General features: G+C 46.0%; 1 protein-coding gene across 1 annotated transcript; it reads left to right on the top strand.

The window, feature by feature from the left end:
- Positions 1-49,274: 49,274 nt before the first annotated feature.
- Positions 49,275-68,830, top strand: LOC142766021 (uncharacterized). Its single transcript, XM_075867833.1, has 5 exons — positions 49,275-49,616; positions 66,260-66,697; positions 67,055-67,105; positions 67,298-67,513; positions 68,777-68,830. Exons 1-5 carry the CDS (start codon positions 49,275-49,277, stop codon positions 68,828-68,830), a joined length of 1,101 nt encoding a protein of 366 aa, XP_075723948.1.
- The last annotated feature ends 3,259 nt before the right edge of the window (positions 68,831-72,089 follow it).

Genomic DNA, 72,089 nt, shown 5'->3' with positions numbered 1-72,089 from the left:
CCGAACGCAGATATACACTGATGGGTCCGTCTCATCCAGCAGCTCATCAAGTGCCGCTGTAATTCCGGCTGCAGAAATGACAATCAAATTTAAGTTGTCACATATGACTACATCTACGGCATCAGAGCTTGCTGCTATAAGGGCTGCTTTACAATATCTCGTTCAAGAACGTCCAGGAAAATGGGTCATATTCTGTGATTCGAAGGCAGCGCTTCAGAGTTTGCAGTCTGACATGCGTAGGAGGAGCCATGACCAACTGGTACAAGAAATAAGACATTGCCATCATGAAGCTCTAGCACGAGGGCATGATATTATATATCAATGGCTGCCTGGACATATCGGTATTACCGGAAATGAACTAGCCGATGATGCAGCCCGCTCAGCCCATGAAGAAACCCGTGTAGTCCCGATTCCTCTATCAAGGAATGATGCAGCAAGACAACTTTACCTGCTGGCTCGAGATCTCACACGCACGTTCTGGTCGTCTACCAGCTTCCAAAGGTGTCACTTTTATGAACTGGATCCTTCGCTAAAGCTAAAGCTACCATCACAACTTTCCCGCTCCGATGCGACACTGTTATGCCGCCTTTGGTTGGGTGTTGCATTCACAAAGGTGTACTCCTTTCGCATTGGTATGGCAGACACTCCTACATGCGACTACTGCGGAGATGAAGAAACCATCGAACACGTCCTCTGCAGCTGCGCTTGCTACGACACACAGCGATGCCAGCTACGGATGGTTTTGAATCGACTTGACCCCGGACCATTTTGTGTGCGGAAGATACTAGGACCTTGGGCATCTGCCTCAGTTGCGCAGAAAGCAACTAAAGCACTGCTTCAATACCTTAAGTCAACAAACCTGAGCTACCGCCTGTGAACTGTGTGTGCTCACCGAGTGTGCTCGTGATTGTGTGCGCCTTCTCATCTTTGTGCAACCTCTTTTCTCCCCTTTATCCCTTCCCCAGTGCAGGGTAGCAAACCGGATGTGCGTCTGGTTAACCTCCCTGCCTTTCCTTGTATCTTTATCTCTCTCTCTCTCTCTGCATTGACAGTTTTCTGTATGAAATGGCTCGAGATCAACAGTTTTATATTTACGACGATAATGTGTGACGAATGGATGAGTTATGAATACTTCTTGTATTATTACAGCCTTATCCTTGCTGAAAAAAAAATGTACCGGTGTAAACGGTTACTGATTTTCTTAGGTCGTTCAACACAACTCAAGTAACAAAGCAAAAAAGTGCAAATAACAATCCAAACAAAGAGATATCTTCACACTCGGCCTCTGTCGTTGTGGTTTCCACTGTTTGCTGTTGTTTCATGAATAACGCTACAAAAACTTGAAACAAGTGAAATTTATCCCGTCTTCTTGTATTGTTTACTTAGTCTGAGACTTTTCACCATAAGTAAAGCTTGTACACTAGTAAAATTACGAAAGATAGCATGTTTACCCTTGTGGTAGGTACTGTCTTTCGTTATCGAACAAAGACAGTGCCAGCTTCTCGAATAGTGCACGACGAATTCACAGTATCCCCAAAATTTCAAAACATGCACCCCCCACCCGTAATGAGGGGTCCAGGAAGGCCTAGGCGCTAGCCCTACTAAAGATCGCAGCCGCTATGGACGGTAAAATGGCATTCATTAATGCAGCGCATAGTACGGTTACTCGGGTCCCTTTGTGTCAGTAGTCACCGCACTTGAAAACGACTATTTGTCGTCGCTGATTTTGTTACGCACAAACACAGATCACGCTGAACAGATTATGGTGGCACTAGCTCTTGCTACCACCAAGCGCACCGCAATTTACACAGACTCATGAGCAACCGCCTGAGCCTCCATGACAGATTCAGCCTGCCTTAAGACCACTGGAGTTCTCTCTGCTTCCAGTTTCACAGACTGAAACCACACCATCTGGTTCCCGGCACACGTTGGCCCACACGTATATGGAACCACCCTCGATGCTAACGAGTTGGCAAACTCCCAGGCGCGAGGTCTAACATTCAACTGCAACTGGGACACTTTAAGCGCCAGAAGTGTAACTCTAGCGTGTACAACGAGATTGCCGTTTCGCTGCGAGTAGACAGCTACGAGCAGGTGCCATAAGAATCAAAAGTGAAGGTTAAGATTCTCGCACAGAACCAGAGGTAAGTGCAAAAACAAACTGTGCCGAATGATGAATTTACGAAATTACGTTTGTTGGGGCACGTAATGGTTTTGACGTTCGAGCGGTACTTGCAAAAATAACATATTGCTGATAAATGGCTCTATTGAAATATCGTGCGCTGAGTTTTGTCAATGGCATGTTTCACAGCACGCAACTGCCACTAGGTTCGTTTCAACTGACCCAAGCTCTAACCGGATTAACTTGGGGCGTGTAGCAGCGGCCATAGAGTTCATCACGATCAAGAAAATCAATACGGATCACGCTGATCTTATATAAAAGTGCCTGTTTGACGTCTATATCAGCATCCGGTGTGCTACCCTGCAGTAAAGAGAGAGGGAATGGGGATTAGAGACGAAAAAGAAACTGTACGAATAGGATACGTCAGCAGTTGCGTGGTTAGGGTGTCCTGTGAGTACGTTGCAGCAGTGGTGACTGGCATTGACTAGACTTTCTTTTCCATGTCAAAAGGCGTGTCAATACTATACGTTTGGTTCCAACCATAATATTTTCTTTAATGTTCATAAGTATCGCAAACACAGTCGAAAAGAACAGGAAGGAAGCAAGCTGGCTACTCGAAAATATGGGGTACTAGAACAAATATCAGCTATCAGACAAAAAAAATTGTTCTGTAAAAAAAACAAATTATTATGAAAAATTGAAATTATAGCAGAATCCTTTTTCTAGGCCGACGTAAGTACTAACTTGCACTGTAAATGAAACAAACAAAGCAAAAACAATAAAATGATCCGAAGGCAACATTTAAGGCAAAGTACTCACAAAGAATATAGAAAAAGAGAAGAAGCAACTTTAAGTGGGATGTCATTGTACTTTTTAGTTGAAAGCCTGAACAAAATTTTGCGATATGCGTAAGCCGATTGATTGATTGAAATGTGGGATTTAACGTCCCAAAACCACCATATGATTATGAGAGACGCCGTAGCGGAGGGCTCCGGAAATTTCGACCACCTGGGGTTCTTTAACGTGCACCCAAATCTGAACACACGGACCTAGAACATTTTCGCCTCCATCAGAAATGCAGCCGCCACAGCCGGGGTTGGAACCCGCGACTTACGGGTCAGCAGCCGAGTACCTTAGCCACTAGACAACCGTGGCTGGGCACACGTGTAAGCCGGGAATCCATGTAATATAAAGCAGCCAGCAAGGAGCGAATCATTATGTATATTGCGTGAATCTCCTGAGGTACATGTTAGAATCTGCCATTCATGTTCGTCATACTGTGGTGCCACGCAATATCAACTTTCATTCTTATCAAGCCAGCAAGACGGCCGTGTGTGCTCCACGAGCGTGACATTAAAATCACTTTGTAAGTTATATTCTTGGCATTATTTTCATGTGCCGCCTGGCACTCGGGTTCGCCATCAATTCACGTCACAAAATACAAGCTTTGATGTATAAGGAGCTATAGGAAACTTGCTGAGAGCATGCCATTGGCGTGGCACGCAAATCGTGTCGCATATGACATGTCATAATTTCCATATTTCCAATTCCACTTATTTTCTTCATACAGTCATATCACGCCCTACTAAATTTGGTATGTGTTAAGCAGGCGAAACGGCTGTCAGTAGATTATGTTGAACATAGAATTCGCGTCAAGATTTTCATTGCCATTTGCCATTTACAATGGTCATGCACAAATGTCTCTTCATACAAATTTTCATTGCCCCGCCGCGGTGGTCTAGTGGCTAAGGTACTCGGCTGCTGACCCACAGGGCGCGGGTTCAAATCCCGGCTGCGGCGGCTGCATTTCTGATGGAGGCGGAAATGTTGTAGGCCCGTGTGGTCAGATTTGGGTGCATGTTAAAGAACCACAGGTGGTCTAAATTTCCGGAGCCCTCCACTACGGCGTCTCTCATAATTATATAGTGGTTTTGGGACGTTAAACCCCACAAATGGATCAATCAACCTGTGCAATTCATACCTGCCGGACACTCCGCGAGCAGTTCGTGTATGAATCCACGGAAGAAGGAACTTTATAAATGGCCAGTAGGTCACGCTAGTTGACTTTCCGTTTTTGTGCACAATACTTCTCACGCAATAGACGACGCAGGAAAGAAACTTATGCTATTTTTGCTTTGTGATAATGATTCTCTTGAAATTATTGGCATCCCCAGCATACAGGCATTGGCCGAAGGTCAGGTGGAAGATAGGGTCTTCAATATTGTTTTCGAATCCCATGCTAGAGGTTGTGGCGTGAAATATAAAGTCGAAGTGTTGCGTATGAATCTTAGTTTTATGTTGCTAACTAAATATTTTCGGCTTGTCTTCGACACAAACAATAAGACATCATTACAACAAAAGGCCATCGGCTTAAATTTTATACCGATCAATGTAGCACTCTCTTACAAGTGTCAGATAGATGATAATGAATTGATATTGCTCGCTTATCAATTTCTCTACTGCAATACATGCATTCCTGCTCAAGTGACGCAGCACAGAAGTAGCAAATAATCTCAGTGCAGTTGATGTAACTGGCAGACAAAGTTGCCGCATTGTAAATAAAAAGGTTTTTCTCCTTACTAGGGAAAAGCGTTGCGGGTCCAGCAAAGAGTGTTCAATCAATTCTATTTAGTTGCGCAGATAGGTTCAGTGTGTCGCCTTGTCAATCCCATTTTTTAAAGAGACATTAACAAATGACTTTGTTAAGATGAATGAAATGTACTCTGAGAACTCTAGTACAATATGTTTCACTATCGAATGTTCATTATTGGTTGAATCAAGGTCGAACTTTCATTTTTACATCTCGCGCCTAATTCTGCGTGCGGGACGTACAAAACTTTGAAATGTAATTTTAATGTTTTCACAACACTAGCTGGCTGATATATTTGGAAACTTTGTATACCAGGTCTCTGGCACCCACAAATCAGAACGTACTTCATTTTTATTGAGTAGAAGCTTTGTATAAACATAACACTCGGCAGACACCAACAAAATTTAGTACGTCACGGCGTTTGCGATTCTGACCGCGGCGCCTTCCACCGCATTTTCTTTTAAAGCGTTTTTTTTTGCTCACCAACTATCGTGTCCTAGTAAGAGTGGCATATGCACGATTGTGAATTCGTACTCCACTAAAACACGAAAAAACCAATTTGCTCTTAGGCGCTCTTTAAGATACACGACGCAAGAAACTTGATCGGTGTGTTACTAACTGACTTCAAACCTGTAGGGGGGGGGGGGGAGTGTTTATGTTTAGAAGAAGGAAAAGAAAAGAAAAGTGAGCCCCGCAACTGTCTGCATCAGGGTGCGACACCTCAGCAGTAGCTTCCAAGGGATGGGGATGAGGAGGGATTAAAAGGATGGGAATAAAGGTGTAGAGGGAGAGAAAAAGAGATGAGGTAAGCCAGAAATAGCGACGACAAATCGAGGGGATCGGAGAGATAGGAAAGATGGAAACACGGTCACAGGAGTCCGAGGACGGGGCACCACTTGCGAGAGCTCTTGTCGACGTCAGGAGATGGCGTAGAGCAAGTCCAGTCGGCCAGAGCTACGCTGACGTCGGACATCGCGAGGGCACAACCGGTCGGCACGGAATCCAGCGAGCGAGTCTCGACATCAAACCTCAATCGCACTTTTATTGAACGTATAAACATTTTATGAGCGTTAGTTACAAGGTCATTGAAAATACGTGACTGCACATGGAATCTGCTTTGTTTTTCTAGGTCTACTTTTTCTTCTATTCACGAAGCGCGCAGGCTATATGTTCCTTTACTGTTGCTTTTTCTTTTAGGGGCGAAGCTTCTTAATCCGTGGGTCGTGCGTCCCCAATGTATGTAGCAGTTGTAGTCATCGTAATAGTAGTAGGTAGCCACCTTTCACGTCCGGACTGCAAAAAATGTGGGCGCGCACTTTTTTGATTGATGAAGAAACCCGCGCTGGTTAATTATAAATAAAATTATAGTTGTTTCTGATAAAATAACCTAAAAAAGTAGTATCGGTGACTTAATCTCCAATCAAATTTACCTTGAATTTGATGTTTACGAAAAAAACTAGTAACACAAGGACGCACTTTCAGCATTATCTCACCAGAAAAGCTTGCCACGTTATATTCGTTGGGCGTAACCTCCTAGGACATTCTTTTGCGGAAAAGCCACGGCGTCTTGATGTTCGCGTCCGGCAGGACGCGCACTCAAGATCGGATTTGTCACGTGCAATACCTGCGTGTCGAGTGGCGTCCGGTCCTGAAGATTGGGATGCGCTTAAAACGCAATGGCGACTGCGTTGCTCAGTAAAGCGGTGTTCGCTTCGTCGACGCGTTTCTGAAGAGCTTGTTAACACTGCAATGAAGTTACGCATTGCTTTGCGCGCTGAACGTCTCTGGCGGCAGCAGTGTGGTGATGTAGACACAACCCATAAGCGAGGCATTCGTTTTTTAGGCAATCACAGCCATTCGTCTCTATAGCAGCACCGTCACCTGCGCAGCCTCTTCCTACGCGTGATCGATCTGTTTTCTTGGCGCATTTTGAAGATATGTCTTGTTCGGCCATGCGGACAAACTGTGATGGAACACCGCCAATGCTTCGAAGTTTGCCCCATATTCCTCAAAAAGCTACGGATTGCCTGCACATCCTTCCGTCGACTGAAGAGGCAGAGGCGGGACTAAAATCTATCAAACATGGAACGGCGCCTGGGCCAGACGGTTTTCCTGTTGAGTTTTACTTGACATTTTGGAATGTGTGTTGTGCTACCTTTACTGCGGTTACCCAATGATGTTACAGGACGGTGTCTTTCCCTCCAGTTTTCGAGATGGACACATTGTGCTTATCCCAAAGGGTGATGCTTCCTCTGTTAATCCTGAAGATTGGAGATCTACCACGCTCTTCAACGTTGACTATAAGATATTCGCGACGACAGTCGTTCAACGTTTGAGGGGTCTGTTGAACTCCCTGGTAGATCATCACGAGACTTAATTCATGCTTGGACGATAAATACAAAGGTTGTCATTTACCACACGTGATATCATAGCCAATACTCTGTCGTGGTCTGCGCGTGGTATCCTTGTTTTTTTGGATGAGGAAAAAGCTTTTGACCGACTAGAGCACACGTATATCTTTAATGAGCTTACAGCCTTTGGCTTTCCTTATTAATTTGTGGAAATAATCAGAAATACCTACACTTGTTTAAAAAGCACACTAGTTTTGGATGGCTGGGAAAGTGCCACCTTTCCATTACACGTGGGGTCCGTCAAGGATGTCCAGTGTTTCCTGTGCTGTTTTTCCTCAGCCTTGAGCCATATTTGCGTGCTCTTGACGCGGACTCACGTGTCCGGGGTCTTGCGCTTCCTGGTAGCAGTGTCGTGAAAGTCAAGGTTATGTCGCTGACGACATAACCTTGTACCTTTCAGTGGAGGATAGCCTTTCATTCAGCCGGCGTGTATTTTCCCATTATAGCGACATTTCAGGTGCAATGTTTAACATCTCCAAATCCTGCTATTTCTTCATCGGCTCTCCAACCTCCAGGCATAGCGCCAGTTTTCCCATTCAGCCAGCCGCGTCCCTTTGTATTTCAGGTATTTTATACAACCACTACGGCATTTGCGAATACTTTTGGTCAAACTCTCTCGAAGAAGTGAAACTGAAAACTCAGGATGCATGGGACTTTCCGCTTCTTGAGTGGAGGTACCTTGCGCAGACTGTATTTTGCGGTCACATTTGGTAGCTTTCTCGCGTCGTGCAACCGTTTTTACGTATCGTGCGATCACTGCAGTCTGCTTTGTGTTCCTTTTCCTGGGCAGGCGGTACTGAGTCGGTCTCTCGTGTGTCACTGTGAGAGCAGCAATCTCAGGCAGGCTTTGCTTTCCCTTCAGTGTCCGTACACTGTCGGCTGCTGGCACAGCGCTTCCATTTGCGCAGTGCCAGCAGGAATCTCCCGCACGAACGCTTGCGTATTACTTTCGTGGTACTCACCTTCGGCATTTGATGCCCAATGTGCACCTTCACAGGGGCCACAGTCAATGACACTTCCTTCGTTTTGTGCAACAACTGTTGCATTTTTTCGCCATGTTCTGTCGACCTGTCCTGGCATAGATGTGTTGAACAATGACAAAGTAGCGACAACTGCTGCTTTGTTGCTTCCGTTGGTCCCCTTAGCCCGCCATGCTCGCTCTAGACGGGTGTTTTGGAGCTCGTTAACGGCTTCTTTTCTGCCTGGACACCTCCGGGACTTCATGTGGCGCCTGTGATGGGGTGGGCTTCCCACTCTCAGCCACCACGAAAGGTGGAGAGTGGTTCAGTCAACAACCTGCCCGAACTGCTCCCTTCGAGAAAAATTCTGCAGTTTCTGGGGTATTGAGTCATTGCTCGCGTTCTTTTGAAGAGCCGTACATGCTGAATTTCACTGCTTCAGAGTAAATCGCTTCGTTTCTTCTGGGCGTTGTTCGCGAGGCCGCTTCGCATGTCTTCTCATTGTTGCCGGCTCTTTCTGCTTCTGGCGCAACCCCTGCGAGGCGGTTGCAGCAGACCGCCGCCGCCGCCGCGCGCTCTTTCCGATCATAGAGTGATTGCACTCGGAGCTGCTCTCTGTTTTGTCGGAAGAGGTTTTCTTCTTTGGTGAAGCGGAATTTCTTCAGCACTGGTCTTGTCCTTTTGTGTCGGTCTGTGACGGACGAGTGAAACTTGCCTTTCAGCCGCCCTGGTAGCGGTAGGCTGATGGGTCGATGCGCCGTCAGAAATGGCATGCCAACTTGTGAATATGCAAAATGTACATATTCATGTTTTATTTGTGTCTCTTCTTTACCTTGAAATATTTTTGTGGCTGTGTTTGTATGAACCATCGAATGAACATGTTTCTTCAACGTCATCTCATATCCGTGTTCATGTTAATGACGTCTGTTTTGTCATCATCGTTATTGTATACCTAAGTAGAAAATGTTCTGTTGAGTGCTATTGACGTTTGTGACAATATTTGTTTTTTCTAAACACTGGTTTAGCCCGCAGTGCCATGGACTAGCGGTGGTGAAAGGTGGTAAGTAGACACGAAGCGCAAACCCTCAAAGAGTGCGCGCGGGCCGCTCCTCTAGTCTGGCCGTGCCACCTCTCGTTTATTCCTTGTAATGTCCGCTGAATGGTGGTACTTCTAATGGTGAATATATGATGAAAAGATGCGAGATGGTGGTACTTGAAGTGTTCACTAAATGAACGGACTGATGGAGAGAAGCGCGGACGGATGGATGGATGGACAGACAGATGCACGGACGCATGGACGGGCGGACGGACGCATGGATGGGTGAATGGATGCATGGACGGACGCCCAAAAGGACGCGTGGACAGGCGCACGGACGGATGGATGAGTGGGCGGACGGACGCACGTATGAACGCAAAAATGAATACATGGACAGTCGCACAGACAGAAGCACAGATGAAAGCACGGATGGACGCAAGGGTGGACGGAAGCGCAGACCGACTGACAGATACTTCACCCCACTCATCATCATGCACTCCGTGGATATGCTGCGAGGTTTTTTGTTTTTTGCGGTTTCCTTATACTGCTGCACAATTTAATAATTCAAAATATATGTGATTTCAGAAAGCAAAACTGTCGGTATATGAGGCCCCCCTGCCTCTCCCACGCATAGAACGCCTGTGCATGAAGTAGATTACCCGGCCGATCTACCCTTAGCTCCTGCCAATGCATCAATTATTATAGTTCAAGTCAGTTTACCCAAGTGCCACTGCAATGCATCTGACGTCTGCTTTAAACATGTAGAAGAATTTAAATAGCGTGGACAAACCTAGCCAGACAAAAGTCAGACACAGGCTAGCGTTGCGTCGCCTCCCTTTTGTCTTTCCAAGTTTTGTCACGCTGTTGAAATTTTTCTAGATAATGAATTACCAGCTCACCGAAACACTTATGTTATTTGAATATGTGCCTTAATTTAACGCTCATGGATGATGTTATTAACGCCGGTTGTAATGGTACTAGCCACTATCAAGTAACAAAGACGTTGACGAAGATGGTTTTTGTAGAGTGCTTTGTGCCGGTGCCTTGGGGATATGTGCCCAAGTAAATTCATTTTCTATAACCTCTCAGCTGCATCTCTTCGCGCAATAGTATCTTCGAGGCTTCATAGTGCGTAGTGGTATGAGTGCGACAGTAAAAGTGTCATTGGGTAACAAAAGAGCTAGCGCAAAGTTATAGTGGTGTCAAAGTCTGCCATCTTCGGTACCTGTGTTCATGGACGCCACAGTGAATGACGTCACGGAGCATAGATATGTTAGTGGAAATAAACACCGGAAGCTCTAATGGGGTGTGTCCCCCCATAACTGATTATCACTGACGTGATCTGTCATGGTCAAGGGGTTGGTCACCGGGTTGCGGCTGTACTCGCGTAAATATGACAGTGCGAAATTGCTATTCAAGTACAATAAAAAGTACCTGTGATGACGTCATTCATGTTCGCGGGCACTCGACCATGAATGAGATGGGACCGCCAAGCTCGTCTTGGTGGTCCATATACCTAGGGCTAGCCGGGTGGCGCGGGGTCTCCCTTGCACTTTCTCGAGACCGAAGTAAAATTTTTTAATCATCATCATCGTCATCCCCCTCAGGTCATTGCAGTGATAGACAGCATGTATCTTAATATCCTATATAGCAAATAGATTTATACTTGCCTACCAGGTAACACAACATTATCAGCTTTCATCAAACTGCTCCAATCAGCCACGAAGGCAGGGACGAAATCCGAGGCCAATTGCTGCTGCACCACAGCGCGAGGGCAAGGGCTGGCCTCCACTGCGGTTGCGGTCACTGCTGCCGGCAAACTGAAGCTGCCGCCCGGGTGCAAGGACTTCGAGCGGTCACCTGAGGCACCGCCATCATAATCAACAGAGAGGGGCAAGGGACGGGGATTAATCCCTTCAACCCCCCACCTTGCCCGGTAAAACTGCTGGACTTTAAATAAATTCTATTCATTCATTCATTCATTCCACTCAGCCCCTTCGATCGCAATCAAATGAAACGCCCCTCCATCCCCTGCAAACGCACTCTGCTGGTGTTCACTTCGTTAGTGCGTGCTAGAGTGCCTCACTGGAAACAAAAGCCTACCACGCCACGCAATACCCGAAATTCTCGAAGACTCGAAGGAAGCCAAAGTTATTACGACGACCTTGCGTCGCTCTGTTAACTAATCCATTTTCTGGAACCTTCGGGTCACTAGTCGTGAAGAATTTGTCATAAATAACAAGAAAACGACAAAAGTAGGCAACTTCTGTGAGTGAAACAGCTGTGCCAACGTTAATGAAGTTTTCAGGCTGCACTGCTTTATTAGTATACACCCGGTTCTTTATGCAGCAAAGTGTTGTGCTGACAACTCATTACGAAGGCATAACTTATTTAATTATTCTACTGTTTGAAAAGATAAATCCGCGTGGAAGCACGCCTTTCAGTAAGCTGTTCTGAATATGGTAACGACATTTACATAATTGAGAACCAAGCGACAATAGCGTGACAGCGTTGACAGTAAGCCTAGCTATTAGCTTTATTAGAAGAACTTCAGGTGTCTAATGCTTGCGTACACAGAAGACGTGAAAAAATATACGACATAGCGAAGCGACAAAATATATCAATCGATTGGAAGAGCGAAAAAAAGGGCATTTAACTTGGCTGACGCTGCTAAGCTACTGAAATGATGTTCGCGCAGGCGAACGTCCTGCTGCGATTGTTTTCTTTTTTTTTTGCCTTTTCATCATGTAGTTTAGGCGTTGTTTTAAGTGAAGCACTCACCAGCACACGAGAGAAAAATGAAGACGAACGGGTGCTAAGCCGCACTCACTCGAGTGACAAATCGAGTTTGACGTAGACCAAAGAACAATTGAAAATAGAAAAAAAAATTCACCCTTTTCGCGAAGAATATAGCAACGCAGGCGCCTTGTTTGCCAGAGTTATGCAGTAACTAGGAACTTGCAAAAACGCTAACGGTGGTCGGCTGCAGTTCAGCAGTGGTTACAGTGCTTTGCTACAGACCCAAAGGTTGTGGGTTCGAACCCTGCCATGGTGGTTGTACTCAGACGTATACGAAATGCCAGAGGACCCATGTTCTGTGACATGTGAGTGAACGTGAAAGAAAACCGGAAGAAGAAGATATTTTTTATTTGTCCCAAAAAATATACACGCATTGAGGTAGAATATACAAAAGGAGGTCCCATAGCACATGGCTGAAAGGGGACCTCCTGTTAGAAAATGACATGTTGATAAGTACAACAAAATGGCAACAAAAAAGCGATTAAGTAATTATTCATAGTAACAAAAACAATCCAAACATGCAAAAACATGCCAGTAAAAATGGAAACAAAACAATGTTCGGTAATTGTGCATAACTATGAAAACAACAAAACATACAATAAAAATGGATGTAGAATCGGGAACGAAATGACGTTAATTAATGATATACAGCTGTTAAAAGAACTCCAATGTGCATGGGTAATAAATGTGAAAATAACGCACACAGTTATAGCTGTAAATGTAAGAAAACGCCGATATATAAATGAAGATGAGTTATGATTGCGAGATGAGATGTTTAAGTTCTTTTTTAAAAGCAGCTAATGACAATTGTTTAGTGCTTAGTGGTACTGAATTCCAAAATTGGATAGCTGCAAATATGGTAGTATGCTTGCCGTAGTTAGTGCGTGCATGTGGTAGTAAAAAGTTGTTGTTTGAGGCAAACCTGGTAAGATTAGAGTTTAACAGTTGAAGTTTCTCTAAAACGTTGACTGTTATGGTACCATTAAGACACTTAAATACAAGAATCCCCAATTTATTTTTAAATAAATTACACACTGTTAGTACATTATGTTGCTGAAAAAGTGGGGATGCGCAGGAGATCGGTGAACTGAATGTTAGGATGCGAATGGCTTGGTTTTGGAGACGTTGGAGTGGAAGGATATGAGATGGATAGGTATTCGCCCATGACGTGATACAGTACGTGATATGACTGTGGATGAAGGCGTAGTACAGTTTAAGCAAAGTCTGCAAAGTGAAGAATGGTCGTGCTTTAATTAGTGTTCTGATACCATGAGCAATCCTCTGTCTTATAAGTGAAATGTGATGATGGTATTTGAGATGAGCATCTAGAACCACTCCCAAGAATTTGCACTTAGTAGTACTAAGATGCTAGTGGCCGTTGATAGTAATAGCGGGTGTAAGTGAAAGAGGGTTATGACTAGAATTGAAGGCAATGAACTGTGTTTTATTGGTATTAATAGTTAAACCATCAGCTGTGCACCAGTTCTGAATGTTATAGAAGTCAAAGGACAATTTATTAGTTAGCGCATCGATAGACTTGTTTTTAGTAACTATAGTTGTATCATCTGCGTACAAGAAAGGTTGACTGTGTGTTAAAACCGAGGTTAGATCATTAATATAGATTAAGAATAAAAGCAGGCCCAGTATGGATCCTTGCGGGACACCTTTGTCAATAGATTTAAAAGTGGAGAGGATGTTAGAGACACAAACAGCTTGCTGTCTATTAGATAAGTAGCTATTAATCAGCTCCTGCGCACTACCGACGACACCTATTGAGTTGAGTTTACCTAATAGTATGTTATGAACTACGGAGTCAAATGCCTTAGAGAGGTCAATCAACAGTGCTCCTGCAAAACATCCAGAGTCAAGCGCGTGTTTAATATAATCGGTAAAGGAGAGTAGTGCGAAATCTGTTGAATAGCCTGCACGAAAACCAAATTGTTGAGTGGATAAAATACGAATCGTATTTAGATATTTAGATAATCGTTTTTCAATACACTTCTCTATGATTTTACTGTAAGATGAAAGAATGGCAATAGGTCGGTAGTTGCTAATAGAAGTTCTATCACCTTTTTTAAAGACTGGAATTATCTTGGCCTTTTTAAGCTGTGATGGGAAGATGCCAGTTTTAAACATAAGGTTAATGATATAGGCTAAGGGGGTCGAGATCACGTGAGAGATGCATTTCAGGTGAATAGGCTGAATGTTATCGAGACCAGCACTTGTTATTTTCATGTGATTAATTATTTCCACCAACTCAACCGGGCCTGTTGGAAAGAGGTAAAAAAACTAAAGACATTTCCTAATTGTTGGCAGGTAATCATGAGGCAAGAGGGAAGTGTTAGCACAGAAGTACTAGTTGAAGGCGTTCGCAATGTCGTCTGCATTTATAAGAACACCCTCTGATGACGGTAATTCAGTTATAGCTGGCTTACTTACTGATCTATTTACAAATGAATTAATTGTTTTCCATTGATCTTTGCTGTTATTACCAGCGTTATGTATCCTGTGCGTATGATAATTTCTTTTAGCTTCTTCAAGGACTTTGTTAAGTAGGTTGCAGTACTTTTTATATCGCGATCGCAGGGCAGCATTGAAAGGCTGTTTCTTTATCTTTTTATATAAATTGTCTTTCCTTCGCACGCTCTTCATTAGGCCAGATGTGAGCCATGGGTTGTGAGGGGCCGCAAAGTTCTTGCGACATTTGACAAAGCTGGTAGAATCGTCTAAGCACTTTTTGATGGCAGATGAAAAAGAATTAAAAGCATCTTCAGGATCACTAAGCAGTTCTAAGAAAGACCATTCTATGGCTTCTACACGCTTGACGAAATTTATTTTATCCAATATAGTTTTTTGAAAAGAGCTTAACTGATTAAGTATGGCACATTTAAATCGGCAAACTACAGGGTAGTGGTCAGTTAAGCTGGCTTCGAGGACGCCACAGTCGTTTGATGGAATGAAATTAGATAAAATGTGACCGATCAAAGAACTGGACGCACCAAGTACGCATCTAGTAGGAACCGAGATTAGAGATTCGTAGCCAAATCCTAGAAAGCACGCAGTGTAATCAGAGTACGCTGAGGTGCTCGTATCGAGAAGATTGATGTTTATGTCACCTAGGATCACGACATTCTTGTTTTCAAGAGATAACTTGTTGAAAATGGATGAAAGTGATGAACAGAAATCGGGAACATAGGATGACGGTGAACAATATATGCAGCCTATGATTGTCTTATTACCGCTCGATGGCAAAGATGGGTTAGCAATTTCAATCCATACGGACTCGGTATTCTCAACGGAAAGGCTGAGATCATATCTTCTTTGATATGGAATTGATGCAGATACGAATATAGCTGCACCGCCAAAACTACCAGACAATCGATGACAATACTCGGGAACGTATGATGGGAAACGGAACATATTTTTGTCGTGGGGCGATAGCCATGTTTTAGTGACGCAAATGAAAGTAAAGTTCAATTGATATGACGACAAAAAGGCATGTATGCTATCAAAATTTTTTTTAAGACTACGTGCATTAAAGTGAACAACAGGCAAATATCGATCGCAGCAAAACTGCTGAAGTTGATCCGCGGTGAAATACAATGTGAAGAACCGGTAAAAGAAAAAAAAAATATAAGATATGCGCTGAACTGTTCGGTAAATAAGCTATAAAAAAGGTTCAGCCGGTCTGCTGGAAAATAGACAGGTCTTCTTCTGAAGAAATACAGAAAACACGGCTTTCACTCGACTTTCTTGCTTTAATCTGGCAATTTTCAGTCCATAGATGTTGCCAATGTTTTTCTTTCTTGAGTGATAGAGCCTTTTCGAAAAACCGCTCGTTCTCTGGAGTGAGGTGGTCATTGACAAATACAGCGTTTGAATGAGAGCCAGAAAAGCCAAGGTCACGAGAAGTAAGCCGAGCCTTTCTCGCTCTGTTTACGAATTCTTGTTTTTTTTTTGCCCGAGAACAAAATCTGGCGACAATGTTTTTGGTAGACTCAGCCTTTGTGGGCACTCGATGAACGATGTCGATATCGGAGTCAGAAATCGTGCAGTCAACTTTCGAGGCAATGGTTCTAATGACCGCAGAACAATCCTCACCCTGAGAGTAAGGAACTCCCTTCAATTCTACGTTGTTCGCCCTGGAATACTGTTCCATTTGGGCAACTTTCTTGCTCAGAATTTCGTTCTTACGCTCCAGATCCTTGTTGGCTGAAACGAGGGCTGAATTTTCTGATTTGATTGCCTCTATCGCCGAATTTAGCATGGTGATACTAGAAATGAGGCTCTAAATTTCAGCGTTAAGAGTCACTACATCCGGTTCAAAAGAATGCATCTTCTCTTGAAACTTTAAAAGTAGCCTTTCAGCTACCTCGTCCAGCTTGCTTTCGGATAAAGCCTCAACTTTTTCTAGCCTTTTGGCCAACTCGGCACCAGTAGGCATTGCGGCTAATGTACAACAAAAGCACAGAAAAACAACGCAGGTACACTGGCAGCAGCAGTTGCAAAATATAGAAAAAGCAGAGTGACAATGAAGAAAAAAACTAACCTGCGGGCACAAAGAAGTAAGAATAAGTCAGCGTTCCGCTAACTGCAACCGCTGCTGCCAAATGAAAGCCATGGCCAAGGTTGCGTTGGCTTTTATGCTGAAGTGGCCCGAGATGCTGAAGGCAGTGCGCAGGCAGTCCACGCACGAAGATAATCCAAGTGTAATCCACGCTGGCGGACAGGACGCTGATCGGCAGAGGGGTTCCACGCTTGATCGATATGACGCAAGAGCAGATGCGTTGAACAGGCAGCACGAGCTTGAAGTTCACAAAGGGCCTATTCACACTGCGGGTACAAAAAAGTAAGTATAAGTCAGCGTTGCGCTTACTGCAACAGCTGCTGCCAAAATCAATGTTTGTGGAGCCTTCTACTACGATGCCTCTTATGGTCAGACCTTCGTTTTCTGACATCACCTCGAGACATTTTTATTATTGCGCAAACATAACCTAGTATTATTCTGCTGCTCAGTATGACGGATAGCTTGGAGCACATATTTATGTAGGTTGCATGAAGTTCTTTTTTTTCAAGCAAATTATACAGAGGTAAAAGATGCTTGATTGATATGTGGAGTTTAACGTCCCAAAACCACTATATGATTATGAGAGACGCCGTAGTGGAGGGCTCCGGAAATTTAGACCACCTGGGGTTCTTTAACGTGCACCCAAATCTGAGCACACGGGCCTACAACATTTCCGCCTCCATTGGTAAAAGATGCTATACTGGCAGCCATGAGCAAAAGAATGACAATTATAACGAGTCATGAATCTTGCAGCATGCGTTAAACAAAACCATTTCACGTATTTTTCCTAGAACAATCATGGAAAATTAGTTACTGTTGCGCATAGTGATACGTTAGCCATAACGATGACGTGGTGCACATTTACGAGAGTGATGTTAGTTTGCATACGCACGAGCTCTCACATTATCGTTTCTCCACCATTGACAACATCAATATATAGGAAGAAATGATGTTCCAAGGTAGTTTTGCTGCCATGAACATACGTACCATTTCGTACTTAGTCAAAGAGCACAGGTCTGCGAGAAGTAATGGTGGAAACACGTCTTAGGTTACATTGTTCCTATTTTCAACGTACATTTACGTAGTCGCGACACTGATGAAGGCACTGGTCAGATTGTTCAACACTAAAGTTCTAATTTTCGGGGACCATGTGGCCATAAAAAGAAAAAAAAACGACGTACAGCCGTTATTTTTGTGGTGGTAAACAAGCGAGTGCGTGGCCAAAATGGCATCGTATACCCCACATGTCGCGAGGTGGAGTTGCGAAATATTAAAATTGAAAGGATGGAGTGGTGTCCTCCTAGAGGCGAAGCTCCTTATGCTGTGGGCTGGGCGTCCCGTGTTTGTAGTATGTAGTAGGGGCCACCTCTCGTTTAGTTTTCAGATTGCCCGCTGGATGGCCAGACTTCTATATGATGAAAGGATGCGAGATGGCGGTACTGGGAGTGTTCACTAGATGAACGGACGCACAGACGTAGAGACAGACAGAAGCACGGACGGACGAACTGACCAACGGACGCTTCGCCCCACTTTTGATCATTAACTCCGTGGATATGTCGTGAATTTTTATTGCAACCTACACTGCTGTCGCGAATGTCTCTTTACTGGCTTTGCGCTTTCTTCTTGCTATTTATATTCTGTTTGGATATTGTGACCAAAAATCAATTATGTCGATAAAGATTGACCCTTTGGCTGCTTGGTCTCCAGCAATGCCATAAATCGAGTAAAAAAATGGCAGCATATCCACAGAGTGAAGACGGAGAGTGGGGCGAAGCATTCGCCCGTCCATTCATTCTTGCTTTCATCCGTCCACGCATCCGCCTGTGTGACCGTCCATACATCCATCCGCCCGTCCGTGCGTGTGTCTGTTCGTGCTCCGTCCCTGCGTTCGTCCTTGCATCCGCTCCTGCGTCCGTTCATGCATCCAAACATGCATCTGTCTGTGTGTCCGTTCGTCCATCTATTCAACATTCTAAATACCACCATCTCGCATCTTTTCATCATATATTCCCCATATAGAAGCACCACCATCCAGCGGACATTACAAGGACTAAACGAGAGGTGGCACACGCACACTTTCTTATGGCTTGCGCTTCGGGTCTACTTCCCAGCTTTACCACCTCGAGTTCATGGTATATACTAGTTCACTGTATTCATGACACTGCGGCCCAACGCTCGCTAAACCTTTCTGAAACCAAGGAGGTTACGCCCATCGAGTATAACGTAGCAACCTTTTCGTGTCAGTTAGTGGTCATTGTACATGCCAATGGCTGCTAATGAGAAATGAGAGACAGGAGAATTCCGCTTTTACTTTCTTACGGCTTGCGCTTCGTGTCTACTTCCCACGTTTAATCACCTCGAGTTCATTCATGGAATATACTAGTAGTAGTAGTAGTAGTAGGATTTTTATTTACAGTAAGCCGGATACAGAGCTCACTGCAGGGGCAAAGGGCTAAAGGCGAACAGCCTGACAAAGGCCCTTGTCCCTCCGCAGTTCGTGACAGTGCAAAGCTTAAACAATATATATATTCAATACATTGGTTTCAAGCAACCTGAAATTGTAAACACAAAATTCAAACATAAATAGCATAAGAAGTTTACATAACACATTTTAAGAATTAGAGGTCACTCTCGTTATAGTTCACAACAAAACAATATCAATGAAACAACATCGAAAACAGACACAAAATGCATGCGGATACAATGAATTCCGCTGTATACACTCGTATAATTGACATAGAAGTTGATGAACAATTTAAGCATTTGCAGAGGCATGAGACTCCATTAGGTGGTTTCGGTAGTGTAGACCGGTGGTTATGAATAAGTTCTTTATTTGTTTCTTGAAAGTCGCACTACTAGCCCTAAAGTTCAATTGATCTGCAAGGGTATTTAAAACCTGAGGTACCTGGTAAGCAATACTTTGTTTTCCATACTTGGTTCTTGTTCTAGGAGCTCGTTTCTTTTGTTCTCGCATACTGTAGTGTGGTCTTTCGGTGCAACTTTCTTCATATAGCTTAGTCTTTTGTATTAACTGAAGTAATTTAAAATGATATAATTGATCAATTCTGAGTATGGAATGTTTAATGAATAGTGGAGCAGTGCGCAAGTCTTGTAGATTCCCCCTGTAATTTTCAAAGCAGCGCAATATTTTCTTTTGTATAGTTATTAACTTATGGTAATTCCCTTGTGATGTCGTTCCCCAGACTAACATGCCATAACTTACTTTAGAATGGAAGAGTGCGTAGTACATACTTATTTTTAACCTCAATGGGATTAAGTACTAGTTCATTGTATTCATGGCACTGCGGCTCAACGCTCGCTAAACCTTTCCAAAACTAAGGAGGTTACACCTGGCGAGTATAACGTAGCAACCCTTTCTTGTCAGGTAGTGTTCAATGTACATGCCAATGACTGATAATGGGGATTGCAGAGTGCGCGTTAACTAAATGCCGAATGCTCCTGTCTCTCATTCCTCTCAGCAGCCATTGGCATGTACACCGAGCACTACCTTTTATTGTTCAACAACGCACAGACTAATGCTCTCACCGGCACCATCTTGGTGGTCGAAATGTTATACTTGTTACACACTAAAACGGCTACGAGGGACGAACTGGTGCCGCTTTAACAAGATTCGCCCCTAAAAAAAAAGTAAACCTGTAAGAAAATAGAATGGCACCACCCGAAAGTACACACAAGAAGCGCGCTATTCTCTGCCAGCGTTTGCAGCAATTTAGGCACAAATTGTGGTGTCAGCTGTTCAAAAAAACTACGCGACGTCAGGATGAAATAAGCTGTCAATTGTCTGATATACGGGAGGTATTTGTCGTGAATCGTTGCCTATTCTGCTTTCCCACGCAGTCGCGTGCCTCGTGTACCTGGTATGGCATGACTATGTCGCGTGCAAGATGAACTGATTTTGCTTTGTTCTCTGGTTTTCCGCTTCTGCGACTGCGAAAGGGGATAAAGCAGCATGTAGTCGAACACCAGCAAATCCTGACTGACTCCCTGCTTGAGCTAGATTCACACGCGAAGGCAAACTTCCGCTGCTCCGCAGACCGAATAGTCACGTGATTTGTTTCATCCGGCGCAACAGTGAACAAGTCACTTGCACATAGTCAGACTTCGCTCGCGTAATCCTGCTGTATACTCTCGATTTTTATGCTTATGCAGGGCGCTTTGAATGAAAACGACCAATACACTACCAAAACCACCAAAAATCACTCGCCTCTTCCACTGTCACACGATAAACACAGTCGGTCGTTGCCGCACAACTAAAATATGCGAATTTCGAGTCAACAGCCTGCTCCTTTTTTAATTATTTGATATATAAGAAGATGTTGGCGCACAATACGACGCTGGCTACTCCTTAGCCCTTAAGTGAAACTTGAACACGTATCCTAAAGTAAAACATACAAAGCAGTGCACGAAAAATACTACACTTGGGCACAGATATGCAAAGACACACTTCTACGCACATATGACGACAAAGTGTTAAGGAAATATTCGAAAGTCAACGAATGAAGTCTCTGATAATGTCCCTCGTTAATATTTGGTCCAACCAGCACAAAACAGCAGAGCACACATCTGGTCCTTATGAAGATGTATTTGCTCTTGTGCACATAATAGTCGACAGGTCATCCACTTCACTACACACACATGATGGATTCCACATGATACCTCACATAATAAGTACATGTGTTATACAAATTAATGTTCGTTATTTCTTAGTACTTGTCTGCGATTCCGCTGTCTTGTAAAGAACGTGTTAATGCTCTTAAAGCGTGCGACTGTAAAACTCCAGTTGGCCACGGGCCCAAAAGTTTCGTGATGCTAAACGGTCTGCGGTCTAATTCCAACAGTGCCGATTTAAGACGGCGTCTCGGCGTGTCATTATGTGGACAGTCTAAGAAAAGGTGACTTGCGTCTTCACCTATAAATCCACATTCGCATTCGGGAGTTTCAGCTCTGCCAATTGTGTGCAAAAAATGTTATGTGTATGCGGTGCCTAGCCTCAATCGGTGAAGTAGAGTTTCCATACTTCTATCTAATGCCTGGTTTGAAATAAATGAACGGATTAATGTGATATAAATTGCAGGTCTTTGTACTTCGGTCAAACCAAGCAGTTTTGCTCATTCTTACAGTTCTAGTTTTTATAATACTACGCAATTCATTTTTAGAATTTGATAAAGAAACAGTAACGTCTTTACGATGTGCTTGTCGTGCTGCTTCATCGGCAGCTGTGTTTCCAATCATGTGTCAAGGATCAGGTATCTACGGGAATTTGATCTCATGTTGCACCTTGTTTGCTTTGGGTGAGCTCTTTCAGCGTTTCGCATGGCATACTATCACTTATTACAGTCGTCTTTGCACTGGAGGGTGATCTTAATGCGGCCTGTGAGTCGCTGAAAAGTATCCAATTTCTAGCGTCTGCTGCCGAGTTTATAAACTTTAGAGCATACAGAATAGCGAAAAGCTCAGCTGTGGTAGATGAGGACATGCGACATATTTTAAATGATTCCTGAATATTGAGCTGTGGTATAATAAATGCCAATGTTGAAGACGTTGTAATACTTGAGCCATCTGTGTAAATGTGTATGTACCCTGGATATCGCATGTGTATCTGATAAAACGCTAGTTGTTGAGCAGCTTGGATGAACATGTCTGTCTTTCTGAAAATACCATCCTCAGAAATTTTAATGCTTGTTATTGCAAGCAGCCATGAAGAATAGTTCACTTTAGAGCTTCAAAATTCATTTCTTGGTAATATATGACCATTACTTTGTATTTTTTTATGAGCATTGCTTTTATCCCTTCGTAAAAGCTCCAGTGCCAATGGGTGGTGCTTGTGTTGCGTCTGTAAGCGAAAAAAATGGCGGCATGTTTCGATTGTTCTCGCGACTGATGCAAATTCAACCAATGCTGACAGATTTGACGCTGAATCCTTTCGATCGAGAGCAGACGACCGTCAAGCAGAGAGATTGAAATAGCTGAACACATTTCCATCTGCGCCGCGAGTGAAACAGACCGGAAGAAGCGAGGATGGCACGTTTCGATGACGCGCACGTCACGTGATGCGCCGTCCGCTGTGGAAATTCCTCCTCCGTTCCCTTGTGGGAATCCACCTTTAATTGTGGCTTTCCAGGAGTTTTATGATGAAATGAGTGGTGAGGAGAACATAGTGCATTAAGAAGGGTAGGGATGGCTAGACAGATACTACTGCCTCACCTTTGAAATAGGTGTGGTTTACAAACGCTTTATAAAAATGATGGCTATACAAGCAATAACGCTGTATCCTTTTAAAGGGCGAAAATATTGATGGTCTGCGAAAATTTGCTCATTGTCTGAGCGTGTCGCCTTTTCTAAAGCAGTCAAGAAGCCTTCACTGGTGCTCGCGTAAGCTCTCGAATAAACCTGTCTATTCGGGACCTGCACATGATCCCAAATCAATGGTCTCAAATAATCACCAATGCTCTCAAGCTTCCAGGCATGGTCTGTTTCAAGCGTTACGAACAATTCTTTGAGGCTCAAACACGAATACATAAAAATGCAGGTAATAAATGCGGTTGGCAATAAATCAACTCGTTTGCTGCGAAGAAAAAATGAAACCCCTTTCACTATTACGGCTCAGACTCATAGGACCACCAAAGAGAAACGATAACTTGGTTTAGATTTATGCACTGCGCTCTGAGAACTGTAATGCCGTAAGTTTGACTGTCATAAGTTCAGTATTGGTGGACAAAACTAAGTTAGAAGGTTGATTTCGAACTGTTGTGCTGATTATCTGCACGTGACGTATCGAAATTCAAAGTGTGTTTTTCGTAATTTCGCGATAGTAGAAGCTATATGTAAGACTCGGCAGACGCCTTCGAAATTAACTACGTTGCGGTGTTTGGTGCGGAAATTTCATAGTGGCATCTCCACTGTCATTTCCTTCTCGCGCGTTTTCTCTGCTTACCAAACGTTATGTCATGGTAAAAGGGGTGTTTTGGGGATTGTGAATTTGTACTTCACTAAAGCTCGAAATAACCTGTTGCTTCCTAGTGTCCCTTCAAGTCACAATCACGCTATTTTTTGCGTTAGAGTCAACCAAGGCACCGGTTCAGCAAACATTAGTGTCAATGCGTGTAATAAACTAGAAACTACTCCAGCTCACATGACGATTTCCAGCCGCTTCGTAAAGCGGCCTTCGGAGTCCACCAAAGTTGTATAAATAAAAGGCATTGAAGGTGACTCGCGTAGAAAAGCGACTAGTGTGAAATGGCGCTGGTGTAAGTCTGAGAGTCTGTGACCCGAGGAGCTGATGAACGTCAGAGCTCCAACGTCATTAGAACACCATAGTTCAGGGATGGCAAAGTAGTTTCATGTTGTGCGAGGTAAAGAATGTCGAACTTAGTTGAGCGGGCTGTGAGCGTTGTGAGAGTCGCTTAAGTGAAGCAACAACAACAGCAAATCGATAACGCATGTTTTCTTTTCCGTCTGGGAAAATTTGCTGCAGTATGAGAGAGCGTATACCAAAGCTACTGAAAAAAAAAAACGGCGCCATAACAGACAGTACACTCATGAATAAAGTATAGGTTATCACTTCAGCGCATTTAGCGCTCTGTAAAAGAAGGATAGCACAAATTACCCTTCTTTGCTGTGGCTAGATTGTGCGCACTGCGAACACAACGGTCGCATATAGCATGAACACACGTGGTTTTGTTGGTTACATTGATTGATTGATTGATATGTGGGGTTTAACGTCCCAAAACCACTATATGATTATGAGAGACGCCGTAGTGGAGGGCTCCGGAAATTTAGACCACCTGGTGTTCTTTAACGTGCACCCAAATCTGAGCACACGGGCCTACAACATTTCCGCCTCCATCTTGTTGGTTACATTAAAAGTGGATTTTCGTGCTATGTATTTTAATTCGTTCTGGAAAAAGTTCTACGTATTTTGTTGTTACCATGAATAATAAATCACAGCTGAAACAAGCCAATTTGTGTTAAACATATTCGTTGTCTTTTGTTAAGCATCTTACACACAGGCACTCACTGTGAAATGGTTCAAACCACCTGCATAATATATTTAACAAGTTTGCGAATACGGGCTGCCATTTGAAACAATTCCTTAGGTGTTTGTTGTAAGAGCCGCGTAGCAAATGAGAATTCATTCTCCCATTTTCAGATGGTTCAATGCAGAAAGGGTTCTAAATTACTGCGATAACTGCGTGACGCACAGAATATTGAGAACTGTATGAACCCCAGTCCGCACTACTGCGAAGGCTCAAATGCATCAGATTATTCTTACCGTGTAAAATGCCTCCAGATAAGAACGGCAAGTATTTTAAAACCAAAGGGTAATTCTTTGATTGATATGATTGATGTGTGGGGTCTAACGTCCCAAAACCACCATATCATTATGAGAGACGCCGTAGCGGAGGGCTCCGGATATTTCGACCACCTAAAGGGCAATTCTTTGCGAACTGACCTATTTCACTGGGCTCTGTTTACTTATGAATTATCCGATTTCAATGCGGTTACCAGCAAAGCATTCAGGGAAGATGAAAATGAACGGCCCACTCAGTGCTTTTACTTGCAAGGCCGAAAAAGAACGATTAAGAAGTAATAATTAAAAGCACGAAACGCCATAAATGGAGGGATATGCAGTCCGGCGTAGCGTTCAATTGTTATAGCGAGTAACGATGGAAGTTTAGCACGCCACGGTTCGTCAAGTTATGTTACCACTAACTCTGTTGCTGCCACGTGGTCCCCGCTTTTCGTCGTCTTGACGCATGCACATCTGCGCACAACCACCAGTTCTCTTGTATGCGATCACGTGAAATGGCGAGCTCTTCGTAATTTATTTTACCGCAACAGCGTTAGAGAGCTCGTATCGCAGAAATTCCGCGGTCAGCGTCAGCGAAGAATCGTCCATGAGCGAAAAATTTAAAAAAGCAAACAAAATAAAAAATAAAATTTTTGGTGCCATTGGCGATCAAACCCTGGCCGTTCGCGTGGCAGTCAGGTGCCCTACCACAAATATACGATGTTACTTTCAGCTGCTACGGAAAAAAAAAACACTACATAAATGCCATGTAGTGGAAGGAGTCTCCTTAACGGATTTCATTTGACACGTGTCACGACGAAAACGAGCCCAATCGGCGATTTGTAGGCGCATTTGAGAGACCATCAAACTAAGTCGAAAAAGGCCGGGATTGTGCAGTTATAGTGCGGCCGTCATCGCCAAAAATGCAGAGGAACTTTCAAACATCTCTGAAAATAGACAGCTATGTCCATCTAGCGAAAACCATGTGTCTTTTCAGAGGCGTTCATCAAGCAAACAGCAAACGCTAGATAATGTGCTGCCATCTATGAGACATTGTGAGACTCTTTATGGCCTCACCAAGATGGTGAGCGCATGGCGTGTGTCTTGGAGGCCATGCGACTTTTGCTGATCAAGAACCTGCATGTACATAGCATTCGCGCGCGCATGCTGGTACAACCTACTGTGTGTGTGTGTGCGTGCGTGTGCGTCTGTGTGTGTGACAAAACATAATAATAAGTATGCAATTAGCGGCTGAAGGGCGTACGAGATGCCGGATTTTGCTATCGGGTTCCATTCTTAACGACGAAGCTTAAGGGTCCCCGATTTTTTTTATTTATTTTGCTCCTTTTTCCTGGTTGCACGTCCAAAAGTCGAAAAGGTGCTATAAATTGTCATTGTTACCGATAAGGTTGGCGCTAACCACTTAAGTGGCTTTATTTGTTGAAACACTGAAACCTAAAAAATGGCTCTGTTCTAGAACAATTCATCTATAAAAGAATAAGTGCCTTTTATACGCTACCATCTGTGGCTGAATTAAAAACACGCAGTGTCCGTTGTGCATTTGCTTATGATGACTTCACAGTAAACGCCATTTTTCTTCTTCTTTTCCTGTCTCTTTTTCTACTACCTCGAATTCACTGATACTTGTAACAAATTGTTTCATCCGACTAGTCGCGGAAGATCCATAATAGCTTTCAACGTAGGGTGAGCACACGGGTCCTTATGGACGGGTTACAATGCCTTTCTGTTCTCTGCTATTCCGTTCCGACATGGACGAAGAACTATCAGACCAACATAACGCTTGTTTTGGTGCGTGTTTTCTTCGCGCATGTGTCCGTGTGAGCTGCAAGCTGTTATGATTATGTACTTACTCCCTTTCCGTTCACTTCGAAAGCATTTTGCAACTAACATGATGCGCAATGTATAAAGAATGCGATTTATGACCAGTTTTCCACAATTCACGTCCCCCTTTGACTAGGCGACAATGGCGGTTGATTACGTCACGTGGCATTATGTTTAGGGGATCATGACGTCATGATTTTTGCAGAGTGAAGTAAAATGTCGGAGATATGTGACGTCCTTATTGTTGCAATGTAGTCGTAGGAATCTCGGTGCACCGGTGACCCACAACATGGACTTGAATACCACGTCTATTTTCACCAACTTTAATGCTTACTTTGCTTGTTTTTTAAGTGTGAAGCTCTTTCATATTTTTGTTAGGCCTAGTAGTGCAAGCAGGAATTATCATAAACCGCGCGTCACGCCCGCCTCCTTCGCATCAACGCCGCTTCACTTCCGAAACACGTGGTGTGGCTCTCTTTTCCTCTTGCGTCAATGAATTTGAGAAACATGGCGTAATAACTAGGCACATGATATGTCCTCGCAAAAAAAATGCTATAGCTAGACCAGACGACTAAAATCACAACATCACGTAACGGCGAGTGACGCGACATGTTTAGCAAAGTGCAGCTATACTTTGTTCTACTAGTTAAAACATAACATCGCTAGCAAAAGCTTGGCATTACTATCCAATCTTGGCTAGGCGCAACACAAGCTTCGCTGATAGCTCCAGCCTTGCGTGACTAGTTCAAGCCAGGCAATTTGTTACACCATTTTTGTTGATGCCACTATCTCGCTTTGTCTACTCACATTTTGAAACTCCTGCTGGATGATATATACATGACCCACACATGGAAACTGGTGGTGTAATCGAGACAGCGTATCTAAATGTTGTGTATGTCAATGTTTACGTTAGAAAAGAGTGAAAAAGTTTTGTTTGTGCAATTTGTTGTTTCCGCAGCAATTACAACTAGGTTTTGCGTCAAAGCAACGGTACCACTCTTTGAAGGTCACAGAAAGTCCTTGCGGAAGTAGCACTTTGGGTTCTCTTTTTCTCGTTACAACTTTCTGATTGGGGTGGTTTTCTAATAAGCCTACTGCTAAATATGTCACAGGACGGGTATTTCTATTCATTGTAGGTATTCAATCGTGTACCCAGCAAAAGGGAGCTTTAGAATAACGTTTGCAGGCACTGCGGGCGTTGCGGGAATAGTGGGTGCCTTATGAGCTTTAGAATAGCGTTTGCCCTCCTGCAAACCGCAACGCACGCTCTCTGTGGCACCGTAGCCTCGAAGCTAACGTTTGCGGGCCGCATGCGGGCTGCATACGCCGTCCGCTATTTCGGATTTTCTGCGGGTGCACCGCATATGGGAACTTCTCCTCGCGTTACGACGCATGCGCAGTGGCAGCCGCCACACCGCAAGAGCTTGCGGTGCGCTATTCTAAAACTCTGTAAAGTCTGTAACCACCCGGCAGTGAAGCTTTACGGACAATGTAGTTCACTCATAACTAAAATAAATTAGCATTGCTCTCCATATTATCAATATCTGGCTTACAAAATTAGAGATAGCTTAGACTTTACACCTAGGCTTTGAGCTTGCTGTTTATGACATGATTAAAAAAATAATGTAGTCGGTACCTGCTTTACTCTGGATGGCCTGACTCACCGAGGAATGGACGAGGAGGCCGAAGTTCAAATTCACAAGCACAAAACGATCACTGAAAAATTCAAAATATTTTTGTCTTTTTAGCAAGCATATTTTTAGAAGGATCACTCACAAAGCAGTAGAGTTGCTCAACAAGGCTACAAAGAATTGCCGCACTACACAAAGATGCCTTGGGCTGCAGCTTGATGAACTGGGCGTTTATGCTTCAAAGAGCGAAATTCGGAGGCGCTGTGTCAATTGCCTGCGTTGGCTGTCGCTAGCACACCATGAAAATTGGGCTTCGCCTCAACGTGTATCGTGACAACACGAAGAGGCACATGAAACGAAGTTCTTCCTCGTTTCACATTCCGAATGCCACAGCCGAGAACAGAATTCACACACTTAGTCACAGCACCTTCTGGCTGGCACGCAGGGAATATGTCGCCAGCTCGTTGCAGAAAATGTCAAGCTGTATTCACCGAAGAACGCAAGACAATATCGGTTGCAGATGAATCCCACGAGGCTGCTGATGCCTCTTCGAAGTGCGTAAGCGTTCGTCCGTGTTTCTGCAGCTAACTGACTCAATGCATTCATGCAGTAAACAAATAAACTGAAAAGTATTAGCCGCACGAACGGTCACCGAGGTGAACGATCTCGACGAAGAACCTATTTTGCTTTGGCGGGCGTAATCATTTACCGAGTGATCACAACGACATTGAAGTTACTACGCACAGTTCGTTCATAAGTACGCAAAACGTCGCCTTGAGCCTGGCTGACACAATTCGTCGAGGATGCCGATTCCAAAACTTCTGGCATGCAGTGCCTGAACTGCGAATGGACAACGCCCACCACGGGAGCACGTCACGGAGACCGTCCCCAACGACACACCCCAAAACAAGCTTCCCTGGCCGCAAGGTTCACTCTTTTTGGCAATAATCCCAGCCGCATAAGGCGCAAGCGCAAACAGAGTGCACTGATAACGACGGTGTTTCAGGAGCTGGAACACACAGACGAACACAGTGAACAGCGGGAAAAAGGCCTCGAATGCTCCGCACACGGCCGGGGCCGAGAGTTCGCAAGAGCTGCCCTTCTTCTCCGCAAGGCACGTAGCTGCGAGATGCGGCGAGACGCGCAGGCGTGCTTCCTTTTCCTAACCAGCTGCGGAGCGGGAGAGCCGGCGCTTCGATTTTATCCGGCGTGTTCTGCTGTTGCCTTCTCCTCTTCCTCGTAGCATCGCAAGTTCCTAACGTGGTTGCTGTGGTTTTAACGTGGTTTAATGTCAATCGTAAGTTTAGGCACGTTGCTCCTTGGGCTATTAATATTATTATTATTATTATTATTATTATTATTATTATTATTATTGTTATTATTATTTTCGCGGAGCTTTTTAAACACTGAAGTTCGAGTGGGGTTCATGGCCATGGAGGACGAAAACAATCTTACAAAAAAATACTTCACAAAGCCAGCCTTGGTCAGGAAAGCAATGGCTACGTCATCTAGAACATTCATCATATTGGCAGGTGAACGCTCTGTTGGCCGGCAGTGTCGGCCCAACAAATGACTTTCTGCAGGAAGGTATCTCACGAAAGAGTTTTTCAGAAACATTGGCGTTTGGTAATATTAATGCTTGGTATTTAGAGTGTCTAAACAGTAGCACGACTATGAGTTGTCATGTGACTACGAATGGAGGAATCAAGAAACATTTTTGAACAGCACCCGAATGTAAGTAAATGGGTTTGTAGCGTTTACTCTGCACAAAGCCCGACTGGCGAGTTTCGGGGTCTTGTGTTTGGTCAAATTTTCAATTATAACGGGCCCCTGCGGCATAGATCACTCGCCACAAACAAGGTTTCAAAAAAAACCGTAACTGGCCGCACTAAAGCCTACACTCTTACAAAAACGGAGTGCCCTTCGCTCCTTTGAGGAAGAAACGGCGATGCCCCAAATGTTCGTCTTTAAATGGAGCAACTTTCCTCCCTTTTGCCACGGAGAACCAACTGCTAACCCTCAAAATCAAGATGGCCGACCGAGGGTTAGCGAAGAGATTAGGCCTAGCGAGTGCATCAATTCTCGGCTGATAGGAAGTACGCAGAACTGAAAATCTCAAAAGGCGATTGTGCGAAGTTTGATATTAAACGACATGACAGTGAAACAAGCAGACAAACCTTTGGTGATAAAAACCTCGTAAAGCAGAGCCACAGAACTGGTACGTCTCGTTCGTTCACAAAGAAAGCGTTCACTTTGAAAGAGACGGATACTGCGGAGTTCTCACCCGGATACTGCATGCTGGGCTAGCTGTCTTAATTTTTCGAAGATTCACTCAGCGTGGAGAAGTTATCAACACGTTTACGGGCCAATAATACACGGGAAACGCCTCCAAAACGTACAGTCATTAGCAGTGAAATAATTTTGGCGCAGAATTTCATAGTTTAGATAGATGGTTTTCAAGGTATTGTACGTAGATAGAGGTGTGAGAGTGCCACAACCGTGAAGTTGGTGGTAGCCGACGCCATCTGGAGGGCTTAAACGATGCTAAAAAGAAAAATCAGGGTGCGGTGACGACTGTTAGCGCTCCGAACTGCTTCTTAGCCGATAGTTGGCAAGGCAGCTCATTCATGCATTACTCAAGGACACTGGAAGGCTGATGCAATGCATATACATACTTATTCATTAGGTCGTACACGTATTTAGGTCTGCGAAGCACGGAGTACGCACACACAAATTAACAGTAAACTCAACGAACAATTCATGCATACGTTGAGTCTAATTCACACTTTGAGTAATCTGGGAGACCATGGCATCGTGATTCTGCCAGTGCCGCATTCGCGCGCCAATAGCAACTAGTGCATACGCAGACGCTTCAGGTGCCTGTGCTTGAACCGCATCGTCTGCGATGCCGATGCGTGCTGGACAGAAAGTCGGGAAGCCTTTCGATTTCATCCTTGCTGCGGTAAGAAGGCCGATATTCTGTACCAAGTGTTGAACGATGCCAGCTTCTAAACCTTCATTCGCAATAATGGGATTATAGAAACAGTTTGACAGCATACATTGTTTGCTCCTTCAATACGCGGTGGTGCTGAGTGCCTTTTTGTATATTTTTTCTTTGTGTGTGAACAGCAATACGCTACAACAGAGAATACAATGATGAGCACCAACCATGCGTGGTATTTATTTAGCGCTAACAACAAACAGAAAAACAACGGATCACTCAACAACTGCACTGCCATGCAGCTATGCGAGTTCAACACAATAAGACAAACGAGAACGTGTTCAGGAACGCTGTAGGTTACAATAACGACCTGTACGTGTATCTTCTTGATCGCATTTTTTTCTGCTAAATCATGTTGGTGGACTAGTTGGTTCACATCCGTGAATTCTGAGTAAGCGCGAACGGACAAGGATGTAAAAAGAACTGGCATGGACAGAGCACTATCTTCAATTGATCTTTTATTTTCACTGAACGAATGACTATATACCGAGCTAGCGAGAATTTCATTACTTGAGGTAGAACTCACTCGCTGGCGCCGAAACGCACGTGTGAAGCTTCTAACCTCTCTTAACAACCCGCCATGTCCTCAGCGGCTGTGAATCCTTCAAGGAGTACTGGGACGCTGGTGCTGGGTTGTTCTCCACTACTGGTTGATGGTACTGTTGCCATGTCGTTGCTTATGTCGCATCTAGTCGAGTCAAGAAAAGCGTAAAGTCAAGCGAAAGCCAAGTAAAGATGCCCCTGGGTGTGCTCCAATACTAACCGTAGACGGATAAATAAACAGCTAAATAGACGGCGGCCATATTAAGTCTCATTCCAATCTCACGTATTCGGGAAAATAGACAGCTCCGAGAACACGACATCGTAGACGAATACGATGCAGGCTACATTGCTGTCTAAACAAGATGTCGGCTCAGCGAATCGCTAAGATAGATCGGATCTCATTGGAATGGCCGTCTGCACACAAGCAGACACTTCCGCAGGCGCTCAATGCGAGTAACGCAAAATTTTTCTTATATTTTACCACAAAATGAGCCAGAAAATTGATTTGATTGATATGTCGAGTTTAACGTCTCAAAACCACCATATGATAATGAGAAGCCAGAAAGTACAACAGTTATGTTTGTTTATTTTAGCTTCTTTTTCACGACGAGAGGTGGCGCCTCGTCGCGTATAAGCCAAAGCACTGGGGTTTAGGGACAAGGAGGGCGCAATAGACTTTAAGCGGGTAGAATTAACTAGAAAGAGGTTATCGGATTGGTGTCTAAAGTCAAGGTACGAGTGAAAATTATACCCTTCACTGCAAAGTACGAGCCCTCAACCTCACTATTTAAAGTAACAAAATAAATCTAGTTTTTGGTTCACTAGGTATTACGGCCTGGTGGCGTTAGCCACCGCCCGATCTAAATGTTACAGCCATATCAATCCAATCCTATCCAAAAGCCGTCCAGACGTGTTCCATTTCTCCGACAGCATGGACTCGGTGCTGTCTTCTAAGCTGTCTGCGTAGACTTTCAATGATGCTGAATTGGAATACAGTCCCTGACTGAATTCTAAATGCACGCTCCAGTGGCCGTGTTCGAGAGAGAGGAATACGGGAAGGTACACACCCCCACTGTGCGTGGTCGACTTGCTGAGTACCTGGTGGTGTCTTATACTTTAATGACTCCTGGAGTGACAGTTTTGCGGGTGTCTTCCTGGGCAGCCACGAAACGCGACAATGCGCATTTGGGGTGTGGACGCCACCGCCGTCGCCGAAGCGCGACATTCTGCGTCCAAAAATGCTCCGCATTTGCAATAACGCCGTCAGCATAAAGCCGGCCGGCGGCCTTAAAACCTATTGATGCCGTATTGACGAAAATTGAGCCGTAAACGAGTTCACCACAACGCATGAGAAGCACAGTCGGCCTGCAGCACTGCCCATTGGGCGAAATGGGGGAAGGGTGGGGTAGAAAAATCGCAGCATATCGACAGAGTGAATGATGATGAGAGGGGTGAAGCGTCCGTTCATCCATTCATGCGTCCGTCCGTTCATCTGTTGTCTTTCTGTCTGTACATCCGTCCATCTATCAATACGTCTCTCTGTCTGTCCGTCCATCCATCCGTCCGTCTGTCTGTCATTCCACTATCACCATCTGCTGAGTGAGTTACAAACCAGTTACAGACATGCATAGACAAACCCACGGCTTAAGAAGCTTCGCCCCTAAACGTTAACAATTCTGGGTACTTAGTACTCTACTATGAAAGAGCAAAAAGACGTTCCGTAGGCCCCACATTTCATGAAGCCATGTCGACCAAAAATTACGCCGAGGTGGCGGTGTGGAGACATAGTCGAACACCGTACGGATTTACACTAGACAAAGGTAACAAGAGGTAAATTTACTAAAACCACAATTGGAAAAGCAAAATCTTGTAATAACAACGAACAGCGACCGACCATAGGGGCACAAGCGGCCAGTAATCTTAGGCCAACCTTTTGCGTTTCATGACCGCATCACAAGATACAGAAACATAATTTTAATGTATTCATTCCAAGCACGAAGTCAATCAACAGCTGCAGAACAATGAACAGGAAAATTGAAAGGGCTAAGTAGGTTTCCGCGACAAAGATCAACTCAAACCATGCATACAATACCAACGCCGTTTTGAAATTTCTCTCCACTACTGCCACAAATAAAATTTCTCTCTACGTTTTGGGGTTCCCAAGTGCGCCTTCTCGGAGGCCACTCTTTGATTCTTTTACGTTTTATTGTTGCTCTGGGAGGGCGCAGCATGCAGGCCAAATCTTGTCGCCTTCGTCGCGTTGACTTCGTTGAGTTGTTAGGCGTTAACGTTCGTGAACGTTCTATTTACGCACTTTCCGCAAGTGTGACCATGAGCCATGGATACAGTACAATCCTAGCCCTTCAATGACAATGTTTCTGATGCGGTAACGGCCGTCTCCATTGTGTTTGCGTACGTTACAACACGGGTCGCTCGAGGAAAATAATTAAAGATGACCTCGCACCAGACGGTGTTTTTTCGGGAGCGATGTCAGAGGCTGTTGGCGTCGCGGCAGCTCGATTACTCAAGTGGACGAACTAGAGCTACAGTGCGCGAAATATGGAAAGGAACGCTACTCATGCTACGAATTCTACAATATTTAAGCAGGCTGTGTCTACATGTTTCTCTGCTACAGATACGGCTCACTCTTCACATGGCGTGTGACCTTGAGGTCATTCAGCCAAACTTGTGTTGTTGGCGCTGTGGCGGCAGTGGTTACTATTAGATTTGATTTGGAATGCTCACTTCATAAAGATGCGTGCGAGTGTTAGTACTTGCATACTGCGTACAGCCGTCACTAGAAGGGCGTTTCACGTTGAGTTTCGCACAGCAAACGCAGAATCGTGTGGACGAGAGAGACCTACTGCACGCGTGCATAATTATGCCCTAACTCCCAAGGAGCATTCACACTTGGCCTCGAAGGGAGCGATAGTGGCGTAAATTATCAGAAATTTGCTCGCTTCGCCACCCAAGCGGTCACCTACATCTCTTGTCGTCTACCTCTCCTGAAGTCTACCTCTCCTGAAATCTACCTCTCCTGAAGTCTACCTTTCTTGACGTCTGTGTATTTTTTTTGCTTTTTTTTCATATGTGCCGCGCTAATACAAGCGCGATGTATAAACAACTCACCCTAACCACAACACATTCGTGTACAGTCTAAAATATTCAATAAAGCAAGACTGTTAAGAAAGCAGAACTTACTGTATTCGTAATAAATAGGTAACATGCACACAGCACAAGGCACTCGAAAGTGCGCGGCGCATCGCGCGAGTGCCTAGCGATTTAAAAGATTAGAAATATTAGCACTGACGTTACTGCACCAATAAAACAAAATAATAAACCTCCCTCCTGTATTCTTTGCACTAATCGTAGGTAGGTACAACTACGTAGGCGCACAAGACTGGCCGCGGCTGAGTGTACTCGACTTACTAAGAAAGTTTGACGCATATAACACCTGAAACGCCGAGGGCGGTCTCCACAGCAGAGAATCGCAACGTGGCACGTCGTGCGCGTGCGCAGAACCCCAGGTTGAGGAGAAGCTGGAGCCCTGTAGCAGAAACTTTACTGCCCTGGTGCTTGCCCCAAGAGGGCACAATGGGTAAATTGCCCGAAAGAGAGAAAGTCCCTGCGCCGAAGGAGAAACGAAGCACGTTGCTCCATTTCAGCTCCTTGTATTTTACAGAGCACCGCATGCTCTGACGCTCTGAACACGCGTTCGGGCGATACAGTGGCTGTGTTGCAATTCTTAGACAGCACGTACACAGTCTACGCAGACAGCTTAGAATACAGCACCGAGCCAATGATGATTGTGAAAAAGATTTATTATAAAAGAGAGAGGTACGGAGCCAAAGCATGACCCCGCTACATGGTCGGCGTCCTTAGTCCCGGACACCGCATGACGAGGCCCCTACTCGCGCCCGTCTCACCAGAGCCCGTTGAGACTCTAGTGATGAGCAGTTGAGGAGGGCAGTCTCCCATGCCTCTCGGGAAGGGGTAGGGGAAAGGGGCAGGTGGGGATTTTTCGGACATGCCCATACCATGTGGAAGATATCACGCGTCTTCCCACAGTGTGGGCACCGCCCATCTGTGTTCGCATCGAAATGTTTTAGGATTGCAGGACAGAGTAGAGTACCTGTCTGCAGGCGCCTCAGAGTTCGTTCTTCCGCCTTACTCAGCCCCTCTGCAGGAGCCGGGCCAAGGCCGTGAGTGTCGCGATAATAGGTCAGAATTTCTTTGAACCGCAGCAGTGGTGTATTGGCCTCCGAGTCATAAAAGCCAAGGTGAGGAGCCCGGTGGGTAAGCGCTCGGGCGGCCGCGTCAGCGGCCTCATTACCTCGTAAGCCCTGATGGCCAGGAGCCCATACGATGCGTTTCGGGGCTGGATCAGCGAGAGCCCGTTTTAGAATTTGGCTGGCTAGGGGGATATCTCTCTTACTAAGTAATGAGCACATGTATTTCGGGAGTCCGTGATGATAACTTTCGAGTGGGGGTCCGCAACAGCAAGTGCTATCGCGACTTCCTCAGCGCGCTCTGGATTTTGTGCTCGGAACGAGAGCCCATTGACATGCTTTTTCCGGTGAACTACACAGGCCATGTAAAATCCCGTGGGCGAAGGCCCTGCTATATCCACGTAGAATACACCCGGTCGGTAGCCGTGTTGCCTCTGAAGCGTCCGAGCCCGCGCCTGTCTTCTGCTTCTGTGCGTGTGCTTGTCCATGTTACTGGAGAGTGAAGAGACCGAGAGCACATGCCGCCACAGTTCCGCAATACGCTCCGCCTCCTCTGCAGTGCAAGGGTGATGTATATGTAAGCTGTTCAGCAGGCGGCACCGGGGAGCCATCTACACGAGCCGCGTACATTGATTCATAAGGTGGGCCTCCCGCAACTCCTGGTAGGAGTTGAGCACACCTAACGCCCTCAGTTTGGCGTTGGAAGTGGCCACCGGGTGATCCAGAGCTCGTTTATTAGCCTTACGAATGATGGCATCTATTCTTTCATCTTCTTGCTTGTCAGTGCGAAGGTATGGGACGGCGTAGATGATCCGGCTAGTCACGAAGGAATGAGCGAGCCGAAGCGCGTCCCTGCCCCACAGACCACCCCGCTTGTTGGAAACGCGGTGAATCATGTGCCCTAACTGTTCGTTTATTCTCTTGAGTTTCGCTATAGCGGAGTCCGGTCTGAGTCTGTGGTGAATGAACAGGCCTAGAATCCGGAGCTCCTCCACCTCTCTGATGGGAACCCCAGAAAGGGTGATGTGTATGGCTCACTTATCTCTTGGCTTCGCTCTAACGTGCAGAAGCTCTGATTTGCTTGGAGCACATTGGAGTCCACAATCGTTGGCATACGCCTCGACTATGAATGCGGCCTGCTGAAGGCGTTCCTGCATTTCACCAAGGCTCCCCTTCAGTGGTCCAGATTGTAATATCATCGGCATATACTGCGTGCTGTGTGCCTTCTACCCTGGCCAATTCGCTTGGAAGGCGCTCCATAGAAATGTTGAAAAGGAGCGGTGATAACACTGCTCCCTGTGGGGTACCCCGTGTTCCCATAATGTACGGGCCATATTCCTCGTCTTCGATCCGAAGAAGTGCTTGGCGTTTAGAGAGGAAATCGGTGACATATGCAAAGGCCTTAGCCCCGCAATCGGTGGAACTCAAGTTAGCCAGAATACTGCTGTGTTTAACATTGTTGAAAGCCCCCTTAAGAAAAAGGGCGAGGATGGCTTTATCATTGTGTTGCATAGTTATGGGCTGTATGACGGCCCTATGGAGCTGGAGAAGGACGTCCTGTGCAGACATGGGTGGGCGGAACCCAAACATAGTGCCTGCAAAGAAGCCCTTGCCCTCAAGGTATGGGGAGAGGCGATCCCGTACCATCGTCTACATAAGCTTGCCCGCGCACGAAGTCAGTGATATGGGCCTCAGATTTTCCGTATTCATGGCCTTGCCTGCTTTGGGGATAAAAGTCACAAGTGACGTTTTCCATTCGGAAGGGAGCGCACGGCCGTCCCAGATCCCGTTCATGTATTCCAATAAATGGAGGTAGGCTGTGTCAGGGAGGTTTGCCAACAGCTTTACTGCTATGCGGTCTGGCCCCAGAGCCGTACCTTTGCGCATTTTAGCTAAAGCCGCTTTAAGGTCATACAACTCAAAACGGGCATCGAGTTGGTGATTAGGCTTACCAGAGTACGTGTACGCCAGCCCAGGCGGGTCCTCCTTACGACAGAGATACCTATCGCACAGAGCATCCGCAAGCTGTGCCGGAGTGCCTTGGTACCCTTGCAGAGCTCGCCGGAGCTACTTCTGTGCCTCCCCTCTCGTTTGAGAGGGGTCTATGAGACTGCGAAAGAGACGCCATGTCCCCTTCGAGCTCATCTGACGAGCTGCGGCGTCGCAGCGGGCTATCTTATTTGAATCTGAGAGTTGGGCAGCATATGCTGCAGCCTTTTCCGTGAGTTGGGCTATGCGGATACGTAATTTGCGATTAGTCTTCTGCTTTTTCCAACAATTTGTTAAGCTTCGGCGCGCCTCCCACAAGTGTAGGAGGTGAGTGTCAACTGCGGGGATTTCTTCGTCGGTTTGGAGGGTAGTAACAAGTCTTTTCTGAATGTTGTTTACGTTTTGAGCCCATTCTGCATAACCTCCAGAAAATAGTACGAGAGGGATAGTCTGATTGCCAAATTGGGTCCAATCGGTCAACTTGGCTTGACGGCATTTTTTATGAGCTGACTTTTCCAGGAGTGTGACCCTGAGAAGGCAGTGATCACTGCCTAGAGAATCGCCCAAGTTCTCCCAGTTAGAATCCTTAGCATTTTTTACGAGAGAGAGGTCCGAACACGTGTCACGGGTTACCGAGTTCCCCACTCGAATGGGGTACGCCGGATCCGTGAGCAGCGTGAGGCGAAGGGTGGAGATAAGCTCCACCAGCTTACGTCCTCTGGCCTTCTCGTAGTGATAGCCACAGTGAAGGCTGGGAGCATTGAAGTCTGCCACGATCACTAAGGGGTCCTTGTCTGCCAACTTGATCGCCCGGAGGAAGATTTCGCTAAAAGTTACGCGTGGCTTAAGCGGGGGAAGTATATATTTAGGATGTGTATTAACTGGTCGCGACGTCTGAGAGGCAGTACTCTGACCATTGTGTATTTTTGTTCAGTACTTAAGTTTAAATCGACCTGAATCGCGGTATATGCCTTGCTCACCAGGATGCATGACGAGGGCCCCCCCTTGAAAGTGCTATAGCCAGAGAATTTAACGTCCAAACCAGGCTCCTGTAAAGCAAGCAAGGTGGGCATGTTTCCGAGGAACTGCAAGTAGAGCTGGAGGTGCGACCGTTTTTTCCAGGCTCTGCAAACCCCTGCAGTTCCATTGTATAATCTCAAATTTTTGTAGATATTTAGCTTGTTTGTTAGGTCGGCTAGCCATCTTTTAGTATTTATTTACGGTGCAGAGGACCGGTCCGGACCTGGAGCCGGCCCTGAAAAGCCTTCTTCTGCTGCCTGACGGGAGGCCGGCATGCGTTTAACCTGCGGGGAGTCGCTCTGAATGGTGCTTTTAATTTGGGCGATAACCCAGGGCAGCACGGCTTTAAGGACTGAGTTAGAGACCTTCGCCACAATTTCAGGAAGTGCTTGCGTTAAGGCTGCCGTGAGCATGTCCTGAAAGTACTCGCGGACTGCCGACATGATTTGAGTGGGGAGGGCTGCCACGCTCGCCTCTAATTGCTCTGTTTTACGCTCTAGGGACTCGATGCGACCGATGGATTCGGTAATGGAAGCTGGTCCAACTACCGTGTCCGCGTTTTGCCGCGAGATGCTAGTGAGGCGGGATGTGACGGAAGAGCCGTCATCCCCGTCCTCTGCCTCGGCTTCCTGCACTGGCTCGGATGACCCGATCTGCTTGGCTTCTAATTCCTGAATTTTGCGCGCGAGAATTTGGTTCTGGCGCCTGAGCTCCCCTATCTGCTGCTGTAGGGTGGTTTCGGTAGGGGAGGGAGAAGGGGAAGGTCCGGAGACTGCCCCACCCCAACAGCTCACCTGTGCTTGGATGGGTGTCAAGGGTGGGAAGTCCTTGACCAAGACAGGAGGCTCCGACGGGGTCCCAGACTTTACATTGGTGGAGTGCCCGGTGTTGGTCTTCTTGGGTTCTGGCTTATTCGAATTGGCGGCTGGTGCTTTCTTAGGGCCAGTCTTTGGAGTAGGAGCCTGTTTGTGCTCCCCGCCCCCGTTGTCCTCGGCTTGGATCCGCGTGGGGATCCCGGCTTGACCGGCTGCCGGAACCGTCCAGCACAACCGGGAGCTCCAGTCTAGTGGCCACAGCCGCAGAGGAGGCAGCTCGGAATGCACTGGTGTTCCGTGGGGGCGTCAGGAGTAGCAGCAGGTACCTGAACGCCACAGCTTGTGCAGCGGCCGGGCTGCGGGTGCAGGCGAGTATCTGCTCGATGGCCCACTGTGCCAGAGAGTGGGCATGCAGGCACTGTCTTATTATACAAGCGAACAGGGAGCCGCTCGCAGTTGTATAACCCCGTCCGTGGCACCTTGGTTCCCGCGAAGGTGATCACCGCAACCGGGGTGTCCCCAAACTTGCGCACAGACACTACATTTGGCTCAGCACTGAGCTTGCTTTTCACAGTTTCGGACGTTTCGTCTTGAGAGACATGCACGAAGCCCCGACAGAACTTACCGGAGAGTTTGGGATGTCCCCGGAATGTTAGCTGGTGGCCCCCGACTGGCAGCTTTATGTCCCGGGGGAGTCTTTCGGCGGCGTCCACTGATTTGAGCGTGCACACAAGTACATTTTGATCCCAGAGGGGCCACACCGCAAGTCCCACACATGCGTCGGCTCCGAGGATGCTGAGGACTGCAGCGCCGGCTTTTTCCAGGACCAAACGTGGCCTTGAGGTCGAGCGCCTCACGCGGTTTCAGCACCACTATGATGTCGTCTTTTTCGATGCGCGGCGTGTTCTTCGGCCACCACTGGAGTTGCTTGGCGCGCTGTGAGGTGACGCTCGGCGCGTTCTTGCCCTGTGCTTGCAGAGGGCGAGACGCTGCTTGTTGTTTTTCTGCAGGAGCCCTGGCGTCTCTCGACGCCACTGCTGCGTTCTTCCTTCCGCGCCAGACGCGGAGCATATCCTCGAGGTACTCTTCCTCGGTTGGTAGAGGTGTCTCGGTTTGAACGGTATCCATCTGTATGATCTGTAGGGACTCCGTATCGTAGCCGGTGACTTGATTGGGAGTCGCATTACCGGGGGAACCCCGGGCAGGGCCAGCGCGGCCCTTACTGCGGTTAGGCTTAACTCCGCGGTGGTTTGGCGAAAGCTTCAAGTGACCGAAAAAGGGTCAGAAAACAGCCCACCTTGACAAGACGCGATGTCTACGGCTGCGGCTGACGTTCTTGGAGATGGTGGTAGAAGGCTTGCAAGAGAACGACTTAATGTGACGCAAATAATTGCGATATTTCACAGAGGCGACGTGGTATGCGACCACTCCCGTCAATCGACGCCAGCGCCCCCCCCCCCCCACCGATTCAATGCTGTCCGAGTATTGAAACACGTCTGGACGGCTTTTACGCGACCAGGTGCCACCTCACGTCGAGGAGAAAAAGCCAAAATAAACAAAAGTAACAGTTGTACTCTGTGGCTTATTTCGTGCTTAACTCTAAAAAAATGCACGTTACTTACAATGAGCGTCTTGAGAAGCGTCTGCTTGTGTGCAGACGACCATTCTGGCGAGATCTGATCTATCTGAGCTATTCACTGAGCCTCTATCTTGTTCAAACAGCAAAGTTGCCTGCATCCTATCTGTCTACGATGTGGTCCTCCCGGAACTGTCTATTTTCCCGGCTACGTGAGAATTGAATTGGGGCTTAAGATTGCCACCGTCCATTTACCTCTCTATTCAGCCGTCTACGGTGAGTATTGGAACATCCTGTAACTTCAATCTCGTTGCGGAATTCTCCTTCCTGATTGTTTCCTTCCTAAATGCACGGGACATGCGTCGAAGTAACGTGTTGTCATCTAGTGCGATGCCAGCGAAACGAAGAAATGGTATTTCCTCTTTCAGCCCCTCACCCGTGCAAAAGTGACAAACTTTGAAACAACAACTACTCACAGGGACACTGCAAAAAGGTCCCTTGCTAGCTGTCCTAACGATTGCACGTGGTGAGAAGTTTCAGATGAACAAAATCAACCAATTTGCCAATTGCTGCCGCGTGATTTGTTCAGAACTCCTTTTATTTGAAGCTATTCTGCACTAGAATATGCATTCAATACAAATCCCTACCTCAGTTGAAGTGAAGAGGCTAAGACAGTGCTGTAGAGACAATGCCACGGTTGGTGCAGGTGTAGGGTATCGTTGGAATTACAGAATAAAACATTACAAAAACAAGCGTTATTGATAATGACACAACATAGAATGTTATGATCCCATAAAAATATGGCTCTACACAGAAAGCAGATTATTGGCGCTATATAGAGGGTTATTCTAGGTTGTAACAAGAGGGCTTCGCTTAGTAAGAGCATCGTATTACAATTTTGCTTCCTCTTTCGATATCAACGGAATGGCTTTTGTTCTCAATAGTAATAGTAGAGTACCCAGAATTTTAAAACATTAACCACCTTTTCTAAAAAAATTGGCAGCATATCTACGGAGTTAATGATGCAAACTGGGGCGAAGCATTCGTTCGTCCATTCGTTCTTGCTTCCGTCCGTCCATGCGTCCATCCGCCCGTCCGTGCGTGCGTATGTTCGTGCGTCCGTCCCTGCGTTCATCCATGCATCCGCCCCTGCGTCCGTTCATGCGTTCATCCATGCATCTGTCTGTGTGTCCGTTCGTCCATCTATTCAACACTCCAAGTACCACCATCTCGCCTCTTTTTTTCATATATTCCCCATATAGAAGCACCCCCATACAGCGGAAATTCTAAGGACTAAACGACAGGTGGCACACGCAATCTTTCTTACGGCTTGCGCTTCGGGTCTACTTCCCACCTTTAACTACCTCGAGTTCATGGTATATACTAGTTCACTGTATTCATCACACTGCGGCCCAACGCTCGCTAAACCTTTCTAAAACTAAGAAGGTTACACCAAGCGAGTATATGGTAGCAACCCTTTCTTGTCAGATATTGCTCAATGTTCAGGCCAATGGCTGCTAAAGAGGATCGCAGCGTGCGCGTTAACTAAAACCCGAATGCTCCTGTCTCTCATTACCCATCAGTAATTATTGGAATGTACATTGAGCATTATTTTTTATTGTTTACCAACGCACAGAAGAAATCTCTCACCGGCACCACCTTGGAGGGCAAAATGTTATGCTTGTTACACACTACAACGGCTACGAGGAACGAACGGGTGCCGCTATAAAGAGCTTCGCCCCTAAAACACACGCCAACAGTAGTAGTTTATCCCTCGACTACAAAGCTTTTTTGGGTCAATCCTCTTCTTCTCAGTTAGTGGTCGGTTTGTCCTTAGTGCCTGAACGAGCTAAATTTTTGTATATGCGGCCTCATCAAGTGTGAGGCCCACGGGATTGTTTTCGGTTCTCCCGCAGTCGAGTACTATTAATAGTTAACCACTTTCTCTAAATTTCGTCTATATAGCTGTACAAGTGTATTTAGTGTGCCACAAAATCCTGTCGTGTTCGTTTGTACATTCGTGCCACATCTGACAAGTAGATTCGAGTAATGACGTGTCTACTACAACATAGTGATGTTTGTCGTGGCACAAAGATGTGTCGATGTCCATGTGCCTTTTATTATTACTACAATGATATGGCAATTTTGTAGATAGAGTAAACGAACTTTATGTTAACAGAAAATAAGTCTATACCGGGACAGCTAATCGCCCTCCCCCAGTAGAGTGTGTATAGAGATCTAAATGCATTTACAATTTATGCTAAACTCACTGCCGTTTTTATGGGGCTGTGGAAGAGGTGTTATGCTTTTCAAGTGAAACAAGCGCTAGCTGCGACGCCACGTGTGGTAAAAGCTTAGGTGCGCGCGTATGAATACAACAACGCACACCTTTGAGCTGATTAGGCCCAGTTTAATTACCCTGAACAGCCATCAGGGCACTTCTATAGAAATCCGCCCCCTAGAAGCTGTTTCGAACTGTGCCCTTAACTTGATGGCTTGAGTCTTTCCAACATAAAATCTTCACCATAATATTGATGGAGACTTAAGTTCCCCGCGTCCCGTGGCCATTTCTGAGGAATCGCAGGCCAAGTCCTCGTCAGACAAAGCGCCTCGTGAGGACGGCGTCTCGGATGGAAATATTGCATCTGAGGCTCGTCGCGTTGCTGCTCTGTCGACAACAAGTTCAGGTGTCAACGAAGAGTCTACATCTCAAGACGACGACGCCTGAATCTACGAGGACTCCAACAGCACCACGAGTGAGGCGCCCCTACAAATTGACGAAGACACCAGCCCCAGTGACATAAGCCAGGACAGTGGAGACATCCTTGTACCATCCTCGCTCAAGAACCCGGACACCAAACGCCACCGGATAACTACTCGTGACTTAGAAGCCCCCACCAGAGACAGAAGTCCCCTGCGGACTTCAACGCGATCCCTGAAGCCCCGAGCTTCCGGTGGATCGCCTGGCCGGAACAAATGACTCAGCCACTTGCGGGGCACCGGCTCCCGCACCTGATAAAGGTACCCCTGCATTTGCGTGATCCTATACTATGTTATCATTTTCCCCATGGCTCTTACTCTAAAAGTTATTACTTTAAACGTTCAAGGTTTCCGAAATCCACAAAAACAGGCTGAGGTATTGGCTTTTGCACGTTCAGTGCACTGTGATTTGCTGTTCATGCAAGAAACAAATTTTTTCAATCTTTCTGATGTACTCGCTCTCAAGCGCGCGTTAAATTTTGATTGTTCCTTTTCGTACGCCAACACGCGTTCGACTGGCGTCGGAGTCATTATTTTTAACCTAGGTCTTTTACGTGACCATCATGTTTCCTTCGATGCCTTCGGACGCGTGCTGGCGTTCGACTGCACCTTTTTTTTGTTAAGAATAAGATTTGTTGCCGTGTATGCCCCAGCGGCACGCGATAACTCAAACGCGTTCTTCCAATCTCTTGATGCGTTCCTTTTAGGTTCCCGACATGTGGTACTTTAAGGAGATTTCAATTTTGTCTTTGACTAACACGCAGACGTTCGAGGTCCGGGTCGCGGCCGGTCAAACTGGAATGCCAGAGAACTCGAACGTCTAGTGCAGCAATTGGCATTGAGTGACATTCATAAAAGTGTGTATGGCAGTAATTATGCCTATACTTGGCGTCGAGCAGCGTCGAGCAGCCGAATTGATCACGTGTATGTATCCCCCAGTCTCATCACCTACGTTCACGACACCAGGGTAATGTCATTGCCACCGACACTAGTGTACATTAGCGACCATCGGCCGCTTATGTTCTCTCTCCGCCTGCCAGCGGGGACGCCCACGATTCACACACCATGGCGTATCGATTGCCGCGTCCTCCAGGACTCTCAGGCTACGGAGAAATTATCCCGAGCATTAAGCGCATCGCTCATTGGGGCGGATGTAGCTGATTGGGATCGCCTCAAAGAACAGTGGCGCCATCATTGCAGTGCGGCGGGCAGAGGACTTTGCACCCGTATGTCGAAAGATGCGTCATTGGTAATCCAGAAGATACGCATTGCCAATCGAGATCCCAGTCCTTCCACTGTAATGCGGGCATGGCAAGAGGAGCTCGTTGAACGGTACCAACGTATTATGCGCGCTTCTTCACTCTCGGCTGCAGCTTGGCGCTGTAGACGTGCACCGTGTGCGCACCCTGACGTGCTAAGGTATGCACGCAGAGCTCTGCTTTGTCCACCAGGCTCGCCTGCCCACTCGATGAACTCTATCCCCCCAGCTGCTGCGGGTACGCGTGACTTTCAGGAATTCACTCAACACCTTGAGTCAATAGCTCGATCTGGTGCTAATGTCTGTTACCCGGGACCCGTTTCTTCGCATCATCTGCTAAAAGATTTACTTCATGATTCCAACATGTCAAATGACGATCTCCTATCACCGCCATCCGATGACGAAATCAAAGGCGCATTAGACGCAATGAAAAAGGGATCGGCCCCAGGGCCTGACGGACTCCCTGCAGAGTTTTATGTACAGTTCTGGCCAATCATTAGTCCAACTATGTCAAGAGTCATTCGCAAGTGTTTCCAAGATAATACATTTCCAACCTCTTTCCACAAAGGCCGTAAAACACTAGTTCCCAAGAAAGACCCAATGTCCACGCAACCAGAAGATTGGCGCCCTATTACCCTGCTCAATGTAGATTACAAGCTCTTGGCCAACATTTTGGTGCGCAAAATCACTCCATTTCTTCCAACATTGATTGCTCCCCACCAGGTCTGCTCTGTTCCGGGCCAAGAAATACACTCCCATACGTGGTTAATGCGTGACATCATTCAATACACCACTAGCCGATGTGCGCAAGGACTGTTGGTTTCATTAGATCAAGAGAAAGCTTTTCATTTCATAGAACATGGCTACATACTAAATGTTTTACACGCATACGGATTCCCTGATAAGTTCATTGACCTCATCCACGCGATGTATACTAATTCAGAAAGTACCCTTTACTTAGATTCCCGTGAGAGTCACGCATTTAGAGTCATGCGTGGGGCCGTCAAGGGTGTCCCGTCTCCTCTCCCCAGTGTTATTTATCCTTGCATTAGAACCCTTCTTAAGGGCCGTTGAACAGCACCCGCAGATTCGTGGCTTACCTCTACCCGGTAATACTCAAGTAAAGGTCACTGCATATGCAGATGATATTACTCTAAATGCACATAATGAACAGTCACTGCAGTATGCTCTTGATATATTCCATGATTTCGGTATTATCTCCGGTGCAAGGTTGAACTTTTCTAAAAGCCAGTATTTTTTCATTGGCAACCCCAGTGGTCGTATGAACATTACGTCGCCTTTACAGTGGTCTCCTGAGATTTCAATACTCGGAGTTACTTTCACTGCGTTTGGTATACAGGATAGCATCTGGTCATCCGTTGTACAAACTCTTCTAAGTGATATCAAAGCAGCCAGGTACTTTGAATTCCCCCTCTTGGAATGCCGATACTTAACTCAAACGGTGTACCTAGGAAAATTTTGGTACCTTTGCCATTCTGCTAAACCACCGCTCCACGTCTGCAGGAAAATGCAAAGCTGCATCAGTTCACTTTTTTGGTCTGGTGGCACAGAATCGTTATCGCGCCCAGCGCTAGCTCAACCGCGAGATCAAGGCGGTTTTGCATTCCCCGACGTTCCCGTCACGGCTTCTACATTGTGCCTCCGCACTCTATTGCGAATACTAAGCAATGATGGCATGCCCGCTCAGACACTGGCTCGCTACCATCTGGGGCCATCACTACGTGTCTTCTTGCCAGATAGCCAAATAAACTAAGGTCCCCAATCAACTGAATTACCATCTTTGTATCGAGCCCTTCTGACATTTCACCGACGTTTGGAAGCCAAGTGCCCAGAGATAGAGGTGGCCGATTCTAAAGTGGTGGACACAATGGCCGCCCTTCTACGACCCTTGGTGCCCCAGCATCGTCAATCTGTAATGAACCGCGCTTGCAAATCAATAACTGCCGCAGTGTTGCCAGGGCATCTCAGAGACTTTGTCTGGAGGTTGGGCTGGGGCTTGCTCCCCACGCGAGATCGGTTGCAGCGATGGCAGGTGGTTCGCACTTCCACTTGCCCTAACTGCGTCATGGTAGAGACCAATCGACATGCGACGTTTGAATGTGTGGTTTCCCGCCTTTTTTGGCGTGTGGTTAATGCTGGTTTTCGGGGAAAGGGTGTGCGAACTTTCGTGTCCAACGGCCGATTTCCGCGTAGCCGCTTCTCCCCTCTGTTAATAGTAGCGGGGCTGTTCAGCCTTTGGAGAAACCGATGCGAGGCCGTAGCTGCCAATTGCCGCAGGCGTGCTTTGTGGCCGATACTGGGGAGAATGAGACGAGCATTCCTCGCGTTTCTCTCCGAGGAGCTTTTCTTCCACGGGGAGCAAGAGTTTCTGCGGCATTGGTCGTGCCCTTTCGTCAAGGTGGAACACGAAAGGATACAACTAACTTTTCAACCGGCTTGGTGCTAAGCAGCGCCCGTTGAGTTGTTTTATATGATTTCATTTGTTACATATCGTGTTTCATTGCATCTATTGTATCGTTATACCATTTTATCATAATATCGCATTGAGTTCTTGTGTACATATATGCCAAAATTGTCATGTATATTAGAGCAAATGTCTTCACTGTAACTTAGTGATGTCAATCGTGAAATATAGATGTGCCGAGGTGTATATGCCCTGTTACTGGAATGGTATGAAGCCTTTGTGTTCTGTACATGCTGTAAATAATTTTTTTCTAAACAGAACCAAGCAATATTCTCCTAATATATCAGACGAGTTCTTTAAAAATACCTTAACAACTCCTAGATGCAGTGGCCCTTAAGCTGAAATCCCCTCAGACGTTCTAGAGCAACCTCAGCAACTTTATCAACGCACAGTAGTTTCAAAAAAAGACGAAAGAAAATATACTGAACAGTATATTGAAGAAGATATATTTATATGTTGTGTTCTAAGGACAGAGACACAAGAAGACGAAGATAAAATAGAAACAAAGCGAACCTAATGCAAAACTTAGGGGTCTGAGAGTGGCAGTCACATCTTCTTTATTGTTAACATGTGATAAACCCATATACGCTTGAACTTTGGGAAAATAACAAACCCATTCTATTTTTTTCCGAAATAATAGCTGTTGAGGTCTCAGAAAAGAAAACAAAACTTTTAACAACAAGCAATTTTTTATAACAGTTTTCACACCGTTCTACATATGAGGTGATGCGTTGTGTCAATTTGGAACGCATGCCGCGTGCTGCACAACTCACCTGGTTGAACAGTGTGATTTGAAACAACTTTGCATACACTAAGATTTCACCTTTTTTTACAACGTGTGGTGGTCTTCTCATGCCTATGAGCACACCTCGTTTGCTTTTCTTGGGAGATCACAAAGTGGTCAGTGCGGCCAAATCAGCTTTGCATTTCCAGCGGAGATAGGTGGCTTCTTCCGCACAATGACTTGGAGCCATATGTCTGTAATACAACAATACTACGGCCCTTCGAAACATTTTCACGTTCATTTTGTCTGTTCCTTTTTCGTACAAATGCAATGCGTTGTTCACACACGCATCAAAAAGATACATTGGCAGTAGTGACTACCACTTCATACATCTCATAACAGCGTGGTACTCAGGTGCCGGGACGACAGCGAGAGCATCCACGCGGGGGTCGGCGATGAACAAGACCCCGAACCCCTAATCGACTACTGCGCGATACTCAGGAGGCACAGAGAAGAAGAGAATACCCGGCCCTGAATCGAGAATTCTCCCTAGCGGAATCGGTGTTGCTTCGTCACCTACCAGTGAACTGCGCATTAACCCCGGCAATGGCGCGCCAAATAGGTATCGAGAAGTTCGCAAGCCCGGTGGGCAGTATATGCGAACAAGAACTGGCGACACTAGGGCACATAGTGAGGTGTGACTGTGCAGCGGTACAGGACGGTGGTTCGTGCGGTGGCGCCGATGGTGACGTGTGCGGCAGGGCTGGGAAATTTCATGGTGGAGTAACTGTTGCCGACGACAGCACCAGCCGCCTAGAACTGCCAGCGCGGATAGAGCGGTGGATCCGCTCGGTGGACTGCAAATTTCAGAAATGGGCAATCCAGCGGCTCGAGCGGGCCCTGGCCAGGCATAGGAGAACGAGAATCCGTGACCCGCAAGCGCGGGGCGTGAGAAGCCAAGTATTCTCTGTCGGGTCAGGTTCATCTCTCGAGTTCTTGGTCCACTGTTTTTAGGACTGCACGGACTATAACAATAGAAAAGTAGACTGCGCCCTGCGAGGCCGGCACCTACGCCACGCAGGATACCGTGAATAAAGGCTTTTCTCTCTCTCTTTGCAATATTTTTATCCCGTCGGTTCGCATTCTGTTTGGAAATAAAAAAAAGGCTTCTACACGTTAACCTTGAATCGCTTTTTTCTAGAGTATCTTTTCACTATTTGCTGCAGTTCAAGCCCCTGATCATTAGAGATCGCGATAACCATGCTATTGTCCTTCCAATGACATACAATAACTTTTGATTTGGTATCGACAATGAACTTGTGAAAGCCTCCAGACTTCTTTTTCATTATAGTTTCTGCGTGCCATCTCCATCATCTTTTTTTTTGACCTGTCACTGCACCAGCATAATTGTTGGCCGGAAGAATGGCGACAACTGAAGCCACATCATCGCCAGGGTCCGTAAAATCGAAGATAGATGTCGTTGAGCGTCTGTGGGCATTTTATTTAGTGCAACGAACTGCACGGAATCTCCTGAGTGCAAAGTTCCTCCTATTGCTTTTAATCTTGTGACGTTCGAAGTTCCCTGTTCATTGTGCGTTCCTCACAGACTATAGAACAGTATTAGCCGTAATGAAGCTAGATACAATCCCTCGTCTTTCTACGAAAGCAGCTGTTGTTGGTTATTCCACATCTGCTTCTCCCATCTTGCAGTTTAGCGCACAAAATGCGCACACATAAAGGAGCACTCGTATACAGCCCTGACTATCAACTGACGCATGTTTGTTCAGGAGTACGCCGTATATACTTCAGCAACGAGACACGCGCTGACAAAACACAAGAAGAAGTGTCTGAATGACCAATCCCTAAAAAACTTTTTTTTATGTTTCGTCAGCACGCGTCTAGTTTCCCGAGTGTATGTTCGCTTGTGTTGCTCAATAAATCTGAATTAATACCGCCGCTTGCGTGCGCACCTTGTCTGAGTCCAAGTTTTTCGCGCGACATTTATGATAGTACTGTACCAACTCGCCCAGCAAGACAACGTTACACTTCTTCGTGCCGGCTGCAAAGTCAGCGGACCTAGGCCCGTACGCTTTTTCCTTAACCAGTGGAAAGATTGAAGTTACAAATTGTTCTTGGACTTTTAGCGCGGCTGTTCCAACCATTTACTTGACACATTGGGCTAAGTCAACTTTTCGCTAGAAGTCTTTTTTTTTCTATACTGCACCCAAAATCTCTGTGCGCAGGGCTGCCGATGACTTTCCGCTGCTCAGCTAACTCTATAGGGATAATATAAGTGGAGAAATATTCATTATCCCCGCACTCACACGTTTCGCAGTGAACGAAAAGAAGTATAAGCAAGAAATTGCGGCACCGGAGGAAAAAAAAACGATGGGAGAAAGAAAGCTTCCAGTCGTTCTCGAAGCGCAGTTACACAAAAGTGAAACTATGGGGAACGTGTGGCAGCTGCCAGAAATAAGAATAAAGTGGGTCCGGCGCGGCCGGTACAATTGGGAAAAGTGGTGACCGCGACCCGTTCGGGCACCACAGGAATGAAGATGGACAGCTCCTTCTGTCCCGCCACTCCTGTTGTCACTTCTCGCTGATGCAACATGCGAATCTGTCCACTTCGCGGATTTTGAATCAGTAACCGACGTTCAACCCCCCCCCCCCCCATCTCTCATATTTACGAGATTGTGCCTTCACTTGCCACAGTTAACAGCAGCACTACCGATATTATTCGCCATCCCTGAAATTGACTGCTTGGGATGGCGGAGATGGAAAAGCAGGAGACCCTGCCCTCACACATTTGACTTGCCTGGACAATCCTTTCTGGTGGTGAGCAACATGACCTTGTACAAGCATAAGCCACCAGGAAGTTACCTCGTCGAGCTTGAGATATTCGAAGAGAAACCAGTCCGTTGTTCTTGCCTTCCGAGTTACTAACTGGTGCGGCATACTGCGTTTTATGGGTCAAAGGCTCAAGCACATAATCAAAAAGAAACAAAAAGCGCATCGAACGAGCAGTGTCAGGTGTTGGCCGAGACCACCTGTGTGCGGTCCGCTGATCGCGTGTTTGAGCCCCGGTATAAACAAATATCTTCAAAATCAAAAGCCCACCTGAAGGTTTTACGCAAATGTTGGAATATCTGCGTACGCTGAAACACAGAAAAAAGCGCAATCGAAGTTTCCATGGGCTACTTTGTCCGTGCTTTTTTTTACTTTTTTGCTTTCCGACCGAAGCCGACCTGTTTAGTGTGAACACGCTACGTCTGTGTACTTCGCAGTACGAGGCGGATATAGTAGCATCAGGATGGAATCGCCTAACTTTTTTACGCGAGAGCATTAAAGAACAAGTTTAACAGAAATTCTGGTATTGACGTCGGTGTCAGCGTCGGCGTCGGCGTCGTTGGTTGTGAGCGAAAAATCATCATTTTCTGTGTGACCAAAAAAAAAAACGAGAACGATGCGAATGAAATAACCTTGGATCAGAGAGGGGACCAAACATAATTTGTTTAAGTCCAAGTGGGGATCGAAGACGGGTCGTTTGCGTGGCAAGCGAATGTTCTACCACACGGCGGTGCCTTTGCTTGTGAAAACAGGGAAAACAACTTCCCCTGCTTAGAAATTCAGTGAAAGAAGCTTTCACGCTTCGCAGACACACGCGTTCTGTAAAGCTAAAAGCGTAAAGCTAAAGCGTAAAGCTAAAAGGAGAATGGTCGGCGCGTCTTCGCCAGCTAGCGTCTCCACCGTGAAGGCAGCATGCAGTTCTGAACACCATACCATACATTTTGTTTCTGTCGACTCTTCGATCAACCTGAAAAATATGAACAAGCAAGTGATATCAGCGCGTATCTAGGCTATCGTGCCCAATGAGATAAAGGATATTAGGCTCAACCCACGGAAGAATATCTAGGCCATAGACGTTGAGCACCCGGCTGCACTACATACCTTGCGAACTGTCTCGGAGCTTGGAGGCATCAATCTCAGTGCCTACAATCCACAGGATAGTGACACGACGACGGGCGCCATTTATGACGTTGACATTTTCATACCAAACGCAGACCTTCCTGTGCTGATAAAGCCAGCTACTGAGGCAACGAACACATTGCAAGTATACCGGCTTGGCAAATCCCGTTGCATCAAGTGGACCTTCAGAGGTGATCGCGTGCCATAACATGTAAAGTTTGGTCATTTTCGTCACGTTGTCCGACCTTACATCCCAACGCCACTACAGTGCCACAGCTGTCTGAAACTGGGTCATGTTAGTGCTGTGTGTATCAACAAGCAAGCATGCCCACGTTGCTCCAGACCCCAGAAAGGAGAAGCTTGCTAAGCAACTCTCCTAAAAGGCAGCAACTGCAACGCGAACCATGAGACCTCATCCAAAAACTACCCAGTACTCAAGAAGGAGAGGAGCATTCTGAGACAAATGGTGAAATACGGATCCTCACGAAAGGAAGTGGTAACGGTTGTTCAACGACAGCGTTCCCGTCGACGGTGGTGCTCGAAGAAAAGAAAAAGCAGTCCTGTGCCGAAAGTGCCTTCACTTACACCGCCACTGCCACCACCACCACCACCACAGTGACCTCACCCGCCTCCGCCACCAAGTGGTGTACGTCCAGAGGTGCCGGAAGACACTGTGGCGCAACAGTGAACATCTGGCTCCGACTGGCCCGCTTTACCGCGGGTACATGTGCCTACGGAACCTCAACATCGACAGTCAACAACGGATATGCCCCCAGCAGGCAGTCTATCCACCCAAGAGGTACAAGTTTTCTCTGTATTGAGGTCGTTCATGAGTGTTATTCTTACTCTATTGGCTAGTCTACAGATGCCTGCGCTAAATGCGCACTGCAAGTCTTGGACACACTAAAACCAATTTTCGCTGGACTTCAGTAACAAGATGGCGCACCATAGACCACATCAGTCTTTTCGAGAAAAAGTCAAACGTGCTTCCATAAATCAGTGGAACGCCAGAGGTCTTCAGTCAAGAATGCCTCAGTATCGACAGTTCGACGCTGATGATATCTGCATTTAGGCGTCCGGCGTGACACGGCCTCAAGTGCGCGCAAGGATACAGAAAGCGGCAATGATGACATCGGCATACCTTCGCCAGCAAGGGTTGACTATCGCCACAGAAAAATGCGCAGTGGTGGCGTTTACACGCAAACCGATGTCTTTTTACCCATTGTGCATCGATGGCAGAGCAATTGCATATAAGAGCAGTCATAGATTCTTAGGTGCCATCGTAGATCGTGACCTAACCTGGAGCCCACATGTCGCATACCTGAAGAAAAAGCTCATTGAGAGTGAGAATTTATTCAAGTTCGTTGCCAGAAAATCATGGGGCCCATTCGAGCCCTCTATGTTGCAGTTTTATACAGCCCTCTTTCTCGAAATTCTCCGGTACAGCCTTCCTGTCCTGTCCAACACGTGCAAGACTAACATTCGTGCACTACAAAGCATACAAGCACAACCACTACGGACATGTCTTGGCCTTCCAAGATGCTAATTAACAGTGGCAACTATTGTCATCGCATAAAAACAGCCGGTCACAGCGCATATCATTGTCGAGACGCTGAGAGCGCACATTCGGAATTTATCACGGCTACCGTCACATCATTTAGCGTCTTTGACAGCGTGGAGGCCCCATTAATTCATTCTGGGGTATTGTGACAAAACATCAGGACATATTGCCGTCTGGCTTCAAACATGTGACACATCCGGCAGCTGTGTTATAGAGTATCCGTCAGCCTGACGTGCGCTTATCAGTTGCCGGAATCGTTAAAAAGGCACGCATGTCACCGCTAGCCCTGAAGCATTGACTCTTCGACTGTTGGACGAAAGGTACTTCGACCGCATACATGTTTACGCCGATGGCTCCACTAATTCCAACAGCTCTACACGAGCAGTGGTTTTCCATCTGATAATGCGTTGCTTCAATACAAGTTCTCTCACACCACGACGTCGACAGCAGCAGAGCTCGCAGTGCTTCAAGGTGCAGTAAAGTACATTCTTCGGCAGCAACCTAACCAATGGGCCATGGGCTGAATCGAGGTCAGCCTTACAGACACTACGGTTTGCTATGCAGCACGGGTTACACGAACAATTCGTATATCAGATAAGACACGACTACCACGAAGCGCTCAAGTAAGGTCACGATATTGTATTTCAGTGGTTGCCGAGTCATTGCGGAATTGTCGGCAATGACGGCGCGGATGAAGCGGCTCGATCGGCTCATAACCAAGACCTGCGTACGCCCATACCACTCTTGAGAACGGACGCTGCAAGACGACTACAATCACTTGCCCGCCGTATAACTCTCCTACAATGGAATACACCGGGTTTCTCCAACACGCACCTGTATTCGATCGGCCCAAACTTGCAACTTCGTTTGCCGTGCGGGCTCCCACGATGCGCTGAAACTTTACTGTGTCGCATGAGGTTGGGCGTGGCATTTACAAATGCGTACTCTCGTCTCCTTGGAATGACGAGCACTTCGGCATGCAACATCTGCGCCTGCGAGGAAACGCTTGAGCACATTCTATGTCATTGCCCAGCATACCAGACCGAACGACATATTATGGAAGCCAAGCTCTGTCAGCTGGATTCACGGCCGCTTAGAGAAGAGAAGATTTTGGGACCTTGGCCGACGGCTTCCCATACGCGCAAAGCCACGAAAGCCCTCTTGTACTTTTTAAGGACCACCAGACTTCACGACCACTTGTGAAAGAACTGTGTGAGACTGTGCTGTGTAGTCTCGAGCTGACTATTCATGCTTCTCTTTTTTACTCCTCTTCTTTTCTATCTCTTTCCTTTCTATTATTCTCCCTTTTCCCCACTCCAAGTGTAGGGTAGCCAACCGAACCAAGCCTGGTTAACCTCCCTGCCTTTCCTCTCTATTTATCTCTCTCTCTCTTTCTTTCTCTCTCTCTCTCTCCCTGTATACATGCTTTACAATATATGCGACATAATATATTGCAGTAGTAATGCATGGTACAAGCATTTATTGCCAACAGGTGTCAGAATATGTAATTATCATAATGGCTCCAAGGCTAAAAGCTGGTGCCACACTAAAAAAGGCGTATATTCGCTGAAGGTCATGTATAGTGGGTGCGTAGCAAATTCGAAATTGTTTCACCCACTTAAGTGTGCGGAATACGCACTAGGTATAGAATGTCGCTAGCGCGTTCAACTCCTATAGAGGGGAAGCTTTAGGGTCTCCCAATCTTTTACTGTGGTTTCTCAAGTAAAGTAAATATTTCTCAAATGATAAATGGAAGCGTGCCCAGATACACGAGGAAGAGAAAGAAACCGTGAACAAAAAGTTTGTGCTAGACGTACACAAGGAGAAAGCTGTGTTTCGGGGGTACAGAGGAATGCGTCTTGAAGAAAGAATGTGTGACATATTTGCCAACGCAAGATGAATGGATGCGTAGATACGGTAGTGGTGGCCCTTGCGTATAGCGGCAGGGGAAACCGCTGACAAGCACAAAATGCCACCTCACCGATACGCAGTGGCAGAAAGACTGAAATGCCGATCGGAATGAAGAAGCTTTCCCCTTACTTTTTAATTTGCGCGTGTATGTTTCCTCTTGATTGAGTATTGAGACATTCTAGAGGATGGCGAGATTGAAGTTCTTTAGAGGAAAGCAGCTACCATGCAATATACCCGTTACTTTTATTCTGCTATATTAGGGCGGTCACGACAGGCTATCTACCGATAGTCTGATTCTAAGAAAATGGCGAATAGTTCTTTTATTCTATAGCCTGTATTACTCTAAAACTCCATAGGGTTTCACAAGACCACTCAATTTTCGGCCAATACACCACAGTCTCGGGTATGAGCCACAAGAGAAGGTGAAGAAGGTCAAGAACAAGAGTAAGAAAGAAAACATGGTGCGGCAAAAAGGTGGCTGTCCAGAGTGAAAAACTTGAGCGGCTTCGTTCATTCCTAACGGAAGCATGCACTGAGGCAGAACAGACGTAGATACAACAAAGGTAGATAAAACAGAGGGTGTGATAAAAACGTTGAGAAGCAATACTGGTGAGTTTTACGAAAATAGTTTACTGTACGCGAATAAATAATACTTCAAGTAAACACAAAAAAAATTACAAGCCTTTTCGCCTTCATTAAGATCAATCAACAAAAGAAATAACACAATACAAAGAGAATTAGAAATACCTCCCGTTTCACGCACTGGCAATCCCAAGAGAGGATGCGAAATAATGTGTAACGTTACATATCACGGAGACGCAGCACGTCCGCATGAACTAGGTATTATGATACCGCCTCTCAATGCTGTGGAATGCTTGATTGCGTGTGAAGCGAATATTTTAACTTGTCTAGGCACTGGAGCATCCAGCGGTGTATTCATTCCATCAAATAAATTAACCGTGTGGTGGCAACTGACTGAGTCATGGTACTGTAAATGGCTAGTTCTTTCATGTGCTGTCAACGACTTGCTTGTATGGGTGCATCAGTCATGCAGTACCTTATATGGTCGTTTAATTCACTGCTTTGCTCAGTATTAAATGTTTTCTAGAAATGCCTACGCCATTTAGCGGAAAGATTTGGCTTCGCTGTAGTAGTGGGAGAAGGAAGCCTGCAAAATTAAGAAAGCTGGCTACGTTATGCTCAAAGATATAAGATTTCTGTTCGCTACTCGGCATAGTTTCACAAAGAGTATTCGTAAATTTCGCACGCTCTTTACAGAAGCTTTTCAGACCCTTTTCGAGTGTGCCTTGACGCTAAAGATATACGAGGTAATTCGTTGAATCTATGCTAACTCTGCATTGGTGCACTTTGGCTATATATAGAGCGCTTGCCACAAAAACACCAATCCTGTCAATGATCACCAACCTTGTCAATGACAAAACAAAAAATGACCGCGAACGAAAGAACAAAAACAAAAGAAGGTACAAACTAAAAATGATACAGGGGTGTTTTCATTTTCGGCTGGGCCGGCATAGTGTACAGGTCAACAGACTGACCTCCAGCTTGCTCAATTCGAAGTTGTTTTACGAGAAACATAGTGCGTACTCACACAAGCGACAAGTCAGCGCGAAACTGCAGCCTGGCTGTTTGACGACCTTCTCAAGCGTGGTTTACTCAGGTCCGTATTTTTATAACAATTTTATTGTTAAACTTATGTACGTGCATATTTAGTTATCTAAGCACTTTTTTCCACTGTTAAAGGGCAAAGTGGCGGCCCTCTTGGAAAGACGTCTAGTACGCACTACTGGAGGCTGATCACTAAAATTTAGTGAAACTTACTCCAACGATGATTATGCTCAATGCACTCGTCCACAAAAGGGACACTCACACGACGACCACCAAAAGTTAGAGATGCTTAACAAGAAGAGAAACTTGGGCTAAATGGTGATTGTTCATTTTGACTTACATGAGTGTAGGGACGAGGGCGAAGAAGGTGACGACACGAGGGCTGCTCCACTAAAAAATACTTCCTGAGGTCGAAGGCTATGCGTCACCTCGTCAGACACGACAAGCCAAGTTATAGCGGCTAGCAGCCAGGGGCTTATAGGCGGATTAATTTTTTCCCGGTGGCGATAAGACGCACCACCTTGACCTGTAGAAGGTATGGGCAGGGCAAGAAAATCAGGTCACGTGTGGTATGATGCTTTGTATGCTACGGCCCAAAAATAGTGGGGAGGGGGCACCCTCTGGCTATGTCACTGCTAGGCGTTCTTGATGGCCTCGCCCATTTCGTATCGCAAGGACCAAGCATGTACTAGCCCAACGGCCTTTATTGTTGTGTTCAGTGAAGTGGGAAAAGCATGACTGTTATAGGGGGTGCGCGATTGATATCAATGAAGTGAGGGAACTGATCATCAGGTAATATTATATAAAATCACAGGAAATTGCCCACCAGGGGTCATTAGTTATCCACCCGTTGTTGTAAAATGGAACGAGAAACCGTCATAACTAAACTTTTATTTTGTACAGGGGGGACATCATGTGCAGAACACATGTATCTGAACGCTTTATTACATCGTGTGTAAACATAGCGCCTTGAATTTTTGTGCTTACAGTCCCAAACTGCTGAAATGTTGCGCCCTCAACAACATCGTTCTTTTTTTTGCTTTTATCGCTATGTAGCCTGAGAAATCCAAAGGCGACGTCCAAATTGTGCTGGCCCACCCGGGCATCAAAAACAAGACTGCTCAGTTTATCGAAAACGGTAATAGAAGTGATACTTCTCAATAAATACGAAGACACTTTGTGACTGTGGACATTCTTAGCGGACAAGGCCACGCTTTCATGACGCTGTATTTCGTAAAGGAGCCTTCATACTGATAAATTTAACCCGCCTCGAATCTTCCTACGATTTGCAGTCATACATCAGAAACGCCTTTCGGTTATATGGCATAGTGTTACTCTACTGTGGTCCTGAGCATAAGTCCGGGAGTGACGCTGGCTGCTTGCACGTCTGGAAAATGTAAATATTTGAGCTTATCTATCTTCAGTTGATCATGCATTATTTGAAACAATACTATCAGCCTATATTTATTTCTATGTAGTTGAAGAGGATCTAGGTTGCATCTCCGTAACATCAGCGTGACTGATTCCTTCATTCGGTACGTTGAACAAATAAAGGGCGCCGGTGGTCTCTGTATTCTTTCTAGCTTCTCCTTAAGAGTAAGTTGACGGACACTCCAAACAACGGATGAATATTCCAGTACTGTCCTAATGAAGGTGTTGTATGCAGTATGTTTTACGTCGCACGATGAATCCTACAGCTCCTACCTCAATAAATATAACTTTTGATAGGCTTTTGTGCAAACGTTATCTCTATGCTCAATCCATGTTAATTTTTGAGTAATTGTTACCCCAAGGTACTTGAACTGGGTCGTATTTATCAACAAGTGTTCACCAATGCTGTACACAAAGGAATCGATTGTTTTCTTTTTGCTGATGTATGTAAATGTAGATTTAGAATAATTTATTGCCATTTTCTATTTCCTATATCAGTTATTTAAGCTTTGCAAAGAGTTCTGAATTTTGATTTGGTTGTCTTGTTTGGTAATTGCGCCATAGATTAAGCAGTCATCTGCGAATAGTTTAACATGAACCCCCTCTTCTGCCACACTATTGATATCATTGATGTTCAGGACAAATAATAGTGGTCCCAACACAGAACCTTGGGCACTCCCGAAAGTACCACCTACCACCAAGGGTTGTGATAAGTGACCATCCGGTTTCACTACCTGCGTACGATGTGTTAAATAAGCTTCAATCCATTTTATTACGAGTTAATTCATTCCTGTGTGACGTAATTTGACGACTAAATGGACATGGGATACTTTATCACACGCTTTCGCGAAATCCACTCTTATCACATCAACCTTTTGAGTTATATCTATAGCACTCGCAAAATCATGAAGTGTTTCTAATAACTGGGTGACGGTTGATAACCCTGTCCTGAAGCCATGTGGGTAATGGTACAGCGGAGTGTTCTGATTCAGAAATGCGAGTATGTGTCTTGTAATTATGTGTTCAAACACTTCTCTAGATATAAACACTTTTGAAATTATGTGTTCAAACACTTTGCTAGATAGGAATAAGTACGTTCACTTACTCACGTGGATGCAAAGTGAGTACGTATGTTTTCACCCGTTCACCTAACACCAAGAAACGCAGAGACCGACCACCATGTGGCTGCATCACGGCAGTATTCAGCGTCAAAAGCGACATTTTTCTCACAAACTCGTCTCTCCCAAAAGGTCTCGTATAGCGAGCCATAGACAGATTTTTTCGGGAGGGGGACATCTTTATCTGAGGGTGAGACCGGGCAGGCAGATGGGGTCTAGTTTCATTATTTTGGGTTTTGTATGCAATGGCAAAGAAAATGGTGGCCCGAGGGAGGGGGGCGTGCGCAGCGTGCCACTATTTGGCTACGCCATTGGTTGAGTATAGGAACAAAAAAAGAAGCACGCCAGTGGTCGATAACATCTGTGAGATTCACTTCTTTTTGAAAAAAAATGCCATTAAAGACAGTCATGTACAATTGCGACATTAGAGTGTCCCGCTCTTTGAACGCAATATCCGGCAGGTGAGCTCAAAACAGTGCCACAAGGCATAAGAATTTTTTACTGAAGGTAGACATTAGCTCTCGGGCACAGGTGGCGCTACTAATAAGACATTGAATGGAAGAAAGCATTCTTCATTCCGAAACTCCTCGCATTTAATCAAGTACTTTAATCTGTTCAGATGAGTCAAGGGTCTCGGACTGTCGAAATGGTGGAGTTATTAAATGCGGTGCATTTCTTAGCGAGCTTTGGCGACAATGAGCGTATATATATATATATATATATATATATATATATATATATATATATATATATATATATATATATATATATATATATATATATATATATATATATATATATATATATATACTTCACAAGTAATAACATGAAATTTATGACGTGTATGTCATGAATGTGATCATTTACATTTCATGGTATTGCTGCTCTTACGGCGGTTTCGTTCACAAGAGATTTTGCAAAAGTGGTACGGTATGACATGACTGCATTGCAAACATAAGAGACAGACTATGACGTAGACATCTTGATACGAACGTCATGATTTTCATGCTATGGCTTATCATGACTACAGGCCACGCTCATGGTGCACTCGCGGCCGTTTTGCTAGTTTCACATACACAAAATTTGGTGTTACGTGACGTCCATGAATTACGAATTTATATGACTGATGCAAACTTGATATTCATGACATGAGTGTAATTTAAGATATGACTACATGCTGCGCTCATGAAGTGCTCACGGCCGTTAACCTAGCTCCACATGTATCACATTTCTTATTACTTGACGTAAATGGACAACAAGGATGATTGACACGTTCAATTATATTATTCTTGAGATCCGTGTTATGTAAAACATGACTATATGCTACGCTCTCAGCGCACTCGCAGCCGTTTCACTAGGTACACATATACCGAATGCAGTATCTTGTGAGGTTAATAGGCGACGAAAGTAAATGACACGGGCGAACAAGATAATCATGATATGCGTGTCATGTAAAACATGGCAACATGCTACGCTCATAGCGTGCTCGCGGCTGTTTTGGTAGCACCACATAAACGAAATTTGGTGTCATGTGACGTGAATAGATGAAGAAGGTAAATGACACATCGAAACAGAATAATCTCTATATGCGTGTCATCTGAAACATGAATACATGCAACGCTCATAGCGTGCTGGCGGCCATTTAGCTACCTCCACATATACTAAAGTTGGTATCAGGTGACGTTACTTGATGACGGAGGTAAACGACACGTCTAAACATGATAATCTTGATATGCACGTCATGTGAAACATGTTTACAAGCTCATAGCGTGTTCGCGGCCGCTTTGCTAGCTCCACATATACAAAATTTTGTATTACGTGACGTGAACTGACGACGAAGGTAAATGACACATTTAAACATAATAATAATGGCATAAAAGTCATGTAGGGCATAAATAACGTCCACCTCGTAACGTAGTACTCATTTTAAAGTGACATAGTGACCGCCCTCATTCATGCTTCACATATCATTTGTTACCAACGTACATGGGATCTGCCAATTTTCTAACGATTCAGTTAGGCGGATCGAGTGATTGAGCTTTCTATTTTCACTCAATTTTAATGGCGCGGATAAGAATAAGGAATTACAAAAGTACTAAACGTATAGAAATCATACATGTTTGAACTATGTTGAAATAGACCATAAATGAGTTTGAGTCGGCAAAGAATTTCACAAAAAGATCCCGCTGAGAGGACACACGCCAACGTTAAAGAAAATAGTCATATTAGCCGACAGCGCATCTTAATATTCCACCGTGTTGCTGTTTTTATTAACACTTCGTTATTAAGTTTCACGTCGCTATGAAGCTACTTCATAACGCGGTTCTCATCAAACGCTTTTAAGTGGTTCTCGATGACCTTAAATTTGGCGACCAGCACATATATGTTGCTTGCAATTGTCACGTTGCTATTGTGGATATAAAAAGCAGGCCAGAGATGACGCGTACATTCCTACTTATTCAGAAAATTAAGCGCCCTAAGCACAATAAACAGTCCAAAAAAAAGGAAACCCCTAGAAGGACGACGACGAAGTGATTCTGGCGTAGAACACTGCTGTCACTATCTGTAGTTTTTCAAAGTTCTTCTGCGACACCGTGGAAGACACCGTTCCAGTGACTGCGGCGATGGACGTGGATTCGCCTGGGCTTCCATCGCAACCATCGACGTTGTCCGCAGCTACCACGAAAAAGTGTACGGGCCACCCGAGTGATGCCGACAGCGAAGACACGCTGATTTACTCTACGGCCAGCGACGAAAGCTCCGATGAAGGCGACTTCGTACCTGTGACAAGGCGGCAGCAAAAAAGAAGACTAGTGATGCCGTCTCCAACAACAAGTAAGAATGTGACGACGACGCGAGAGCCCACAATATACACAATTCTGTTTGTGCCGGTCGATGCGGCTCATAGTCTCAACCGGCTCAATCGTCAAGTCACGTCTAGGTTTCTTGAGGAACTCGCCCAGGGAGAGATCGCGGACGTGCGGATCAATGGCCGTAAGAATATCCTCGCCGTAGACGTCACTCAACGAAGCACATTGGAAGTGCTGAGCAACGTCAAGATGTTGGATAACATCAATGTTCGCTCATATATACCTGATGGCCACGACTCTACGGCAGGCGTCATTTACGACGTCGACATTTCCATCAGCGAAAGTGACTTTGCTGCTCTCATCAAACCGGTGTCTGCAGAACTTACTATACTGCAAGCTCGTCGCCTTGGCAAATCACGCTGCGTGAAGCTCAGGTTCAAGGGTGACAGCCTTCCACCGCAAGTCAAGGTCGGCCATTTTCGACACACAGTGCGACCCTTTGTACCGAATCCCCTTCAATGCCGGAAATGTTATAGATTGGGACATGTCAGTGCTGTTTGTACAAACCTGGCTGTGTGCTCGCTATGCTCAGAATCACATAGCGCAGACGCTTGCCAGGCAGAACTTCGAAAATGTCCGAACTGTCATGGCCCTCACGAAGCATCGTCAAAAGATTGCCCAATCATGAAAAAGGAAATGCAAGTGTTGAGGCAACTGGTCCGGGATGGCTCAACTCACAGGCAGGCCGCTGCCCAAGTACGACACCGGCGGTCTCGTCGCCGGAAACCCCTGAGGAGACCCAAGCAAGGATTGAACCTCACCAAATGACCACCCGCATACCACCTCAAGCGTCCAGACACGCCGACAACAAATCTTCCAAGCAAGACAAGAGCATCACTGGCTCGCCTGAAGCATGGCCAGCGCTGCCAACGATAGACCCACCGTTTGAGCCACCGCGTCGCTCGTCTACAATCACTTCGGAACGAGAATGCGTTGATAGTCGCGACAAAGAAATCGTAGCCATGGTAAAGACCCTTATGAATACCATTCGTATGCTTCTCACTAGCATTGACAGTGTGGCTGCAAAGAGTGCACTTCAGTTAGTGGATGCGCTGATGCCGGTGCTATCAAGTCTAGAAAGGCACCATGGCTCCGCCTCTGCAAGCCTTTCGTAAAGAGGTCAAAGGAGCTTCGATATTTCAGTGGAATGCCCGAGGCCTCAAGCCCCGCATTTCTGATATCCGACAGTTTGTGTTGAAAAACCAGTTTCCAATTATTGTTATCTGTGAGCCAAGGCTACATAATGCAATACGACTATCCAGGTACGAAGCCTTCAAGTCCGCTACCTGCAACGAACAGAGTAAAGTCATTGTATGTATCAGATGCGACCTTACCTATATCGAGCACCGTGTAGCACCTCACGATGACAACCAGTATGTCTGCTTGACAGTTAAACGTAGAGACCTCAATTTCACGCTTGTAGGCGCATATATATCACCTTCAAACCGTTTTGAACCTGAAAGACTGCGTGCACTGTTAACAGCCACACCTGGACCATGGATCATCACCGGAAATTTCAACGCTTAAAACCCACTATGGGAAAGTCAGAAGAGAGACAGTCGCGGAAGGCAAGTATTCTCCTTTGCTTTGGAGGAGCAGCTGCTTTGTGTAAACGATGGAAGTCCAACGTTTCTACGGGGAACGACATACAGCAGCTGCCTTGACTTGACAATTGTGTCACGAAGCCTAAATAGAAAAATCAAGTGGTTCGCAGACTATGAAACTCCTGGAAGCGACCACCTACCAACTTATTTGAAGATCAAGGGCCTGAAAAAATCGCCAAACTACGACACTTCGACTCGCACCGGCTGGACAAAGTTCAGGTCACTGACGGAAAAGAGGTGTCAAGAAATTAAAGCGCCTCCTCTTGACACCCTCGAGGATATGATTAGAGGTGCTACTCAAGAAGCGACCTATCCTCTTCAACATACTTCATAATATTGTCAACATCAAGCGGAATTGGAACGGCTCAGAGCGATACGTCGTCGCGCAGAAAGAAGATATAGACGCACTAAGTCCATTCACGACTTGAGGGAGACAAGGCGTCTACAGAAAAAAATTTAGCGGCGAGTTATTTCACTTCAATCCTTTCGCTGGAAATATCTGTGCGAATCTTTGGATCCACAAAAGCCTTTGACACAGACATGGAGGATTGTCCGTGGCCTACGAACATCGCCACATCAACATCGCCCCTTCAAGTGCCTTTCTCTCCACCAATGCCGTACCGAAATTGAAGTAGCAGAAGATTTCTGCATGAAAGTTGCCGGTCATGCGTCCGCGTGCACCACGCGCCACCTATAAAACGCTCCAGTTTCCAGAGATTCAAGAATGGACACCTTTTTCTCTCTAGAGGAACTACAAGCGGCTTTGACGGCATGCAAACGATCTTCATCGCCTGGTCCGGATGGGATCACGCACATGGCTCTTTGCAACCTCGGAGAAGCAGCTCGACGGGCCCTTCTATCCGTGTACAACGACTCGTGGAGCAGCGGATTTATCCCTCATTCATTGAAATCCAGCCGCCTAGTCCCTGTGCTTAAACCAGGTAAATCTCCTCTGCACTTGACATCTTATCGCCCCATCGCGCTTACCAGCTGTTTCGGTTAAGTGATGGAGAGGATAATTTTGACTCGCCTAGAGTGGTACTTGGAGCACCACGCGGTATACCCTCATGCTATGACGGGCTTTCGGCGTGGGCGGTCCGCAATTGATAACGTTATAGACCTGGTCTCATCTGTTCAGCATCAAAAAAGACTGAAACGTTTATGTGCGGCATTGTTCTTGGACGTGAAAGGTGCAAACGATAACGTATCACATGAAGCTATTCTGGATGTCATGGAAAATGTTGGATTAGGGGGTCGGGTTTACCAATGAATCCACAGCTATCTGAAAGGCACAACTTTTTTTGTACAGACGGAGAATGGCACAACAACGCACCATTGCAATCGTCGTGGTTTGCCTCAAGGTGGTGTTCTTAGCCCCACTCTTTTCAATCTAGCGCTACTCGGCCTGGTTGACGCACTTCCAGAAGCTGTCTATCTATCAATATATGCAGATGACATCTGCATCTGGGCGTCAGGCGTAACACGCCTTCATTTGCGTGCCCAGCTTCAGAGAGCGGCTACAATAGCGACAAAGTACCTGGAAGAACGGGGACTAGAGCTGTCATCAGAGAAATGCTCGCTTACAGCATTCACGCATAAGACTATGAGCCCATATGTTAATAAAATCAACGGACACACGATCAACTACGTGAAGCCCAACCGATTCCTCGGAGTCATAGTTGATCGCGACCTCTCCTGGAGCCCCCACAGCGCCCACGTGAAAACTAAACTCACCATGATCTCCCACGTACTGAGGTTTCTTGCTGGAAAAACGTGGGGTGCATCGGTACGAGCATTGCTCCAACGCTACACTGTTCTGTTCCTCGGTTATATGCGATACAGCTTACCCGTGCTTTGCGGGATCAGAAGAACAAACTTGCGCGTCCTCCAGTCGATTCAAGCCCAAGCCCTGAGAATATGCCTTGGTCTCCCGAGATGCGCGTCTACAGCAGCGACAGTCATCATTGCGCGTGATTATCCAGTCAACGCATACATCCGCGTAGACGCTTTAAGAATGCACATAAGACATTTCGCTTGGCTTCCATCTCATCACCTCGCCTCACTTCGAACTTCTAAGCCCCACTCAGCGTTCAGCGCAACTGTAGCTCAGCATTGCGCAGTGCTTCCATTGCACTTCACGCATGCAGCACAGCCACCGATACCATTATGGTGCCTACACCCACTCAAAGCCCTTCTTACAATTCCTGGCATCCAAAATAAGAAAAAGTCGTCGCATCTAGCCCTGAAACAGACCACATTACTTTTCTTGCAAGAGAAGCACAACGGACGCCTTCACATTTACACGGATGGCTCGGTGTCTTCAGTAAGCTCTGCAGGGGCGGTGGTTATTCCCGCGAGGCACATCACAATTAAATTCATGACATCACATTTGACATCGTCGACAGCTGCAGAACTTGCGGCCATACGTGCAGCTCTGGAATTTATAGTGAAAGAACCTTCGGGAATTTCGTCTGTCTTCTCGGACTCGAAGGCATCTCTTCAATGTCTTATGTCACCCTTTCGCCATGGACCTAATGAACAGTTAGCAGCTGAAATAAGGATTCTCCATCACCAAGCAATCGAAAAACAGCACAGCATAGTGTATCAGTGGATACCACGTCATTGCGGTATATATGGCAATGACCACGCAGATGAGGCCGCTAGGTCTGCACACGATGGTACCCAATACACAGCCATCCCGTTCTCAAGAACCGATGCAGCTACAAGACTTCGTTCGCTTGCACGTGACCTCACACTGGTACAGTCGAACTCAACAGATTTCACAAACGCGCGCCTGCATAACTTGGATCCCGATCTGCTGCTTCGTCTTTCCCCAAGGATATCTCGAGCTGAGGAGACTCTTCTATGCCGCCAGTGGCTTGGAGTGGCCTTCACAAACACATACTCTTATCTCATTGGGATGGCCAGCTCTCCTACATGCACTTACTGCAGTTGCGAAGAAACCATCGCGCACCTTCTGTGTGAGTACACCCATTTCAACGCGCAAAGACAAGAACTCACTGCAGCTCTAGGTAGACTAGACGATCGGCCATTGTCGGAACAAAGAATTCTGGGTCATTGGCCGAGCCAATCCTCAGCTCAGAAGGCTTTAAAAGCTTTACTGCGCTTTTTGCGGTCAACTGGCCTCAGAGACAGACTTTAGTGTCTTATGCTCTTTGATGTTGCCTTTCCTCTGTCGCAATTTTTTTTTGTAATTTCTCTTTCTCTTCGCAACATTTCTTTTTAACATCTTTCATTCCCCTCACCCCATTCCCCAGCACAGGGTAACCAGCCGGTCTAAGAACTGGCCAACCTCCCTGTCTTTCCGCTTAAACTTTCTTCCTCCTCAGGAGAAAAAACAACCTTGTGCTTCGTTCAATAACGAACGATTTGACCTTCCGAATACTCGTTCCACAATCACCCAGGAGTGCAGTTATGTGCGGAAGAACGCCTTCGGTACGAGCAGTTTTTTTTCTGAATTGATCGCCCATCAGAGACCCACCGAACATTGTAAAATGTTCAAATGTTCGACAAGACGCATAAGTTTAATAAAGGAAGGCCTACATCGCATCGGGGAGTCGAATTTCTGTTCAATGTGTAGCTGCTTCTTTTGTGGAGGAGCGCCCACGCACTCAGACTCGCTAGGCGAGCAATGCCGAACTTATGCTTTGATTTGTGCGCTTGTGTACAGCACCCCTACGAAAATCTGCAGAGATGAAAGAGACCGCTTCTTTGAGCCACCCTTATTACTTCTGGCGTTGTGGACGGTGCATAAGAAGGCCGCGCAGCGTTTGCGTGTTTTCATTGGAAACTTAATGTGAACGTAATGTCAACTAAAAGAAATTGCACCTTCTCCCACTAAAGGAAACCCAATGGGAATGCGAAGCTGGGATGGTGTTCACTTGTGTTTCCGTTTATTATTTTCATTTGTATGCTCACGTGTATGCTTAATTTTTGTGTGAAGTTGTGTATATGTTGTGTACTGCACATGTTACTGCCTTCCAATTTGTTTTTGTTACAGTGTGGGTACAGCAAAGTGAACACCCAGCACTGCTACGAGAGTGCACTGGATTGAACGTGCGCAGCATTGTATCACCAGCACAGCGATATATATGGGAGAGGAGAAACGAAGCGGAACCAGAACTCGGCCACCTCCTCCACCTCAATTCCTCATGCTCACACGAGGAGAGGGTGACACTTGGGGCGTAAGCAGTGAGGGAGCAGACGGTCGCCGAGGGACGGACATAGCCCCAGACAAAACCTGCTTTTCTTCTGAAAAAATGGTAGCATATCCACGGAGTGACTGATGGAGAGTGGGGCGAAGCATGAGTCCATCCATTCGTTCATGCTTCCGTCCGTCCATGCGTCCGTCTGTGTGACTGTCCGTGCATCCATTCACTCATCCGTGCGTGCGTCTTTTCGTGCGTTCGTCCTTGCATTCGTCCATGCATCCGCCACTGCGTCTGTCCATGCGTCCATCCGTCGGTGCAGCTATCCGTGAGTCCGTCTATGCATTTGCCTGTGTGTCCGTTCGTCCATCTATTCAACACTCCAAGTATGACCATCTCACAACTTTTCTTCAGAAAATCCGCATATGCACCGCCATCCAGCGGACATTCCAAGGACTAAACAAGAGGTGGCACACGCACACTTTCTTACGGCTTGCGCTTCGTGTCTACATTGGTTGGTTGGTTGGTTGGTTGGTTTGCTTTTATTCAAGGCAAAATTGAACAAGATTGCCTTGGGGGACACGACTAAAGGCTAAGCAAAAGCCTGACTTGGTCGTGCCACCATGGCAGCAAAGCAGAAACATACCGCAAGTACAGTACTCAGAAACTTCCAACATCACGTGTTATCTTACACGGGTACCATAGTCAAACAGGAACTGCCAGAAGTGTGAATAAAAGAATAGAAATATAAACAGTCCTTATTCGAGTGGTGGCAAATACAAACAAATGCATGTTTTCTATCCCACCTTTAACCACCTCGAGTTCATGTTATACGCTAGTTCACTGTATTCATGGCACTGCGGCCCAATGCTCACTAAACCTTTCTAAAACCGAAGAGGTTTTGTCCAGCGAGTATAACGTAGTAACCCTTTCTTGTCTGATAGTGCTCAATGTACATGCCAATGGCTGCTAACGGGGTCTTGTGTTTGTCTGAGTCAAAGGTACATACGTCGTCACCGGCCTTTGTTGCCCCACTCGGCTTGTGTCTCGCTTCGGACCCTGTGGTCGAAAGACTCGGACGCAAGATTAAGCGCATGCGCTTGCTCGTGTTTCGCTCCAGCCTCTATCTTCTGTATATCTCGGCCTAACACAAGCGCTGACGTTTCGTTGTCACTTCCCTGGCTCAGACAAACAAAAGCCCGACGCCGACGTTCATGGGTAAGCGGGCGCTAGCGTACAGCCGACTGTGCGTCCAGGGCAATAAATGATGAGGAATCAACATTAGTAATATGAAATGAAAGTTTCATTAGTTCCAGTACCACTTCTCCTTCACCTACTTAGGTACGAGTTGACGTGCAGCACCCTCTTTTAACTGATTCGGTAGTTTAAGTGTGAGACCAAATAACAGCATCATGTGACAGTATGGACACCGAGAGAGTTCAGTCTTTGAAATAGTTAAACAGAGCTCCACCTATAAAACACCTCGACACAATCTTATGTGGCGACCTTAGCACAAGCGTAATCATCCCTAATAGCATCTATTCATACCAAAAATAGCTCTGCGACGCCCTCCGCCTTCACCTGGCTTTAACACCGTGTTCCCCACTTCCGTTCGCCCCGCACAGACGACGGCTGGTCAAAGGGCAGACACGACACGCGTTGAGTTTCCTTCTGGTCGGGTAATGACGTTCAAGAATTCCAACATGCCGCGAAAGCGCAACCTTAACCCAGGTTCGGCATTCAGTCATTTACGCTCTTGTAGCTGTCACATCGCTTCTTTTGGTTCCGTTCTCACCGTTTACTACAAGTACAACAAGCACCTATGATCACAACGGTGCGTCTTATCATTAATTAGGAACGTTTGTCTTCAGGATGGACATGTATGTCTAAGCGTCAACGTCGATGCATCTACATTACACTGTGCTATAGCTGTCGAACACCAATATAGATTGCGCAAGCTCTCTTACAATAATATGCAGTAAACAATGAACTGCTCCTGTACGCACACGTTTTACTTTCACGTTTTACCCAATCGTATAAAGGAAGAATCAAGGATTTTTTTTTTCTACAATGCCACAGCGTATGCACCCTTCCCCAAGCAAAAATGTCGTAAATACCGGCAGGTCTCGGAGGCCTTCATTCTAGGAATGCCGTTTTCTCGGCTCCTACGAAAAACCTATCAAAATGGCAGAGGACACTAATGGAAAATGAAAAAGGCAGATTAGGGAAGCACCCACGAAGCGTTCATAGGTGAATACACGTGCTTACGTAGCATCTGTAGATTTGCTGTTGGTGGTAGTAGAGATAGTGATTCTTCTTCTTTTCCTTATGATTAGTTATGCGTGCCTGCTTTCCAATCGGTGGGCCTTGCACTTGTTCAACAACCCACATGGTGTGACGCATGATGGTATTATACTCTACTGCCACTCAAGATTTCGTGCCTTAACGCGAGTTTTCAATCTATAAATAACAACCTTGTGTAGGCGTTTTCATACACTCTTTCAAACAATGATGCACCTACATGGTACAACAGGAGGCCTTTTGTGTTTTTGTCTTGTCTTTTTTTGTATCTCTTTCTGTGCATTTTCAAGTACGTACCTTGACCAACTCGCCAGACGTTCAATAGTGCTAAACTGATGGCTGGGCGTGCAAGTGCTTGGTTAGAGTCTGGTTCAGAGCCATGACATTTATTATTGGTTCCATCGCAGTTGTTCGCTCAAAAAGTACTCCTAATTTTCGCTTGACGCCGGCACCAGCAGCGATGTAGACACCCGAATTTACGGGACAAGCTCAGACACCTCAATCCGTCAGACATTGTAGTACTGAGCCACCTTTCCGGAAGTATGATGACTGTTCTGGAGCTTCCACGTTCCTCTTTGCTGGCGTGTGTATATCTTCGCTAGCGTATGCGTTCATTTTATTCCTTTCTTGCGTCAGAATGCTCTGGACAGATTCGCCCTCAGGCGTGTTCACTCCCATGTCTGGTGCGTTTTTTATGATGCAACATATGCCCCATTGCCCTTTATGGCTGCTTCTTTGTCTTTTAACTTACACGCCCCATTGTGCTCATTCGACTGTCTGATTTTCTTCTGAAGCTAAACTTACGCCCACGTCAAGTACTGTTGCTACTCCCAGCTAGGAAGGCTGGTCCGAAAACAAGTCGTT

Source organism: Rhipicephalus microplus, chromosome 6 (genome assembly GCF_043290135.1).
Source record: "Rhipicephalus microplus isolate Deutch F79 chromosome 6, USDA_Rmic, whole genome shotgun sequence".
NCBI classification, from domain to species: Eukaryota; Metazoa; Arthropoda; class Arachnida; order Ixodida; family Ixodidae; genus Rhipicephalus; species Rhipicephalus microplus.
Note: the sequence above shows the minus strand (reverse complement) of the source record. Positions and strands in the feature narration are given on the sequence as shown.

What these genes read in the sequence shown, in the direction of transcription:
- LOC142766021 (XM_075867833.1), top strand. Translation starts at nt 49,275, where the DNA reads ATGGCGCGCCAAATAGGTATCGAGAAGTTCGCAAGCCCGGTGGGCAGT. An exon ending in GTGACCCGCAAGCGCGGGGC is followed by an intron (nt 49,617 to 66,259) that starts GTGAGAAGCCAA and finishes TTGCGTGCCCAG; the next exon opens with CTTCAGAGAGCGGCTACAAT. An exon ending in CTGCAGGGGCGGTGGTTATT is followed by an intron (nt 67,106 to 67,297) that starts CCCGCGAGGCAC and finishes CCTAATGAACAG; the next exon opens with TTAGCAGCTGAAATAAGGAT.